We start from the raw sequence: 71,398 nt of genomic DNA, 5'->3' as shown, positions 1-71,398 counted from the left end.
AACGTTTTCCAAGGCAAAGAAGCAGAGGTAAAGCAATTTTAAAAACGTCTTTCTGCATATTGCTGTTGCCATTCTGCAATTACAAGGGAAATAATTCATGAGGCCGATGGAGAATACGATGGTAGGCAAAAGGAGCAAGAAGAGAAAGGAGTATCGTTTCTGCACTGGGTTTGTACTCCGCCCTGAAGCCACGATAGATCACATGGAGGCTGAGAGGGAGGCCTTGTTTGTGGCAGAACCAGGGTCCCGGAGCAGACTTCCAAGTGTCACTGGGAAGGTAGTATCGTTTATGTAGAGGAGCACGGGCATCTCTGATATACTGTGCTAAGCGAGGCAAAAATGGCAAAGGACTCGGTGACCCAGGATTCACTCAACAAACATTGCTGAGTGTCGCATCAGCTGCCCTCATGCCGGCCTACAAAAGCCTGTGGGAGGAAGTCCTGTCCACACAGCTGTCAGGCTCCAAGAGGAGGACAGACATATGGGAAGACAAGGTCATACAATTATGCTCTTTTTGGGGAAATGTGCTTCCAAGACCAAATTTGTAGGACTTTGAGAATTAATTCATTAAGTCAATAAACATCTATTGAGTGGCTCCCTAAGGACAGGCCACTGTAGGCTCGAGGGTAGATAAGTGAGCACAACAGACGATAAAGTCTCTGGTATTGGTTGTATTCTGGGAAAGTGTATTCTGGGAAATTATATTCTGTCTACATCCAGTCTTGCCACATTTCTTCTCTATGAGTCTATCAGAATTGTCCTTGTACCTCCCACCTCAGAGAAGCGGGTGATAGGGATCAAGAGTAGGGTTTTTATACACGGGAAGCTTTCAATTTAAGTTCCAGATTATCACATCCTAACTAAGAGATCCCCTAAAATCAGAAAGTTGCAAGGTTTTTTGTTTTTGTTTTTTTTTTTTGTTTTTTCTTTTTTTTCTCCCTTGTAACACTGGTGACAATGATCTTTCCTTGCAGGGATTTTAGGAGAGTTCATTTGAATATACTCACATCATCTAGCCTGATGCATAGACAATGAAAATAGAAGTTTCTGTTCCCTAGTTGAGATTTCTCTCTGCCCCAGGGCCAAGTTGCTATATCAAACTGTAAACCCCACATGCCCGCTTTCGGTTATAATTATGTCCACACAGCAGCTCCTACATACTGTGGACATCTGCACTATTTGGAAATACTCCTTAGTTTATACCATCATGGCACATAGGAAACCCCAAATCATTAACTGTAGAAGAGAGGGATAAAGGAAGGGGGGAAGTAGAGGCAGGGACCCAAAATAAAGTGTATCTCCAGTCAGAGACAATGAGTACACTCCCCATTAGCCCAAGTGTGATCTAGTAGAGTAGGAGGAATGGCTTTGGGAAGAATTTTAGGAAGTTCCTTATCTGTAGGTCATGTTGAGATATCAGGGCTGAGAAAAAGGAAGCCCCAGCATTGTCCAGTTTCTGATCTGGGCTACAGGGTAGAGAACAGTGTTACCTAGAAACGCTCACTAGGAGGGAGGCAGAAGTGTGAGCTGCTGCTTTGTTCAATTCGGTATGTCTGATGGACAGTCGGGGGTGATAGCAGCTGGAGCCACATAGAAGCCTCTGCACGTCATGGAAGCCTGGGCTTCCAGATGTGGGAGTCATTGGAATGGGGGAAGTATCTGTGGCCGTGAGAGTAAATGAGATGACTGCGGGGTAGGTAGCAGAGCGGGAGGAGGCCATTGAGGGAAGAAGCACAGGAACGTTGCTGTTCAATCTCAAACGTGGAAGTAAAGCCAAGGAAGTGAATACAGAGGAGGACGCAGAGCTGGAGACCGAGTTCTCTGGAACTGAACTGGTCCAGCAGATGTGAGTCAGCGTTGGCATCAGGACCAAGGACAGAGAACCATGCCGCGTCCCCTCCCCTCCCCCACAATGGGCAGGGTGGGCACCCCAGTAGCTCCCTGGGACACAGCCCTCTCCAGGGGTGGAGAGAGAGGGACCCTACGTTACAAAAGCGGCCACTGGCTCTGCCAGAAGAAATGCCACATTGGAGGAGAGTCCCAGCCCCAGAAAGGCAGGGGATTCGCAGCGACCAAGAGCATGCCCAAGATGGACGGCTCTGGGGAGTATGCACTGCGTTCCCTGGGATTTTCTGGATAGTTCGTCCTTCCCCTCCTCTGTGAGGTAGAAATGCTTCAGAAAGAAATCTACAGTTATAAATTCTCTAGGTTCCTTCTTACCCAGTCAGGCAAGATTGATGGGCTGAGCTGGTTTGACACAGAAGCAATTGGGAATATCATTATTTGCCTTGTATTTATCTGCATTTATGTTAATAGCTTTGTTCTTGATCAGAGTAGCTACTAAACTTAGGGAAAATGTTTATTGCACTCAAAGTTTCCCTATGATGAATTATGTGGGAGTCACAGAATAGCCAATGCACACAACGTGAAGAAAACATTTCCTTTTTTTTTTTTTTTTTTTTTCTGCTTCTGATCCCAACGGCACAGGCCTCCTGCATACTTGGGACCAAACCAACTCAATTTTTCACATTCTGCTTTGTCATCTGATTGATTTAATGCTTCTTGTGGTCAGACTTTGCAGAGAAAAAGAACACGCATACAATTTCTCTCTCTGGCATGAGCTCTTTCTTGCTCTTTTTTTGACGGGCAATTTCATAAAATCACAGGGCTGGGAAGGACCTTTATGTGCATTTTTTCCTAACTCCTCACAGTACAGAAGCACTTGGGAGAAAAAAAGAGACAGAAAGAAGTAACTTTTTTTGAGATCTTTCCCAGGTGAGGCAGTGTGCTCAGAGGCTTCACTTATTATATTAGCCTACTTTATCTTCACGACACTTTCTTACCCCCATGTCGAAGATGAGTAACATCGAGGCTTGGAGAATTAGACCACAGGCTGACAAACTACTGCCTGGGGCTGGAATCAAGCCCACCTTCTGCTTGTGTAAGTCAAGTTTTCTTGGAATGCAACCATATTCATTCATTCATTCATTCATTCATTCATTCGTTTATGTATTGTCTGTGGCTCCCGAAGCTATAATGGCAGAGTTGAGTGGTTGCAACCAAGATCATTCAGCCCACAAAGCCTAAAATATTTACTCTCTGACTCTTTACAGAAAAGGTTTGCTAACCTCTACTGGAGTCAACTGCCCTGGTCACAGATGGTAGGTGATTATGTTTGGTAAACACCCTATTCTGTTCTGTTCTGGGTGACTCCAGATCGTCTGTCTTTCTTCCCTATTACTGCTATCTTGCTCACAGTGTCCACCTCATGGAGGACAGACCAGTTCAGGTGGCCCCTCAGAACGTTCTCATCCAAAAACATACTCACCTACCTCCAAACAAACCAGAAAGACTTCCTGTAGCAAACTACAGGCAGCGGTAAGGATGTACCTGCTCGGAAGGCATTTGAAAAATAGAGATTTAGGTTCTTCTTTACCCTTCGCCTCACAGTGGGTTTCGCCTCTTCTGTCTTGCACAGAGGAAGCCAGAATGGATATTAGTTTAATAGCACTTAGTAAGAATTTTAATATCTTTCATTACTGTGTCTATCAAGGAAGACTTCCTGGAAGAGGTAGAATTTGATAGAAGGTTTTCATACCACAGGTCATGTAAGTTTCTCAAAAAGCTTCTGGAGGAAATGAGAGGAGGTGAAAAATAATTGTGAAGACCGTCAACCCTTCAGAAAGGTGATGCTAAAGTAAGGGGACAGTGTTAGGAGAAGACATTCACGAGTTCTTCCAATGTGTACAACCCTTCAAAAGGAGTGTAATTTTTTGAGATGAGGGAAGAAGGAACCCTCAAATGTGAAGGGACTCACCCAGGATCTCATAGTTTACAAGACAGGATTTGAATTTGGGTCTGGATGCAAAGCCCATTCGGTTTCCCATGTACCATTTTTTAAAATGAAGCCAGCCTGCAAAGAAGTAACTCTCAGAATTGATCCATACCTGTAATGTTCACATTTTCTCAGGATTTCTCAGGATTAGCTTTCTTAGAGATGAAGTAAACTTGAGTGAACAGAAAGCGACCAAAGGTAGACATTTCTGGTCCTGATGGTAGTGAGAAATCTGAAGATGAGAGAAAAGAGGAGTGTAGCAGAGAAAGGGGCTGAGGAGGGAAGGAGGGAAGGGAACGGAAATGGAGGGGAAAATTTTTTTAAGTGGAGTCTCTCTAGACTGGGAGACCTTGGGAACCAATCAAATCTCAGAGGAGACCCAAGAGAGACCGAGTGAGGTCCATCCATGGAGGCCAAGTACACAAGGCAACAAAAGAGCAACACATCTGACGTTGAGGATCTCATTTGTGATGTAATCTCTCATCACATGTGACCTCATGTGATTAATCAGGGAATTTTAAAACATCAGGCAAAGAACGGAGTTATGGGTCATCTGGTCTGGTCTTTCATCCTGACACCTCCCTACAACACCCATCAGCAGGGATGCCCAGACCCTACTTGATTATCTCTAGTGGCAGGAAACCTAAACCCCACAGCCCAGGCAGCTCAAGTAAGACCTATAATTTCCCTGTGACTTAAACCAATCGATTCCAATTATCCCCCGAGGAGATGATCAGGACACATGAAACTACCGTCTCGAGTAAAATTTCTTAAAGTATACAAAGACAGCAGGTACCCTTAGGACTGTCCTCCCGAAGTAAACATAAAAATCACCACTTACAGATGCCTTCTATGTAGACTAGATGCCTTCCATGTATAGATGCCTCACCGGAAGCTTAAATGTTATATCCCTAAGAGGTATTCATGACTATCTCTATTTTATCGGAGAGAAAACAGAGGCTCAGACTCCAGAAGGAAGTTCCCCATGATAACATCACCAGGGAGTACAAGACACAGATTTCCAACACAGGTCATTCTTTGAATTCCACGTACCTCCTGACACCAGGATTTTGAACCCTCTCAGCATTATGATAATTTCACTACGGACTTTAAGAAGTAGAAAAGTGTAAGTGGGCATATTTTTATCTGTTTTTTTTTTTTTCATTATATTGACATGGAAGAGAGAAAGTAGGTGACGAGTAGAATTGAGTCAGAGCTATTTAAGAAAGACATCTGACCAGCTGAAGAATATCTTCTTGTAAAATAACTTCTGAGGTTGCGTCTGATGTTGAAAATACAATCAGTGGTACGTGTCTCTGTAAATCCAGGTAAGAAATTCACCAGTTTCCCGTGAAGAGTCCATAAAATCGTATTTCCTTACATTTGTCAAACAGTTGGGAATATATACCTCACAATTAGATAAACTTCTTCCCTTTGTCATTTTAAAATCAATAACATCCTTAAGATGTATTTTCCTGATAATCTCCTCTAATAAAAAGTGTCAGAAGAGGCAGTTTCATGGACCATAACTTTACAGACAATGAGATTAATCAAGGTGGATATGTTTGCACAAATGGCTAGGAGTTTGCAAGCCTCCAAGGTCAAGAGACAGATACCAACTATAAAATTTTGGTTTTAAATGGCACCATAAACGCCAACACCAGTTACAAATTTCCAGGTTTTCTTCCTTCGGTTCTTTGGCCCCAACACCATTCCAAATTAGGAACTGGCCTTCTGTGAGCCTATTAGTGTGGTTGTAACTCCCGTGAATTCTTTCTTTGCAACAACTTCCTTGTGTTACAGATGAAACCATCCACCACCGCAGGAGCTGAAGTCTGACTTCCAAAGGCCCAGGGCACCCACTGTCTGACACACACTCACTTTCTGAATATTTTAAAGACAAGGGGATTAGGCACTTCAAAAATAACAGACCCTGCTTTGCATGAAAATATAATACGTTTCCATCTTAATGATGTTAAAAGAATAGCTTGTTATCACCAAGCATCTGAAGAAAAAACAAATTACACATGCAAATGTTTTTTGGCTAATTAATTCAATTCTGAAGATAAAATTGGGACAGTACAGAATTTCAAGCAGATTCCTAATAAGTTCTGGAATCCAGCAATTTTTAACTGGGATACCAGACCATCTATTTCCAGGAGGTGAGGTTTCTTGCAGACCCTTCTGTTAACATTGATTCATTCCAGTTTTGCGAAAAGCCTCAATGTGCTGCTTAGTTATTTGTCCCATCACTCCTGTGGTGTAAAAATTTCAGGGTCAAAATTTAGACTAAAGGGGTGGAAATTCTAGCTGCCTTGTGCAAATTGAACTACCTCCCAGAAAATGACTTGCTTCATCTATAGCAGTGATATAAAGATGACATTATAAAACCTACGACAGTTACACAATTAAACCGGTCTTTCAATCTGAAAGCCCAGCTCCATTTGAAATTAGTGGGAAGAGCATGGGTTTGGAGGCACACAGATCTGGATTGAATAACAAATCTGCCACCTATTTGCTACTTGAGAGGAAAAAACACAGTTACAATCCCTAAAACATTACTGATCTTTTCATCTGTAAAGTGGGATTAAAAATGTCTACTCTCAGGGGTTTTTTTTTTTTTTTCTTTTAATTGAGAATTAGAATCAAAAATGTATTTGCATTGGAGAAAAAAAATCTTTACAATCCTTTTTTAAAATGAAAGCTGTGTTTTATATCTGTTTGCTCCTAATTTAAAAAAGTAAAATCTAAAAAAAAAAAAAAAAGTAAAATCTTTCTGTCATGAGACCAAAATCCCTTGAAAATCACAAAAATCTTGAGGACTTCCATAAGGCATGGATAGAGGAAGTGATTAAGTTTGTCTCATCCAGAATTTAGGAATGAAGGAAGCCTCTAGATTATACAGACAGAATAGAAACGATCTCAGAGCTTTATATACAATAAATGCTCAAGAAACATTTCTTTCTCTTGTAGAGGCATTATTTCTATACTATAACATCCCAGTTTGTTTAAATACCAGGAAGTTCCCTATCTTATTATAGGAGTACCAAATCTCTACAGCCCATGAGCAAAGAAAACAGTTTTTACTCTGTACCTAATGGTGGGCTCCAGTCACTTGTCTGGAAGCCTGGGAGGAAGAGCATATCTACAAATGGGACATAAAGCGTGTGGCACACAGTTGCCCTACCCATGGCCCGGGAAGACACTGCCAAAGACAGAGCCGCCCAGCACTCCAGAACTCCACGTGGCTAGGAAACTGAAGTTGGTGTGAGAGATTAAACAAATTTCCCATTATTCACGTGTTTCAGTAGAAGAGGGACTTCCTGGGTTTCTTGGCAGAGGGTGACCACTCTGAATGTCCCTCCCTGCTAGTGGGAAGAGGAAAATACTGCGGGTCACTGGGCTGGGAGATTTGTATGGAAAAACCTGTCCAGACCACGCAAGTCAGAGGTTTAGCATGGAGTCAGGAGAGATAAGGACCACTTGAGTTGATGTCCAAGAAAGGAGCTGACAACAAGGCAAAGAGACAACAGAACCAAGGAACAGGTCAGGTCAGGAGGAACCAATGGGACACAGACAGGGAGCCAAGACAGAGCAGTGAGCCCAGAAGGGGCCCAGCAGGGGCATGCGACCAGGCCATGCCATGCAACATTTCTCAGGTCTTGAGGCCCTAGCCCGGGAAGGGGGTTGAGAGGAAGCTGCCCAGAGCTGGAGAGGTAAAGGGAAGATGATGGTCTGGACACCTGTGAAGGAGCCACAGGCATGAACAGCCAGCACTGGGGGCCCGCCCAGGGGTGAGGGCCTGAGTGACTCATAGAATAGCTGTACCCTAAAGGACTTTTCCTTCTCATAGAATGTCTTTTTTATTTACCCTGGGCTGAAGGCAGGTGTTAAACTGCTGAGCCACCCAGGCGTCCCTAGAATGTCTTTAAAAAAAAAAAAAATTTATTTGTTTATTTTAAAGATTTTATTTATTTTTTTGAGAGAGAGAGCATGCACAAGCGGAGGGAGGGGGAGGCGGAAGGGGAAGAACAGAGGCAGAGGGAGAGGGAGGATCATGACCTGAGCCGAAGGCAGATGTCTAACCTACTGAGCCATCCATGCACCCCAAAGAGTGTCTTCAATTGTGTGTCTCTCCAGGAACAACCCAAGGACAAGCAAAAGCCATACTTCCAAGTCAAGTGCATAGAAGCCACTTTGCTCTTCCTGTTGGTGAAAATGCAGCTGATGAGCCACAAATTCCTGCAAACGCTACTGAATGAGTCCAATGCGAGCACAGAGGCTACCTTTCCCCTTTCTAAAATACACCAATATCTCTTCCCTAGAATGTTTCTGAAACCCTCTGGCTGACATTGAGCTTTCTGAGCTTCAGTCTTCTATCTATCAAGTGGTGAGAACAATGTTGAGATGGAATTTCAGCTGGAATAGTGACCCATCCCGGCTGTCTGGTTAAGCAACTCTGAATTCTGGAGTTAAATTGGACTCGTTTATTTTGGCCCCGATTTCAGGATCTGTGAAATTCAGCTCTGAAACAGACTTATCTAGGAAATAAGGCCACCCATGGTCTGAGGCCCCTCTTGGACTTGAGTGTTGACTACATGGTAGGCATGGCCAAGAGTATTAGATAAATTACCTCCTTTTAACAACCCTACCAATGACTACAACCGCTTATTGTCTTTTAACAAGGCCACTGAGAGATGGCAGTAGCGTAACTTGCCCAAGGTCACCCAGCTATAAAGTGGTAAAGCCAGTTCAGACGGTCCCTGACTTAGAATGTTTACAACTTAGGATTTTTTTTTTTTTAAAGATTTTATTTTTTTTATGATAGTCACAGAGAGAGAGAGAGAGAGAGGCAGAGACACAGGCAGAGGGAGAAGCAGGCTCCATGCACCGGGATCCTGATGTGGGATTCGATCCTGGGTCTCCAGGATCGCGCCCTGGGCCAAAGGCAGGCGCCAAACCGCTGCGCCACCCAGGGATCCCAGGATTTTTTTTTTTTTAACTGTACAATGGTGTGAAAGCGGTTTGCATTCAGTAGAAACCATACTTTTAATTTTGATCTTCTTCTGGGCTAACAGCATGTGGGATGACCCTCAACCATGATGCTGGGCGGCAGCAGGAGCCGGAGCTACCAGGCAGCCACGGATGGGATCACGAAGGTAAACGAGCGACACGCAACCATTCTGCACCCCCACAGCCATTCTGTTTCTCGCTTTCAGTACAGTATCCAATAAATTACAGATGTTCAGCACTTCGTTATAAAAAAAAGGCTTCGTGTGAGATGATTCTACACAACAGTAGGCCCACGGTAAGTGTTCTGAGCACGTAGGTGTAAGGCAGGCTAGGCTAAGCTATGATGCTTGGTAGGTGGGGTGTATCAAATGCATTTTCAACGTATGGTATTTCCAACTTTACAGTGGGTTTATCGGGATGCCACCCCCCCCCTTAAGTGGAGGAACATCTGTATCTGGATTTAGGCAGTGACCCCAGAGCCGAAGCTCTAAGGCTCTGTGTATACCTCACTGGTAGTTGGGGGAGGTGAATGACTTTGAGAGTTTCAGTGGAGAAGGGAAGGGTTGATTTCTGTAAACCCTGGTCACAGCGTTCTCCTTGATGCTGAGATTTAGACACCATCGTGCAGGGGAACTGAGTTAGCAGAGTTGACTACACGTGAGTCAGACCTATTCTTATCTTCTCCTCCATATGATTCCGGTCCCTAAGGAGAGGTTAGAGGGGAAGAGAAGACCCGAGACCAGGACACTGGCCACCTGACCGAGCCCCCCTGGGTAAGAGCCAGGGCCTGGATTGTCCAGGCTTGGCCCCATCTCATTTGCTTGCATTGATTTGCAAATGCCCAAAGCCGCACCCATGCAGGATGGGGGGTGGGGGTGGGGGAGACAAGCTCGTCATCCTTGCTCTTTAATTCCTTTTTTCATCTTCTTATCTCAAGTTCTTTGGTAATGCTCGGATTTCAAAGGAAATATTTGGAAAGATATCTGAGGACTGGATGCGTTCATGTTTTACACCAAATGCTTTCAACATGAGAATCCGCCCAGTCGTATCTAATAAAAATATCCTTCCTGAGCTGGTACCAGGAGGTTTCATTAAAATAGCAGTCGATAAGCAGAGCTGATTTGGCACCAGGAGGTAAAAAAGTCATCGGCATATCAGGCCTTTGGAATTCAAGAATACAGCTGAATCTAGGCCCTTTTTCGTTGTCTTAGGACCATATCCTACATCTTGCCTCATCAGGTACAGAGGAATGTACTCATTCAAACAGTACTGAGCTGTCAACATGAGAGAAGAATTGGAGATCTTTTCTCTGTCCATCATGCCTGAGGCAGAGAGACCGGAAATGGTTTCTCTGATGCCCCAGGATGTGGGACCCCTCTGATGCCCCAGAATTAAAGTTTCTATGAACTCCCCGAGGGGCTTCTTCCCAGGGCTTCATTTTCCTGGGCCCGATTGCCAGATCAACGAAAAAGTCACAACAGGGGCGCAAATAAATAACTCCAAACATGTCCGTTCCTGTATTTTCATCTTAGGCCTATTGGCTAACAACATAGGTCAGGTCTGCTAGGTGCTGGCGACCAGAATTCAACAGGGATCTCAGCTGCAAAGGCTTGCCACGCAATCAGGGAGATTAGGAAACCATCCCTGCCACAAGGAAATCGAAAGGAGGAAGGAATTCTTCACGGCTGGAGCTAGGTGGCCTATGGAATGCTTCCTGGAGGAAGTGACAGCAAAGTCAGGCCTTGAGTATAGGGGACACCTGGGCCTCGGAGATGGGAGAGTCTTAGCAGAAGTTAAGAGGATGCGTGACAGGGGCTCTGGCTGGACAAGGGACATACTTACAAGTTCAGGCTGCCCTGAGTTAAAGGTGCGTGGAGCCACGGCTGGCAAAGTGGTCCCAGCCCAGTAATGGGCCTCTGCTATCTGGCTGTAAGTTTGCTCATTAACCGGCATATGAGGAGGCCCCTCCCAGCACTGATCATTTCTCTCTCTCTCTCTTTTTTTTTTAAGATTTTATTTATTTATTCATGAGAGACACAGAGAGAGAGAGAGGCAGAGACACAGGCAGAGGGAGAAGCAGGCTCCATGCAGGGAGCCCGACGTGGGACTCGATCCCAGGACCCCGAAGGCAGATGCTCGACCTCTGAGCCCCCCGGGTGCCCCGGCGCTGATCATTTCTAACACCATTCCGGAAACAGTGGAAACCTTGGGGTTTCGCTAAGGCGGGGGGGGGGGGGGGGGGCGGGGGGAAGGTACGGAGAGGCTAGCAAGCAGAAGCATCCTTCGATCTCTCAAATTCTTCGAGTCTAATTGCGAGCCTCGCGCCCCTTGTCTCACGGCCTTTCTCCCTCCTCTACCTGGGGCTGCTCTACACGCCCAGCCCCGCCGCTGCCTCTCGGGGCTCCCGGCGCCCCTGCACCCGCCCTGGCCCCACCGGGCTCAGGCTGCTGGTGTGAGTCACGAGGGTCGTGTGGGCCAGGAGGCGCTGGGGGCCACCACAGCCCTGGAGCCGGCCTGGGCTTGCACCTCCGTCCTGCCACCTGTCCCGCTGCGCGGACTCGGGGGTGGCCAGCCTCCGTGTGCCTCCGTGTGCATCTGGGGTGTGGGGGACCAGAACACCCGGCTCACAGGTCTTACTAAAATCGCCCAGGTTTAAAAAAATAATAAATAAATAAATAAATAAATAAATAAATAAATAAATAAATAAATAAATAAAATCGCCCAGGTTCTCAGAAGGAAACCGAGGCCCTAGAGATCGGGGTGGAGCAGGTTTGGGGAGTTGGAACGTGTAGCCTCCCTGGGGCTTGGCACAGACGAGGTGATTTTATTGCGTTTATTTTTCAACTCGGCGTTCCCTGCATCTAGCAACTGTGCTGAACACATGAGCAAATTTTCCAAAGTTCCTCCAGGTCGGGCTACCACTTACCAGCTTTAGGGCCGAGCACAGCCCCAGGAAGACCCCGTGACCCCCACCTCATCAGGGGTGCAGCCGGCCCGGGGCCAGAGCGGCCAAGCCTGTGCTGGGCACCCCAGACACACATGTTGCAGGTTATGCCTGGGACTCGTATTGCTACGGAAATACCATCCTTCAAAACATTTTACTTTTTTTTTTGTTTCCAGTACATGAATTAGGTCTTAAAAAAAATAGAAGAGAAAAACGGGAAAAAAAAAAAAAAAAGAAAAGTAACTGATCTGTTTTGTGCCGGAGCTGTCTGGTCTCTCCAGCACTTAATCCAGCGGCTCTCATTGTCTGGGATCAAAGCGCCTTCCCCGCGCGGCTTTGTTCTGCTTGGAGCAGAGGCAGAGGCTGAAAGGAGACTCCTCCGGGCTGCCCGCCCCTCCCTTCCCCGGAACTTCCAGAGAACAAAGAGACTTACAAGGCAAGGATCCCAACTACAAGGTGCTAATGATCCGAATCACACGCCTCCGAGTCTGGACTGGTTTTCCCAAATCCGAAGGCTTCCTGGAGGGGGAGGAGCCACAGGGAGGAGCCAGGAGCCAAGACCTCTGGACTCGCCCCTTGGAATGCAGAGCAGCTGGGGGCACAAGTGTGGCTCCCCTCCCGGGATTGCGGGCGCTCCCAGCCCCCCAGCAGTCAGGCAGGCTCCCCCCACCGCCCCTCCTACGCCAGGGCACCCGCAGGTGCTGGTGCGGCTCAGTCTGGGCTACACTGGCAAAGGGCTTGCTGAGAATGACGGAGCCCAAACTCCAGGAGGAGAGCTGTTTAGCGGGAACCACCTCGAGGGCTTGTTAAAATATAGATCGCTGGGCCCCGGGCTCCGAGTTTTTTATTCAGTAGGTCTGGGTAGGCATGAGAATCTGCATTTCTAACAGGCCCCAGCTGCTGCTGGTTCAGGGAGCATCCTAGGGGAGCGGCAGCTCCGAACACCTTACTCCTGGGCTCATCCTCAGTAAAGCATATGGGCACTGCTAGGGTCTCTGATCACGGTTTCTGGGTGCTTCTCCCTAAGGATCTGGAGACCCCAGAGGCCACCAAGCAACCAGAGTGCATGGTTATCGCCCAGCTTGAGCCTCTCTGTCTCTGTCTCTGTCTCTCGTGTGTGCCCTGGGGTAGTGTGGACACCTATGTGTCCTGCTCTAAAAAAATCCCTTCACGTAAATACACCGATACTGTGGAAAGCAAACTGGCGAGCGCGGCGGCAGAGCAGGGAGAGAGGAGGTTGCTGGGTGGAATCTGGGTCCTGCGAATGGGCTTCATAGCTGGGTGACCAGGGATGAGTCCCCTAAACTCCACTAGCCTCTCCCTCCTCCCTGGGAATGAGGAAAGCAGACTGCTCCTCGGAGCGGTTGGCAATACCAGAACCCATTCGCAGCCTCATTTCGAGCTCCGGAACAGACATCCTGCCTAACCGGCCTCTCCTACCTAGGCCCGGCCTGTCCTTTCCAGGAGTTCAGCCTTTGCCTGTAGCTGTGGAAGGAAGGAATTTAAGCTCAAGGAGCCAAGTGAACGCCTTCCTGCCTCAAGTGCCTTCCTGCCTCAAGTCCTGAGGGCAAGAAACAGGGACACCCAGTCGGAGAAAGACAATCATCGTGTGGCTTCACTCATATGTGGAATGTAAGAAATGGTGAAAGGGCCCCTGAGGGAAGGGGGAAACTGGGGAAAAATTAGAGAGGAAGACAAACCGTAAAAGACTCCTGACTCTGGGAAAGGGTTGCAGAAGGGGAGGTGGGTGGTGGGATGGGGTGACTGGGTGACGGGCACTGAGGAGGGCACTGGATGGGATGAGCACTGGGTGTTACACTATACGTTGGCAAATTGAGTTTAAATAATAATAATAATAATAATAATAATAATGAAACATGGAGGCCAAGATGTGCATGCCCATGATCCAAGTCATGGATCACGTCATGCCACGTCCAACCCCCGTGGCAAGGGCACCAGGTGGCACTGGTCACCTTGGCCACACCGAGGCTGCTGACATTTATATTTCAGCCCGCGCTGCCCAAGAACTCTCCTTTCATGGCAAGACCGTACTTCAGAAAGGGCCTCATCAGTTTTGTAGATAAGAGCTGAGGCTGGTGGGATTTCTGAGGGATTCTCCAAAGAAAACCTCAAGAGGAACAACCAACTCACGTTGGGAGAACAAGTAGATTCCCAAACATTTTCTATTTGAAACAGAAAAAAATAAAAGTAAAGCAACGTGGTGACCTTCCTCATCTTGTGAACATTCATAGTAGATGCATCAGGCCTGGCTCCCCAAGGACTCTGCTCAGGGGAAGCATCAAAAAGGAAGAACATTGGCTTGAGTTTAGCTGCAAGCACTTCCTGTCCACGGGCTCAGTGTCTGAACCTCTCTGTGAGCCAGTGCAGACTTCTGTGTGGCCTCCAAAAAAATGAAAGTGATGACCAGATACCTCTGATGTCACACAGCTGAAGCGCCTGTGAGGAACAAGGCGCCTCCCGCAGGCTGTCAGCCGGGCTCACAGTCTCCGTGATCCTGAGCAAGGCAAGAAAGGCAGACCCTGGCCCCCTCAAGGCTCAGAGGATTGAAGGAGGGGGTGCTGTGTCAGGGCTGAAGTAGGAGAGGTCGATAGGCACCCCAGCCCCCGAGTGAGAACTGTAGAGCAAAATAGTGCAAAGCCACTACGGGCCCCAATCACACTTTCAAATACCAGTAAAATAAATGGCCTTTCCAATGGTATTTCTAAGAAAGTATGTCGTTGCGTCAAGGTGTCTCCAGACAGCGTCGGGGTCTTTTCCTTGGTGAATCCACGCCGGTGCTGTTTTAGTTTCTCAGCTCTGGGGTTTGGGACAAAGAGGTTTTGCCAGCATCCGGAGGGGGGGATCCATCTCTCTGGGTCAGACTCCCACATTTCAGGCTCCAAACTCATAGACTAAGTGTCAATCTGTCCATTTCCCTTCAGAGGCACAATCACCACACACAGACACACACACACCAGTGTTCTCCTCTGCATGACCTTTCTGTTATGTCCATATCCTCTTATATTGTCTAAAAGGTCCCCTGATGAACCTCAAAATCAGAGCAGGGGCCAAGCTGAGGATCATGGTAGAGGAGGGTCAACCCAGGGGCCCAAGCACACCAGTGGGTCAGAGCTCCTCAGACTCTGGCTACAGCTGCTTGGCTGGTGTCATAGGCTGAACAGTGGCCCCTAAAGATATCCAGGCCCTTGTCCCTGGAACTTGCAAGTATTACCTTAAGTGGCAAAAGGGCACTACAGTTGTGATTAAATGGAAGATCTTGATATACAGAGACTGTCTTGGATTTTCCAGGTGGGCCCTCAAAGCAGTCACAAGTGTCCTTCTAAGAGGAGGGCAGAGGAGATGTAATGGCATAGACAGAAGAGGAAGGCCCATGTGGTAACTGAAGCAAGAAGCTACAGGACGGCAAAGCTCTGCCTGCCACCTACCTAACTCAGGTAGATGGATATTCAGATGCTGGGAAGCCAAAAAAGACAAATGTCTACTGTGAATGTAGATGTTTGGATCAGGCCATGGGCAAGGAACTCTAGACCTTCAGCATCACGGTGAGTAGCTGGAATGGGGTGGGATGGGGAAGGTCTAAATACAGAGTATTGGAAACAGCACATCCAGCAGCCTGGATCCTTCCACAACATGCAGCAGGAAAAGAGAAAGTGCTGGGGCTGGCCATTCTAGAAGAGGTCAAGGAGAAGCTCCCATTAGCCTCTCCGCCCTTCCTCTTGCTCTCTACCATCATGGCTCCCACTTATTGAGCACTTACAATGGGCAGTAACCAATTCTCACAAAACCCATAAAGATCTTACGAGGAGGACAGCATCGCTCCCTTCACCAGGCTTTATTTTTCCTTATAACATCGATCACTTCTGACATACTATTAATTCACTTATTTATCTTGTGTATTATCCATCTCTCTCCATTACTGGAAGGTGAACTCCATAAGAGCAGGGATTTTTGTCTGTTTTTGTTCATGTTTTTAACCCAGGGCAGAGAAGAGGACCTGGTACCCAGTAGGTGATCAAGCCCCTGTAGAGTGAGCAGGTTTCTCAGCTGAACAGAGAGAGGCACTGGCTGCCATGCACAGGACTGGTGGGCATAGTAGGAGAGATACAGGATGCAAATTCAGGCCTGCTGGAATTCAGAGCCCATGACCTGCTCCTTCCCAAAAGGGAGAGAGCGAGCTTCCTTTAAGAAGATGCGTAAGGCATAAAACAGAGCCAGAGATGACAGAACTTACTAAGTCTAGGAGAAGCCATAGTTCGAAAAGTCTGGAAATAAGGTCAGGGTTAAGGAACCTAGTACAACAGAGCCAGAGATGAGAATGAGGGGGTGGGGACAGCAAAAAGGGGACAGGGTCTTGGGCCATTCCTGCAGCCCACCCTTGTAGACCATGTGGAGGTGGTGTTGAGCTGCCTAGAAGTATCCAAAGCATGGCAGACAAGAGCTCTATGGCCTTGGCCAGGACGTTTAATCACTCTGGGTGCAGACTACAAGATCTGAATAGATTTTACTTGACCTTTCTATTTTAAACTGCAGGTACTTTTCCATTTTCTCAACAGGATGACAATAACTTTACAGGACTTCGGGAGAATCGAATGGAATTTTACGTGTGAATTATTTGTATTAATAACTAGCAAGGGTTATTGACTCTTGGAGTCAACTTTTCCGTGTGTCACAGACTCTACGGCACATGTAAGGGTCCCTCCCGGAGGGAGCACACAACAGCCCAATGCCATCGCCACTCTCACTGCGCCCATTTCACAGATGAGAAAAGTGAGTTTTAGAAAGGTTAGGGAACTTGCACAGGGTCACAGAGCTGTGGAGAAGGCAAGTCAGGGAGGGGGGGAACCTATGAAGTCTGGCTTCAGAGAGTCTGTGACTTTAACCACCTCCGGCCAACACAGTGATGTAGGTGTAGGATGACCACAAGGTCATCATAGGCCCCAGGGAGCACAGTGATGCTGATGGCCAGACCGTCTGCTGTGCTTTCACCTGGTGACACCCATGTCTTCCTGATTCAAGAGACATTAACAGGAGCCACAGCTCAAGACTGATGCTGATCGCTTCCCAGGCTCCATGTTCCACTAGGAGATCACCTAAGGGGCCACGGACTGCCAGCTGGCGTGGGGGCATGCACGGCCCCCTTCCAAAGCTTGTGACTTGGGAAGACACAGTTGGGATGGCATCCCAGGGCCTGCCCCGAGCCTGAGTATTGTCAACCGGAGCTGACATTTTCTGGTGAAAAGTTACTGGCTGTCTGTTGCTGACATTTAGCAGCAGTTTAAATATTCAGGTCCCTGGGGAGAGCGGCTCAGAACATGCCCCACCATGTCTTACTCTGGCTTTCTACAGTCATCCATATGGAGGATATTTTTGAGCCCGTCCTCTTCTCTCCTGATCACCGGGGCTGGAGGAAGGAAGGAGCTAGTCCACTCTCTGCCTTCTCAAAGCTCGGAGTCCAGCATCAAAGAGACATGCAATGTGGGACAGGCCCTTCCGGGCACGAGGATGTGATGCTGGGGGCCCAGAGAGGAAGCAGCTCGGAATGCCTGGAGGTGCCGGGAAATGTTCAGAAAAACTCCGACATTCAGTGGAATCGCTGAGACTTGCCCAGCAGGGCGGGGAGAGCAGCTTATTGATACAAAGACTTGAAGGTGCTAATGAAGAAGCATGGCCCTGTGGCCAGAACATTGGTTTATGGGGAGGATGCGTGGGGTGATGGGCTCATGGTCCCAAAGGTGAGAGAGGGAAAGGCGGTTCAGCCCCCAGCCTGACTGGGATGGAGAGTACAGGCCAGGCTCCACAGGAAAATCTCCAATGGTCTGATTCTCCAACCTTTCTTCCCTCTCTCGCCTCAAACTCTTGAACCTGGGCTCTAAAAACGTGTCACTGCAGCGCTCCCATGTTAATGAGCGAACGTCAAGGCATCTCATTCATATGCAAATGCTCTGACACAGAAGCTCTATGAAATGAATTCAGATGGAATATGCCAGCATCCTTTTTTTTTTCTAATCCTTCCAGAGAGTTATGATGTTGCTACATAAGTTAATGAGAGGAATGGAAGAGCAAATGCTGCTCCTGAAACCTGTCAACAGTAGAACTATTTAGATGGGTATTAAAGCCAGGCACTGTCATATAATTTGAGGGTATGGTCGAAGACATCTTAAGAATATTTTGTTTCTGACAATTGAATCATAATTTTAATAGACATCTCCAAAAAGGGAAGCGGTGGTAGCAGCCATGTTATGTTTATTTAGGAGCCGGTGAAGATCTTTGATTCAAAGTGCTGGCTGAAATGACAGGACCCAGCTCTTAGAATGTCAGACCTGCCAGAGGGTTTGAATTTTATTATAACAGTAAGTGCCCAAGAAATATCAGCTCGGTGCCCGGGACCATGCAAAGTGCTTCACATTCATTTTCTAGTTAATCCCCACAGCAGCTCTGTGAGCTAGCAACTTTTATTACTCTCATTGGACAGATGGGCAAGCTGATGCACGGAAAGGGCAGGTAACTTGGCCAAGGTCACACAGCTAGCCAGTAGAGGCCTGGCGATTCTAACCCTAGGGTCTGGCTAAGGCTGACCCCCTGCTGTGTGCTCTCCCCATGGCCAATGGATGCTATGGCTTTATTTGTAAAGGGGAGGAGATGGTGGCTAGCCCAGGAAGGTAGTGATCTGGCCCAGCTTTGGAATAAAATTATTTTCCCTTAACCCCCAGTCAATGTGAGCTTTTCATCAAATCTTGCGAGGAGGTGGTGTGATTTTTGTGAAAGGAGCCGAATCTTTAGAGAAGCTAGAAAGCAGGATTAGGATCTCGGCTTTGGCATTTGTTAGATCTGCTGCCTTGGGCAAATATCAAAGCCTCAGCCATGGTTTGATCATGCGTACAATTGGGAGACTCTTACCTACCTTACAGGGTTGTCATTGTGGAGGGCGGGGCGGGGAGATCTGCAGTCCTGAATTAAAGTTCATGCAAAAAGTCTCACTTTTGCAATTGCCCCGAAGCCCCACCTAATGGCTGCCCTGAGCTTCCAGGGAGGTGAAGCAGGTGGCTTTTAGAGCAGAGGCTCCCTGACTATCAAAACAGTTGACACTACTGGATTGTAAAGGAAACAATCCAAATGTCCATCCCCAGCAGAAAGGACAGGCAATTTGTAGCATATTCACAAGGTCAATGGAGTATTCTACAGCAAATGAGAATACACAATCTACAACTACACACAATAGAATGATGGTTCTCACAAACGTAAAGTCAAGTGAAAGGAGCCAAAGAGCATCCGTTGTGGGATCCCATTTATGTAGAGAACATAGGCAGGCAAAAGTAGCCTACAGAGATTAGCCTTGGGGTGTGTGGGAGGGGCAGTGACTAGAAGGGGTAATGGGGAAGGAGGTTTCTAGGGCACAGAGGATGATCTGTTTGGTAATCTGGGTGCTAGTGACATAGATTTGTTAATTTTACAAAAATGCAACAGGCTATATACACTGACTGACACTATATGCAGTTTTCTATATATTCCAATTACAAAAATTTAAGTACTCCAGCACTTTAAAACTCCTCTTACAGAGAACAAAGTCCTTGATCCCACAAAGCCAAAAGAGGTACAAGGCATACCCACCTGGGAAGAGGGAGCCCCCTCCTAGTCCAACCCACTAAGACAGACAAGGGACATATCCACGGCCCTCCTGAGACATTCTGGATGACACACATGGAAGGAGACAATCTTGGGGTTTGGGACTGCAGGAAGCGAGCGACTGAAAGAGAAGAAAAGAACGGAAAGATAGGCCGGCAACCTGAGACCCCTATCTCAATCACGTCCGTTCCCAGTGAGCGAGGCCCTCCTGTGTGCCTGTCCATTGCGTGCCCGTCGCCGCAAGCAGAGCCTAGGCCTCACTTTACTGGGTCCCACAGGAACTTTCTAAGATGGGCTTTAGGGCCCCTCCTTACACATGGCAGACACAAGTCTTTAAGCGAATAAGCTACTTGCCTACCTGTAGCCAGCCAGCAGCAGACCTGGAATCTGAGTCAGTAGGTCTGACCACAAGAGCCGTCCATGGCCCCAGGCCCTGTTCCTCTGCGCTGTGGAAAGGTATTTCCACCTACTTCCTCATCTTTGGTAAGAGTGGCACGGTCACGATAGGGTGCGGGTGGAGGTGAACCAAAGTGCTTTAACCTCAGCCCGATTGATTTTTAATTATTAAACCTCTTGTGAGACCCGAATGAAGTAGAGAAACCCAGAGGGGGATTCGGATGACCACATCCACGCAGCGTACGCCTGCTGGCGGCGTGCCTCCATGAGCCCAAGGAATGACGACACGCACCTTGCTGTGGCTGCGCAGCTCTCTCATTGCGTTTCATCCTCACAATAAACACTGGAACAGTTTTTAGCACCGTTGTATGTACACAGGAGAAAGCGAGGACCAGAGATTGGAATAACTGGCTGAAGAAGGCCCAGGAAGGGAATGGCAACACCAGAAATAGCCAAGCCTATTAATACACACTTGAAAAACTTGTGCCAAAATGTCAACACTCCAGCCCGCTGTTTAGACAGTGAAGCCTCAAAACCATGTTAAAGAGAAGCCTCTCTTTACTTAATGAAGCCCAATGATCCTTTAAAAATAGTGCTGCTATTTATTGTATTTCTGGAGCACAGAGCAGCTGAGCAGAATATTTTAATGCCACATTCCGAGAAAGATGCGGGTTTGTACCCGTGATGCAATTGGCAAACGAGAGAATACAGTTGCCTATGATATTTGCACAAACGCTCCCTCTTCTTACTTCCCCGAGGTCTCCGAAGGGCGCACCACCCCTGCCTGAGACCACGCGTAGGGTCATAGGGGCTTGCCTGTTTCTGAGTCTGCATAGTCTGGTTAAAAGAATGTACCAAACACCCAACATCGAGGTAATCTCAACCATCCTCAGCCTCTCAGTCAGTTAATTCTGATATTAATAGGTGTGTCTCTGATGGATGCTTCCTCCTCTCAAGTTCTCAAACTATTGCATGGCTGGCATGTATTTAGATGCAATGGAGAGGGGGGGAAAAGAGAGAGAGAGGGAGAGCAAGAATATGTCCCCTACTTGTTCCTTGTACTTCGGGGGGAGATTAAATCACAGGCCACGCACGAAACTAACAAGGAAACAACTAGAAGCCAAAGGGTATCTCTGTCCAACCCAGTGGAGACCATCTAAAATGGTTCCTTCTTACTGCATGACCTTCTCCAAGTGGAAACCAATTCCTCCCGGCCCCAGAAAATAACAAGCCAGGAATCTGAACACCAAGTAGAGAACAACTTATTCTATTCTATTTTCCATTCTCATCACACTGCTGATTCGTTTGTCATACTTCTTGTTCCTTTATGATTTTTGTGCAATAAAAAAATACTGACACTGGGCTTTCATTTGTACCGTCTGGCATGATTCCTGAGATGGTCTCCACTCAGAGCCAGGGTTGACTCTCTTCTGAAGACAGCCGCTCTCACTCCTGCCCTTTATGCTTCCTCCCTTTCTCTGGGGTCTGCTCTGCTTTCCCAGAGCAGCCTTAGCCATATCTGTATCAGCCTCCACGTTCGGACACCAGCTGAAATCACTGAAAATACCAACTTCACTCCTCCAAAGAGTCCACTCCTTGCCTAAATCCCAGTGGACAGAAACTGCAAGGCTCATGGCTCCCCCTTTGTTAATTATTATCAAATCTCACTCTCCGATAACCCAGAGAAAGGAAAAGGCAGCCACTCATGCTAAGAGGCTGTAAAAGAACTTCTTCTAATCCTCCCAAAGCACTCAAGAGAAGGCTTTCAGCCAAGTCAGGGTCATTTAATGTATTTTGCTCTGGAAAAGATATTAAAAATGATTAAGTTCATTAAAAAATGAAAGAAAAGAAACCTCATCTGAAGCAACGACCTCTGCCCAGCAGCTGTGTTAAAACAAGTACCTGTTCTCGGGATCTGATATGTGTCAGAAATTTCAACCAAGCTATGTAGAAAGGCAAGACACGCCCACACCAGGGAGTGGGTCTTTCCATCTAGCGAACCAGCAAAAGTGCCTGCAGATCAGAAGCAAACGTCACTCCAGGCTCAGTGCCGGAAAGGGGCCCGAGCAGGTACTAACTACAGTCACAGTCCACAGATACCTTACAGTCTGGAAAGAGAGATGACAAATATACTGAAAAGAAAGACCATGTGATGAGCGCACAATGAAAGGATCCCCGGAGAGAGGACTTGTGCGCTAAACCTTGAAAGAGCAGTTGAGTTGGGAAGGGCAGAAAACACATTCCAAGTAGAGAAGAATATTTTGAGCAAAAAGAGGAAGTTTACAAAAAGAGATATTCAACTTTGGTCCCAGGGGAGAGGGAGTAAAACAGATTGAGTCTTTAAGAGCTTAGACACGACCCAGTGGACTGTGAGGTTGTTCGAAACACCAGTGTGAGTGTATTTACGTGAAAGGGGATGAGCTAGACCTCCTCTTAACCGGCTCAGAACTCCCAGGGCACAGAATCCTCAAGTTTCTGTCACACCTCTACCTTCCGTATCTCTCCTCTCAGAATTACCTTAAGGAGTTTTGAATTGAGGAGAGTACCCAGCAACAGAGCAGCTGGAAATGTATGCAGAGCACTTGGATCACTGCTCTGATTGGGAGACGTGATCGGTCTCTAGGGTGGAAGACAAGGATGCAAAATGCCCTCCGTTGTTCGGTGAAGAGCTGTCTCGACTAACTTAGCAATCGTTTCCCCTTTGAGTTGCACCAGCTGCGATGATGATGACAATAATAAAAAGACAATAATAAAATCACAGATCGAATCAATTGTATATGACTGAGAGCTAAATCCAGGCGTGTCTGCGTCAAAACCCTGTCCCTTGCCACCACGATGACAGCCTCTGGTAGATCTTGGTAGAATACATGTCTGCCCATCTGTCCTGGCTAGAGGGACAGCAACCATGGCCAACTTATTTCCTCTTTTTCCTGCAATCTGCAACATGGGGGTGCCTTAATGGATGAGCCATTAAGGTAAGAGATCTCTCTAAAAATGGGACATAGAAGCAAAGGGGGTGTCGTCTTGTCCTCTTTCAGCAGTTCTGAAATGAAATAAGGCTGCAGTGACCCTATATTCCAAAGAATAAATCATGGTTTGCTGCCCCCGGCACAGCAAAGAATGTGTGTGCCCCGTACAAGTATGAGGTTCAAGGTAGAAGATGGAGTGTGGATGCCTGCATATTGGACATATTGGAACACCTCAGTTAATAAAGATGCATGGGGACCACAGTGGAGAATACTTAAAACATGATATTGGTTCATCGACCACTGTTCATGATAGGAAATGGGCTCTAGCTCGAGGTTGCTGAACTTGCAGTGGAATCTCTAATTATTCAGAGGGGAAAATGGCATTTCTAGCATTGTGCGCTACTCCCCAACAACACGGACTGAGCATCCTGAAAGAGTTTCAAAGAAGCAGAAGAAATGAGCTTGAAGACGATGCAGTTGTGAATGGCCCCACTCATATCGGGGTACGACCTGGGCAGTGTGACTTGGTTTTGTGAAGAGGAAGCTAGTTAGATTTAAGCAGAACCACAGGGCCCTAACCGAGCTTCTCGAACTCCAGGCAAGATCTCCATTCAATATGAACAGCATCTTGCTGTGTACAGGGATTTTCTCCATGATGTAGATAAACAGTGAACTAGACCATTTCTCTTACATGCTCAGCAGGAACCCACGTATTAAGCCAAAGCTAAAGCTGTGGCCGCTTTGGACGTGCCCATAGATAGTGGTGGGAGCAAGGAGAGGAGTGAGAGCGAGGCTGATGTCATGGTAACAGTTAAGGGGGCAGTAAGAATCAATCCATGGCCACCCAGGCAGGACTGGCCTTGTGTCCCTGGGCTGGAGAATTCAGGCAGGAGAACCAACCATCCTAGTTCTCCAGGAATTGAAGGGTTTCTAGGCACAATGGATTTTCCCTTTGTTTGGGAAAGTCCTTGGTAAACTGGATGAGAGGTAAAGTCCCTAGAGAGGAGATGCTGCCTTTTGCAGCTGAGGGGGGCTGGAGCAGAGGAAATCGCAAGCCTGAAGCCAGCCTGGACTCTGTTCACTCCTACTTGGATGCCCTTCCTGCTTGTCCTGTTTCACCATGCTCCACCTCAGCTCTGTCCCATTTTACTTCTCGAGGCTTCGCCATGTGCCGTGAACTGGTTTACCCAACTGAAGTCTCTGAGTCTTATTTGAACACTGCTGGCACGACTGCCACTGGCATTAAGATAACTGCCATTCATTGGACACCTTATACCCGGTGGGTAGGTACTTTGCACAATGTATGGAATGAATCTTCATATCTGTGACATAAGAATTCTTCCCGTGGTAGAGATCGGAAATTGAGACTCAGGGACATTGGACATTGGTGAGTCCAAGAGACTCACCTCCAGATCTGCTCGCAAGTAGGATGCTCCCCGTAATGGCAGACTTTGGAGTCCTGTAGCACCTGCCCAGCTAGATCATCCTCCCACTCCAATTTTAAAAAAAGGTGGGGGGCATTTCACAGCACCCACATTTGTATGTTTCTGTGACGATTCAGAATGCCCTTGGAAGCTAAACCAGGGAAAACCACCATAGGGTGAAATAGTCCCATCTATACCGGCAATATTTGCTGGCTTATAACCTTCAATGTGAAAAATCTCCTTGAGGCCTTTGTAAGTGATATATTCCCTTACAGCAGACTTTGAGCAATGTAACACTTTTCCAACACCTCAGACCCTTAGGAACACAGAGAATTCCCATCATCAACTCTGCTCTGTACCAGGCATTAAATGCAACACAGAGCATCTAGTGTCTGGGACTTCCTTCTCGAGCAGCTCCTGCAATGAATCTCTTTGTTTGTACCTTTAGTTTTCCTATAAAGAAAGAAAGGGAACCTAAAGCTGTGTCACAAACCGCATGCCCTTCAGCTCAGCCTTTCCAACAACCGTTTACAGATGATGAAATGGCATTTGGGAGAGGAGCAGCTCGTTTTTTTTTTAATATTTTATTTAAATTCAATTTGCCAACATCTAGTATAACACCCAGTGCTCATCTCATCAAGTGCCCTCCTTAGTGCCCGTCACCCAGTTACCCCATCGCCCCACCTCCTCCCCTTCTGCAACCCTCTGTTTCCCAGAGTTAGGAGTCTTTTACGGGTTGTCTTCCGAGAGAGGGGCAGTTCTTTAAACAAGGCCACAAGGCTAATAAGGAAAGAGCCATGATTTGAGCCCAAACTTTAGATCTAAACCCGCTGCTCTCTTTCCTCTTGGCCTCTTCACCCCTGCTCATGATGGAGTGGGGGGTGGGGGACAAGAGAACCACTGGGGTACTTTTCAAAATGTCCACGTCTCATCCCTTGACACCTTCAGGTTTCTCTTCCTGGAAGGTTGTGAAAATCCACTCTCATATGACACGGGGGAAATGTGTATCATGAAGTTTCATAGGCAATTCTGCTAAGATGCCTCATATTTGCAGTTGGAAACCTGTGCGCTAGACCATAGGGCCCCTTAGGAGCAGGGATTCATGACTAGAATTCACAGAAGGTAATCTCAGAAATCTATGAGCCCCTGAGAAACATAAAGTGGTGTGTGCAGGTACCACATGCATTATTCTAGGATAGCCTCGGTCATTTTTACCAGATTCTCAAACTAGTTCCTGACTCAAAAAAGCTTAGAATGCACTCCTTTGGAGAAAATGGGTTGCTTCTCCAGCAGAAATGTTAATTCAATCCTTTCCAGCCTCAACAGGCCCTGGACTTGTGTGATTTTAAGCCATTATTCAGGGCGCTCGTTCAGCTTGCATTTAAGGGAATGATGTTTCCTCAACTTAATGTAATATTGCTATTGGCAAATAGATCACTCTTAGAGTCATCGAACTGCCAACTTTTATAACCACCAAGGTAAAAAACGTTCATCAGATTTTGTCTTTTCGTTCTCTCAACAGGCTTTAATAGATTTCTGTCTAGGATCAAAAGGTTGGTTGAATACTGGCCATGCATAAAGTTTCGTGGGTTAATTAAGACGATCATTAGTTGCTCGAGCTCACTCTTCGCTTCATGATTTGTAGGTAGAAGAGTTTGCTTCTATCAGACACGTTGCCCCCCTGGGATTAAGCTGTGTATGTGGAACGTTCAAGCCAACACACGACCCTTGCAGAAAGCCTGGCTGGTTTCTGAGGATCGGTCTTGGTGTTGGTCATCTGGCAGGGTGCTCCTCCCTTCGTTTGGTCCATTAGGCCGTTCCAGTGGGAATTTTTGTCGAGACATCTGTGGGGGATCTTATTGCTGTTTTAATTGCTTCCTGATATTCTCTACTGGTATGTTTCTTTTTCACCTGTGGTTGTAGGAATACATCCACTGTCTCTCTTTCCTTCTGTGCAGTGTACATCATTATGTTCATTGATCCAAACACTTATTGAGCGCCTATAGTGTGCCAGGGAAACTGCTAGGCTCTAAAGAATAAAAGTGAGATGGGACATGTGGCCTCCATCCTCAGAGAGCCTCTCAGGGCAACATGGGAGAGGGGGAGACAGGTGAACACATCATAGAAAGAGCTCTGGTGGAGGCAGGTTGCCAGAAAGAAACAACACTGAGTCTCGAAAGGTCGCTCGGAATTAGATGGGAGAATAGAGAGTAGGTAAAGGCTCTGTAGGCAGAGGGAATGGAATGTGCCGGAGCACGGAGGCAAGCAGCAATCCGTGTCTCACAGGCCATACCTATGTCACAATGGCCAGAATAGAGACTGTGGATCACACAGGAACCCCCATGCTTCTTTTAGAAATGTGAACAATCTCCACAAGGTTAGTTGCTTTGCTAACAAGTGAAGAAGCTGTTCTGGGCTGAATATTTGTGCCCTTCCAGATTCAGACGTTGAAGCAATAAACCTCAACGCAACGGTATTTTCGGTGCAGGCTGTGGGAGGTAATTAGGTTTTGATGAGGTCATGAGGCGGGACCCTTGTGATGGAATTAGTGTCCTCCATTTGAGAAGAAGAGAGCTGTTTGTAAGTTCAGGTCACGGGCCGTAGCAAGTACCTGTGGTGAATCCTAACTCTTGACGAGCTAGAGAGGGATAAAAGAGGTGGAATGACCATTTCTTGTTTATTGAATCTTCAACAAAATAAGGCAGCTCTTTTCAGAAAACCCAAGATGACCAATGATAGAAAAGGATGTGATAGGAGATTAAAACTAGGTGTTTTATACCCAGAGTGAATTTCTCACAATCTTCCAGGCATTTCTTTTAGGAAGGCTAAGTAAGAACTTTGATCCCTTAAAAAGTTTGGTTGGTGGGTGGGGGACATTTGGAGAAGAGGAGGGATTCCATAAGGCAGCCTACTTGGCAGACAGCCCTTCCCCCAGGAGCCTTGAGTACATTGAGCGTCCACGAGTGTGAATCCTCCAGTTGAAAACTGTTCAAGTTTTTATTTTGGTCACTATTAGCATTTTCCAAAGATGGTGACCTTGGATCCACCTCCACTACACCTTTTGCGTTGTTGTTGTCACTTTGGGTTTCATTGGGTTTGTTTTTGTTGTATTGCTCATAATGCTACTTAACATCCCAAGGATGCCAATTTAGGAAACCTGCGTCTGACCAGGGCAAAGACCTAAGGAAACACAGTCACTGGGCAAAAATGACGGGAGGCTAGCCTGTTCACAGCTGTTATGGCTATGTGATGCACTTCCATCTAATTGTGTTTTTATTTTTATACTTTTTGAGTTTCAAAGGCTTCCAAACTGAATATCTTACTTTCAAAATGCAGGGGAAATTATTTCTTGGCTTGAAATCAAGTAAATAACTATTTATGGTACCCAGGGACACTTTTTACTTACTGCTCTGCCAGTTGTACAACTTGAAATTGTTTATTTTTACAACTATTTGGGGGCATTTTTGAGGCGATTGAAGATGCTGGGCTAAGGAATCAGAGGACCAGTAGATATTCTCCTCCTTCCTCCTTCTTCTTCCTCCTCCCCCCTCCCCCCTCCTCCCTCCTCCCTCCTCCTTCTCCTTCTTCTTCCTCTTCTTCCTCCTCCTCCTCCCTGTGTCACTGGTTCTCAAAGTGTGGTTCCTAACCAGCAGCATCACCTGGGAATTTAGAAATGCGAAACTCCCACCACCACTCACACATACATCTCCATCGAACCAGAAGCTCCGAGAACAGGGAGTGTTTTACCAAAAGCAAACAGTAGTTTGAGCAGCACTTATTCGAGGTTCAGGGAGTCATGGGCGGGCTGTCAGCATTGAAGGTGACTTGACCCCGACAACCTCCTTCCAACCACCTCACCACCCCAGCAGCGTGCCTGCTCCTTGGGTCAGCGGGGGACGGGGAAGAGGCCAAGGCCTAAGCAGATCCTTCAGGTGTCTGTGAGGAGGAACAAACGGCCTCATCGTCTTGGTCAGCCTTCGGCTGCAGCCGCTTTCACGCATCAGGCCTCACCCATCGGCGAGCGGGTCCTGCAGCTGGAGAACACCAGGCACGGAGGCAGGAAGGAGGGACTTCCCCTCACCGGGTTGAGGCCTCCGCCTGCCCCCCAGTCAGGGAGCCTGGCCTTGCAGATGCTCTGCGGGGGGGGGCGAGGGGGGCTCTCTCCTCCCGGACTTCAGCACGGTGTCCCCACCCCCCCGCCGCGGCAGGTGGGATCTTTCAGCTGGGACACGACTCTGAGATCGTCCCTCCCGAGTCCCTCACTGTACAGGTGAGAATTCGAGGTGCAGGGAAGAAAGGACAGGATATACCCAACAAGGGCTTTCAAATTGTGTCCCTTGGCTGAAATCCGTGCGCATCCTAACGGGAGACGGGATTTTTACAAAATAAATACACGTAGCAATGAATCAATCATCCCCTTGTTATTGCAACAGATATAATGTACACGAGTAGTTATGTCTCACACACCGGTCACCATTTAAAACACGGCCACCGTGGAGGACAGATTGCAAATTATACAAAACGGCCCTGAATCGCCCTCTTGCCTAGGCCTCTCGTGCTGGATCCCAGTCTGCCCTTTGCTCAAATCAGAGCAATCAGGAGCCATTCTGCCCCTGGTGCTTTCAGCCGCTGCCAACTCATGATTGAGGCAGTGGGAAGTGTGGGGGACAGACGACAGGCTTCCAGCAGTCCCAGGCCTGCTGCTCGCCAATCAGCGTGACCTTGAGCCAGTCGCTGAAAATGTCTGGCCTCAGTCTCCCCGTCTCTGAAACCCAGGGGTTAGTTAATGCTCAAAGGCCTTCTCACTGACAATGACACACACTTCACACACATTTCCAATTTGCCTGCTTGGGACCGACAAAAATACCCGCCTTGAGCCCGGCGAGGCGGGCCACCCGGGTCATCTGTGCCTGGGTGTCCTCGTCCCCTGCACCCTTCCGCAGCTTCCTCTGTCACGAGGCTTAATCCCATTTGAGGTTCTTGGGAGGCCCCAGCCCTGACTAATTTGTCTGCTCGGCCAGCAAGCCGGCCTTGGCGGGCTCATTTGGCATCCCAGTGACATTTGGCGCTGGCTCCAGCAGGAATCGGCCTTGTCCCTCCAAATGGCCACCTTGGATACTACGAAATTAAAGATTAGATACCGAACACTGCAGCAGCCCACTCCATCCACTGAGCGTCGGAGATGCTTCTGCCATTTAAGGCCCCAAGAAGGGCTGGTCCCCACTTGGGCAGCTGGAGTCAGCCCTAAATTACCTAAAGAGCCCGAGTGCTGGGCCTGGGCTCCATTTGTTTACAAAATAGGCACTTTCAAAGGCCCTTTACTAGGGACTGGCAATTCCCAGGTCCCCTGCTATAGGCTGATGCATAATGCATAAGATGCTGGGAAATGTGTATTCATGAGGGCGGCTTGGCTTTTGTCAAAAAGAACTGTGAAATATTATGATGGAACAATTTTCATTTCTGCCACATTGTTTTTATAGTGCATTCATGACTGGGGATTGAGGGCTTTTCGAGTTTGTCTGGTGCAGATGTTGCCGGGCTGAGAGCTGCTTCAGACATCCTAATTTTCCAACTTTGCTGCTGACAATTACATGGGGGGGGGGGGGTTCTCACAGGAGACAAAGGATATATGTCCTCGAGTGATCTTGTCCTGAATTCATTCAGGAGGGTGGGGGCGAGGAGGGAAGGATGAGAAGGAGCGAAGGAGGAAGGAACAGGGAAGGAGGGAAAGAAGGGGGCAGAAACTGATGTTGGGAGAGGCCTCCTGAGTGCCAGCATAGGCGAGGGCTTCTCCCGTCGTTCCTCCCTTACTCCTAGAAAGGAGCTGTCATCTCCATCTGACGTATGAGGAAATGGAGGCCCAGTAAGGCGGAGCCACTGCTCTCAAATCATGTTGCCTCTGAGTTGTGAAATGGGGTTTGAATCCACCGTGACATGGTCAAGCTTCTACTCTTCTCCAGCACCAGGCTACAAAGAAGTGAAGCCAAGGAGGACTCTCCTTCTGCAGGCCATCGAGGAACATGGGACATGGGGTGAGCGGCACATAAGCGGCCACTGGGTGAGGAAGACACAGGAAATCCTGAAAAAGAAGGGCTGGGAAGCGGGTCAGGCATCTGGGTGCCACATTGAGACAGGCACACATCTTGGGAGGTTGGGGAACTTGCCGACACCCTACAGCTCCTGCCCTCTGGAACCAACATTGCACCAGCTCAGATCTCCAGCACCACAGATCCCAGCTCTGTGTCACACGCCACTGGCTGCCTCCCAGTCTGCGAAATGCTGGCCCCTTTGATCGAGCCCCTGAGCCAGGAGGGAATGGATTCCTGGAGGCGGGAATTGTGGCTTAATTTTCCCCGGATCCCCAGGGCTGGCGTGGCTCCAGGCAAGCTCCGAGGGCGGGCTCCCACACACACTTTAAATGTATCCAGCATGACAGAGAGGCCCGGCTCCAGGCAAACTGGGCGGCAAGAGGCAAGAGGAGAATTCATCCCAGGATGGTCAGAGTTCGCACAGAAGGGTGGTGGGGGTACCCAGGGCCTGGCCCCCGGTGATCGGGGTAGGTGGGCACAGCACAGGGGTTCCCCTAAGACCAACACACACTCAGGGCACTGAGCAGGCCAATGGCAGAGGCCCGAGAGCAGGAGGGGGTGTGAAGGAGCGCCACAGGCACAGGTGTGTCCCTGCCACAGGCCGGGCAGAGGCCGAGACTCCAAGTCCAGGCTGCAGGGAGAAAAGGCAGGGCTTTCAGCTCAAGGAGGACCCACCACCCCAGCTCATGGACACGACCCAAATGAGTTAGAAAGTTCTGGGAAGAAACAGACACAAGGAGACATGGATGTGTCTCCAGAGCATCCGTCAGGCAGGAGTTCCTGAGGCGCTCGGGCCACCCCCAGGTCCACTTTCTTTCCCACACCCAAGCCTTCATTGTTCTGGAACTCTTGTCCGTGGGGCGATTCACTGGAAGCTCCGGTGGCCAAGAGCTCGTCATGGAGGGTGGGTCTCGCTGCAGACGCAGCCCCCCCATCCACTCCGCAGATGACGCTCTTTCTCCCTGGCGAGTCTTGGCATTGGCCGTTCTCTGCCTCCAGCACCGTCCGCCCCGCGTCGTCAAGGCTGCTGCCTGCCCACCCTTCAGACCTCAGGGTACCCGGTTGGCGCTCCCATCCCCGTATTTCCCATCCGAGCAGGCCGTCCCGTTCTGCTGTTGCCGGCGTGCTTAGCACCCGGGGGTCCGTCTCCAGCTGTCATGAGAGCCTGTGATAGCAGCACCGGGCCGGACCTGCTCACCCTTCTCCCCTCGGCACCCAACATCATGCCTAGGACGTGGCCAGACCTCGCTAAAGGTTCGGGAATGAACGAACCGGCTCACGGCGTGTTGTGCAAGAGCATTAATAAGGCGTATCTAAGGGGATTAAAATCCGACAATTTGCTCTCATGCAGCACAGGGCGCTTCTACCCAACTGGAGAAGCAAAACTAGGCCGGGGGCAAGTACCAAAGCATGAAAAAGCAGATCAAAGCTCACGGCGACCAGGTCCAAGAGTTGGCCCTGACCCTCCTTCCCCTCGGCAGTCAGGCACAGGCTTGAAACACATCGGAACAAACGTGCTTTCACAACCCCACACTCCCAGGCACAAGTTTTGTAACCACTAGCCTCCGTTTTTCTACGTCAGGGTTAAAGGGAGTAGCCTGGGCTCACGTGGCTGTGAACAGCGAGTTAGAGCAGTGTTTCAGCCAAGGGTGACTTTGCCCCTCAGGGGACATTGGTCAAATGTCCGAAGATGTTTCTGGCTGTCATAATAGGGAGAGCGCTGAGCGGGACTGTTAAACACCCCACAGAGCACAAGACAGCCCCCACGCAAAGGATCAACTCAGCTCACGTGTCAGCAGTACCAAGGGTCAGTACCGAGTCCGCGAGGTGGCAGCCGTACAACAGGTACTCATCGCCCCCCTTCTCCGTGACTGGGGCCCCCTGAGGACACCCGCGAGGGGTCTGCTCAGCTTTGTCCGAGTGCTCCCTGAGAGCTCCTCCTCCTGGAATACCTGTTGTCTTCGTCTGTCTGGGCCGCTGTGGGAGAGTGCCCAAGAGGGGGGACGGGGGCCCCGGGGCTGGAGGCTCAGGCCCAAACACTATTTCTCAAAGTTCTGGAAGATGGTAAGTCCAAGAGCAATGCATGGACAGATCCGTGTCTGGTAGGCGGATGGCCGCCTTTTCGGGGCGTCCTCCCAAGGTGGAAGGGGTGGGGGAGCTCTCTGGGGTCTCTGTCATAAGGGCACGAGCCCCATCACGAGGGCTCCGGCTTCATGAAGCAACCACCTCCCAAAGGCCTCGCCTCCGACACCATCAGCTTGGAAATTCGGTCTCAACATCTGAAGTGGGTGGGGCGGGGCAGTCAGTCTCTAGCGTCCGTCTTCCACCTGCTTCCACGAAGCAAGGGCCTTCGTTCACGTCTAAGCTCAGATCTGCGCATCCAGGAGCCCCCACCTGTCTGCCCTCCTGTCCTGCGCGTCCACAGCAGCGTGAGGCTTTCTCGTTGGGCACAGCCGCCTCTTCCAGCCGACCCTGGGTCGGAGCCCGAAGCATTGCCTCCTAAGGACAGACTTGATCTGTAGACGAGGAGAGGGCTTCCCAGGCAGGCAGATCCAGAGTCCTAATTAGAGGGCTTCTTCCTGTCTGGCTTTGCTCATTTGCAAAATGGGCCCAACCAAACCCAAGTATCAGGCTCCCCTTGAGCATCTGAGACACTGGATGTGACACGTTGCGTGTCGGCAATAAAATTCCATTTTTTTCTCCTCTCCTGCAGAGCTTAGTAAAAGCCCAGTAAGTCGACTGCTAAATCAACCTCTCCTGAATGGAATGGTTCTTGTTTCCTAATCCTCGAGAGCCAAGCATACTGCCAGGTAGGGGAGAAAGTCAACAGGCTTCAAGGTGTATATTTGGAGGAGCCCATTTTCTTCTAAGATCTCTTTCCATTTCATTGCTCTCCCACACAAGGCCAAAGGGGTTCTCCTTCCCTCAGCAAGGTCTGGGAGCATGGATTCCCCGCCCTCCTGATCCAACCGCCCTCCCGAGGATGAGCCTGCCACCCGTGACCAACGCTAGGCTACCTGCCAGGTGTGCGCCCCAACTCTAGCTGCTTGATCCAGTGTGTTCTGAGGGCCGGCAGGGTTTACAAGAACAACATCCTTAAAAAACAAAGAGACTCACGGCTCTTCGGACTCGTGAACATAATTTCCAAGACACACAGCGATTCCAGCAGGAGCACGTCAGAGGGGGCTGGTGGCTCAGAGCGTGGGCAGGACGTCAGTCACCTCCTGCCACTGAGGCGAGTCCGACGGCATCAGGGCCATAGAGCCAGCCTGTGGGCCTCCTTCACCTCATTCACAGCCCACTTTCTGTGAGGTTCATGCAGAAACATCAAGGGTAGGAATGTGCCGACACCGTCCGGGGGCACACCTGTTTCATTTGTTGGGAGGCCACCCAGGATGGCACCCATCGCTTTGTTCATGATTCTAGTCCCGGTGGAGGCCAGGGGGCAATGCTACTGTAGCCCTGAATGAGCCAACTAACGAGGCCCGGGTGGGAGCGGACCTCCCGTGTCGGTGCTATTACCGTGTGGGCTCTCAGGAGGGCCCCGGGGCCGCCCCCGCCCCCACCGAGGGCCCGAGGAGAGCTGGGCCTTTGCACGTCCACGCTCCTCCACCTCGTCTCCGTTACGTCTTGCTCCGGAAGACAAAGGACCAAGCAGAAGACACACCGAGAACCGGGGCGGCTTCCTCTGAAGATCGTGCTACGGTCGGTGTGCAGCTGTCTGTGCAAAGACGGGGAACCAGCACAGGAGGCCTCAGGCAGGAGGGGATAAGGATTTGGGAGGAGACGGCAGGAGCTGGAACAGACACTTGGCCACAGACCTGGGAACGGCCACATTTGAAGAGGCCAGCCGATGGGAGCAGCTGCAAAATATTTCATTTCAGTGACTCAGAGTCTTACCACTTCTGAGAGACCAGTCACAGCTAAGTCTGATCAGACTTAATCCGTAAAGCATAACCCAGAAACTGGCAGATAGAAACACTCTCCTCGCCAGGCTGGCGGACACGGGGGACAGCGCGCGCCCCTGGGGCACACCAGGCTCTAGGGAGGGGGAGATCTGCTCCGGCCCCCTCCGTGCCTCACGGGCCCCATCTGCCACATGGGGACCGTAACTCTGCCGGGCTTCTCTATCGTGAGGACCAGCGTAGAGGAGGATCCAGAAAAGATTAACCCTTACGTACTGAAGGACTTGGAATCACCCTCAGCAGAGGACAGTTCTAGTATCGTTTCTTCTGGAAGCTTCTCAGGTCCTCCCCGACCCAATCAATTTTCAGCATTAGCTCTCATGGTACCCCATCCCCCTCCCTCAAAACACTTACCATGTTGTCGTCTCACATTTCTCCATTTGACTCTCTAGATAGTATTGGCTCACACGCGAGGATGTGAACCCCAAGCGGGCTTCTGTGTCCGCCACTTTTTGTCCTCATCATGGCCTCTCAGCGTAGGTCTTGACATAGGCCAAATGCCTGGACAAATGAATGGGCACGAGCTCCGTGGTGCTGGGCACCCCTCCCTCCCCATCATGCCGCTATCATTCGGAGAAAAGTGATCCCAGGCTCGATGACCGACCAGATGCCTCTCCCGGAGACCATTCCCTCTTCCTGAAGTTTAGCAGGTTGATGACGGCCGCCACTATTTACCCCATTTGGGGGACGGGGCCATGGAACCTTCCCTTAATCTATAAACCACTGAAATAGATGGTGCAGGCGTCCTGAAACGGCGACTGATTTTATCAGGTTTGCTCTTTAAAAAAAAAAAAAAAGAAAGAAAAGAAACAAAAAACTGGTTTTGCATTTAAGGTTTCCAGCAACCACAAAGAGCAAAAGGCAGAAAGGAGAAGTGTTGGGTGCGTTTTAAAAAGAAACCACGCAGACAGTAAGCGAGGTACTGCTTTGTGCTGGCGGCACAACGCGTGGCAATTATTAATCCTTCATTATGCAGAGAGCTAAAGACGTACGACCCTGCAATGAAGCGTCCAGTGGTTTCCGACAGGCGCTCACCACCGCGACTGCACCCGTTAGGGAAAAGCAGGACCCTGTGCTTCGCGCCCTGTGGCCCCGTGTTTGGGTCGACTCCATTTTCCCCAAAATTTTGAGCAAAAAAAAAAAAAAAAAAAATCCAAGGAACGGTACTTTTTTAAAAATTAATCTTTATTTGTTTATATATTTATTTGCTCCCTTGTCCCAGGCTGGATTTGCCCTCTTTTTGCAGTGAGCTCTGGATAATGGCATTATTAACTCGGTTACGTGCCCATTTGGCAGGGGAACAGGTGCGCAGCACAGAGGTAATGGTGTTAGAATGATGAGAAGAGCAAAAAGTAAATTGTGTAAAGGCCCCAGATGATTAAACAATTACTCTCTTTGTAGTTCATATTTTAGAGTAAACAGCATTTACCCTCGACTGCATTTTTTTTTTCTGTCTCGGAAACTCTGCCTCTGCGGGCTGTGCGTGCGTCCCGTTTGTCCCCAACGAAATGAGATCCCGCCCGGGACAGCTCGGTGGCCAGAGGCTGCTGATCGGGGCCGACGGAAAAGGCCGCCCTCCCGCTCCTGGTCCCTCGCACATCAGCTCTGACTCCCAAGCGCGGGGCGCCCCTCGCTGCTCTCCGCCCGCTCATTCAGGGGTTCACCTCCTCTCCCTAATATGTACCAACGTGCCCACCAGCCAGCCTCCCCTTTTCAAGGGGTTTCTGACTTCCAGAGGCGCTTTGCCATTCGGCTCCCCGCTCTGACGCCCGCATTCTCGAAGCTTCTGCGAGTGGATTACAACGAGGTGACCGCGGAGCACGCGGCTGCCAGAGCTAACCTGAGCCGGGCGTCTGGACATTGCTCACGGCCGCAGCATCTACATGGGAGTGGGGGAGGGGGGCTGGGAACTAAGCGAGGCCCAAGTGTTGCCGAGATGTGAACCGATCTGAAAATTTTGACCAGAAAAGATGAAGAATGCAGGTGCCTGTCTGTGATAACACAGTCACTCCCGACCTGGGGGGTGGAGGGTTTGTTTGTTTTTGTTTTTGTTTTTTTTTTTTAATTGAGACGAAAAGTGGATTGTGGATTGACGGCTTCTCCTAAAAGCACAAAGTGATAAAAGCGTCATAAATTTGGACCGAGTTCAAGTTCTACACCATGCGGGGCGGCCCTCAAAATCTAGCACCGGCAGGATATCCAGCAGCAGTGAGGCCTGTTCCTGCAATCTGCTCCACTGCAGGCAAGAGTCGTGACTCCAAGACTCAGATGACTGTACCTCTTCGAGGTCTCTATCTGCGCCCAGAGGGGATCTTTATCTCCGGCCTCTTCCTCGAGATGATAAATGGGTTTATTGAGTATGCTGAAGTCCAGGCTCCGGAAGGAGAACTTGATTCATGGGAGTCCACACACTGAAGTAAATAGACCACATAGAAAATACGGTGGGCTTTGAGCCCAAGCTTCACCATTAACATCGAGGATGGGAAAACACCAGCAGTGGCGGTGGCGGCCGGGACTTGGGGGAAATGCAGATTCCTGGGCCCCAGCCCAGACATTCTGAATCAGAATCTGCATTCCAACAAGACCCCCATTTGGAATGTGCTGCCCTAAGAAGTCTCTGATCATCTGCAACCCGTGTAGGGGAGGCTGCAGTTATTTCCAGTCCACATCACCAGCATTTAGAAAGTGCGCTCTAGGGGCACCTGGGTGGCTCAGCGGTTGAGCGCCTGCCTTTGGTTCAGGTTGTGATCCCCGGGTCCCGGGATCGAGTCCCACATCTGGCTCCCTGCACGGAGCCTGCGTCTCCCTCTGCCTCTCTCTCTCTCTGTATGTGTCTCTCATGAGTAAATAAATAAATTCTTAAAAAAAAATGTGGGCTCCAAGGGCAGTGGGTTCATCTCCCGTTCTCTAGGAGGCCCTCAACAAATAGGCTTTGAATGAATGACTCTTCTCCTCTGTGCTCTGTATGCACTGGACTGCCCACTTCTGGCTTCAGGAACCACGCTCCTAACTTTTGAAGTTTGCTTACTAGTTGCTGGCTTATTCTCAGCCCAACCTGTGGGGTCCTGGTGTTTGCAGGCTAACCTCAGGATGAGCAAGCAGCATTGTGCAGCAACCAGAGCTCCAATGTGACCCCTGGGGCAAAACTTCTATTTTTACTTCAGCTCTGTGATTTTTTTTTTTAAAATTCACTTATTTATTTCAGAGAAACAGAGAGAGCATGAGCAGGAGAGGCAGAGGGAGACATCATCTCAAGCTGACTCCATGCTAAGCACAGAGCCCAGTGCAGGGCTCGATCTCATGATCCAGAGACCCAGACCCGGTGTCTGTCCCACCATCATCACCTTTCTCAAGATATTGAAAGGGAGGCAGGGAATGTGAAATAAGGAGAATGTTTAGGGCAAATATGAAGATTGTTTCTTTTTTTTTTTAGTTTTCACATAGGGGGTGCATGAGAATCTCCAAGGAGATGCTCATTACCTTTAATTCCATCTTTTCTAATGTCACATATGGAGGGTGAGAGGCCCTCCCTACTTTCTCTCCGAGTCTGGAGTTGGCCTGCCGCACACTGAGCCAGGACAAGGGTTTGCTTGAGCACAGATGGGCTCAGCCGCAGCCCTGCCCTCCCTGAAGGCCACCTCCTGTGCCAACTCCTCTCCCAGAAGCTGGCCTCCTCCGTGTGCCACTCCCTCCCCAAACACAGCTGCTAACTTACTATCACCTTCGCTTATTCACAGACACTCATCACCCTCCCCCCTCCCCCAAAGGGAGACATGGTGACCCATGGATTTTGAAGTTAGATGCCAGTGGCTTAAAGTCTCTTCCTGTCTCCTGCTTGTCAAATGATACTGGGTAACTCGCTCATCACCTCTATGTCTCTCTACTTCGTCCTCTGAACGATGGAAAGAATAGTATATACCACATGTTCTGCAAAGTAAAAACTGAGCCCGTATCAGGTACGTAGGATAAAGGTCAGGGCACCGTATCTGCTCCCATACTATCCACCAGGCCCTGCCGCCTGGGGTCCCGAGGCATCTCTATAAATCAGGCCTAGAGCGGAGGAGAAGAGGCTTATGGGAGCCCACCTCCCCTCATCTGTGAGATCAGATGCGACTCTTTCTTAATCCTGTATCTTTCCCAAGTGCCACAGAAAACACACAAGAGTCAGAGCCGTCTTGAAAATCAGTAAGTGGGATTCTAAGGCCGAGGAGGGGAAATGTATTATAGAGGAAAGAGACACCGATTTTCCAACCAGACAAACCCAAGCCAGACAAGCTGTGTGACCTCAGGCAAATCACTTGAGCTCTCTGAGCTTCCATTTCCTCATCTGGAGAGTGGAGGTAGCCACGGCTCCTTGTAGAGGTTGCAGTGGGATTAAATAAATGTGTTTAAACATCGAAAACAGCAGATTCGTAATTGGGGATAAACAAGTGAGAGCCTGTCGTCTCTCTTGCCTTTTCATAAAAGGTCAGGGAACATGGACACGGAGGAGGCTGACATCATAACCTGCTCCTCGGGCAGTGACAGCTACTCCTGAGCCATCAGCGCAGGAGTGATCACTTGAGCTATTCATTAGCATAAATATTCCACAACAATGTCATTTTAATGCTCCCAAAAGAGCACCTGTTATCTATCCCACAAATTGGGCCTTCCATGGCATAAATCATCAAGAAGCACTTCCCATGTGCCTTAAATGAAGGAGTGCCATTCCAACCAATAAAGCAAATAGTAAACAAAACAAAAAACAGACAAAGCGCAGAAACACCCCATGCTGGGACTTTAATAGCTGATCAATTGCAGATCAAGAGCTTTAATTTCTCCTTAGCACTGGGTTGGCAGCAGGAGCTGAGTTCCCACTCACTTAGAGATGATTACTTTGGTGAAAAACAAAGGCTCCTTTCATCAGACCTTGGCCAATAAACACCCCTGAACTTGGGGCTCTCTCCCAGAGAAAGATCCAGAAAATAGACCATACCACAGACCTGCAAAATGACCCCCTCAGAACAGGGCTGGATAGTGACCATCTTGCCACCATGTGGCCAAGGTGTGAAGCCGCTTCCGTTTCCCTGAGTAGATCACGGGTTATTGGAAGGTACAGGACACGCTCCGTCTACGGCAGGATTGAGACCCAACCACGTTTGTTTAATTTCCTCAGGCGAGCCAGTGGTGGTCAAGCCAAACTTTGCCTCTCCCGCAGGCCTGGCACCCACCTGCTGCTCAAGGTCTGTCACTGACCATCACATAAAGGTTGCAAAGCTCTAATTCCACTGGGCCCACCTACTTGCCACCTTCTCTTTGAGCTCTCCTCTGGTATTTTGCAGAAAAACATAACAGTAATTACAATAATGACGCACACTTCCTCCAGCCCACCTAGAACTCCTGGTTCACACCCATGGCCCGGTTCAGATGACAGCATCTGTGCCCTTACTTGAGGACAATGAGTCATCGCGCAAGACTGGGAGAGGATGCGGACATGGAGACGCCATGTCCACTGGAGTCGAACAGACCAGACGAGAATCATGGCTCTGCCACATAATGTAGCTCAATGGACTTTGACAAATGATTCAACTTCTCCATAAAATGGTACAATACTATCTACCTCATAGTCTATTCATTCATTTTTTTTTTCTCCAAATACTATGGAGTACCTTATTTGCCAGTCACGGATCTAGGCACTGGGGATTGAGCAGTGAACAAAATAGACCTGAGTCCTGGTCCTATTCAAGGAGGCATCGAGAGATAGCCTCTTTAGAGGCAGCTAGTCCGTGGAAGTTACTCAACCCAACAAATATACAGTTGTTTCATTTATAATGCCCAGGACCAGGCCTTGACATATAACACTGGTTCCATAAATAATGAGAGAATAAAGTAAGTAATTGCTTCTAAATTAGCCAGAGCCAAATCCAGCTTACTTTAAGTAATACGATCATTTCTCTGCCTAGTGAAGTGCAGTTCAGTTCAACCATCATGTCACGTCATGGTGCCTTCACGGGGCCACACTTAGCTCAAGGTTCGGGGAATACCTAGGAGATGTAGACAGCTCAGTATAATTACCACATGATACGCACGTAAAGTTGACAAACGTGCAAGACTCGACAAAGGAAGGGGTGAACTCTCAAGTTAGAGATGGCCTCGCCAAGGCAGTCACACCTGAGCAGGTATGGCTGAGGGAGTGAGGGAGGAGCTTTGTTACTGGGTGTCCACATCACTCCAGTGCTCGTTGAGGGGCTGTGTGTGCCCAGCTCCGCACTAGGTTCTGAAGGCCAGGCTCAGAGTCAGAGGCTCTGTCCCCAAAAGTTTCTCCACAGCATAAGCAGGGCTGTCCCAGAGCACTCGGAAAGCCGTGTGCCTACCGTAGTCAGGGAGGCCTTGGAAGAGGGAATGTGGATCTGGAGGGGAGAGCAACATTGAAGCCAGGGGAGAACATTGAGACACACGGGCAGGTTGGTTGCATTTTCTACTTCTCTTGGCCTAGAGTTTTTCTCTTAGACATGACTTCAAAAATGAGCTATCACCTCTGGGGAAGAATAGAACAAAAGGGGCCCCTGGGGGGCTCAGCGGTTGAGTGTCTGCCTTTGGCTCAGGGCGAGATCCCGAGGTCCTGGGACGCACCTGCATCGGGCTCCCCGCAGGGAGCCTGCTTCTCCCTCTGCCTGCGTCTCTGCCTCTCTCTCATTCTGTGTCTCTCATGAATCAATAAATAAAATCTAAAAAAAAAAAAAAAAAAGAAAAGAAAGAAAAGAAAAAGAATAGAACCAGAGAGGGCAATGACCCCTCAAGAACAGCTATTTTGGGCTTCCAAGGGCAAGGAGCAACGAGCTGAGTGGCCTTCAGCTGCAGGGCATTGCTTGCTTAATCCTGGGCAGAGCACAGCTGCAGGCAGACGGGTCTTGGGGTGCTGGGGAAGCGGGCTCCCCGTGAGGTAGCCGTCCCCAGGCCTCCCCAGCAGACAGGAGCCAGGACAGGCTCAGGCAGGGGCCCGGAGTGGGCAGGGGATGTGGCCGGTGGTCCTGGTGGTCCCGGCCCTTCCTTCCTGCCCGGAGGCCGTGAATCCTAAGCTGCCTTCCAGCAGCCAGGTGCTGTGCCAAGCCGAGCTGCCCGGAGCGAGGCACCTGGGGCCAGGCCACAGCCCTGCTGCCCTCCTGCCCTCTTACTTGCATCTGCTGGTCAGAGGCCGTGCAGCCTCCAACAGCTGCACCGTTAGGGGAGGGGACAGGAGAAGGCGGAGGGCTGTGATGGATCAAGGACCGAAACTGCAAAACAAAGGGCTGAGCTCTAACCTCCCCCCAGGGTCTCTGTATTTTTTCACCTCCATCCCCAAATATCTATCATCACTAGTAAAACCTTGTTCACAATATCAACCGAACAGTAAAATTCAGCAAGAGAGACGGGCCCCCTCTGTGGTATGTGAGGACGTGTCCTGGCAGGAGGGGGGCAGGAAAAGCCTTGTCACCTCCTGGACAGAAGAAGGGGTGCAGGGCTGGAGCCACGTGGAGGGGGCCTGAAGCCCGCGTGAAGGAAGGATCCTGTCTCTGTCTCCATGAGTCTCCCCAAGAGCATCTCTGCCCCAGACTCTTCACAGGTCTTCACTTAACCTTCAGCCTCAAACACTTGGCTCTTGGTAATGTGGGGGTAGGGGACAGGACAACTGTTATGAGCTGAATTATGTCCCCAAAACGTAGACGTCGAAGCTCTCATCTCTACATAGGGCTTTCAAAGAGGCCATTAGGTCAAAAGAAGGCCACTTGGGTGGGCCCTGATCCCATATGACTGGTGTTCTCACAAGAAGAGGGGATGAGGACACGGGAGAGACACCAGGGATGCACACGCATGGAGAAATGACCATGCGAGGACACAGCGAGAAGGCAGCCGTCTGCAAACCAAGGGGAGAGGCCTCAGAGATTGACCCTGCTGGCACTCTGACCCCAGCCTTCCAGCCTCCAGAACCGGGAGAAAGTGTACGTCTGCTGCGGGACCACCCTGGTCTGTGGCAGCCCCGAGCTCCAGCCCCAAGCAGGCCCCAAGCCCCAGCCCTGAGCCCCAGCCCCAAGTGGGTCCCGAGCCCCAGCCCTGAGCCCCAGCCCCAAGCAGGCCCCGAGCCCCAGCCCCGAGCGCCCTGCCAGAGCAAGCCCCAAGCCCTGAGCCCCAGACCCGGGCCCCAGCCCCAAGCCCAAGCCCCAGCCCCAAGCAGGCCCCAAGCCCCAGCCCCAGCCCCGAGTCCCAGCACCGAGTCCCAGCCCCAGCCCTAAACCCCAGGCCCGGGCAGGCCCCAAGCCCCAGCCCCAAGTAAGCCCCAGGCCCCAGCCCCAAGTTCCAGCCCCAGGCCCCAGCCCAGCCCCGAGCAGGCCCCGAACCCCAGCCCCAGCCCCGAGCCCCAGCCCTGAGCCCCAGGCCCCAGCCCCAAGCAGGCTTCACCTGGTCCTGTCACCTGTGCAGTGGCCTCCACGCGTCCTCCAAGAAGGAACAGGCCGGATTGCTCATTAAAAGCTAGAGAGAGAAAGCAATTAAAATACAAAAAGCCGAGCAGAGCTTAGCCCTTGGAAGTTGCAAGTTGAGCAAAGCCTTGTGGGAAGGAGGGGAGGCCGATTCGGGGGGTGGGAGCCGGAGAGAGGCTGGAGGGCCGAGGCCGAGAATCCGCCAGGCGGACAGAGGCAAAGCGGAGAGTGGACGGGGGCAGGCCTGGTGCCGAGCATGCCTTTCCTCTTCTTCCATTTAATTTATATCCATTTAAATTCATTTAATTCACTGAAATGAGCTGGGCATGAAATATTATTTCTTTTTTTTTTTAATTTAACTTCAATTTGCCAACATGTAGTGTAACACCCAGCTATTTTCTTTTTTTAAAAAAAAGGGCAAATAAAAAAAAAGGCAAATAAAAAAAAATGTCCCCTTCCTTTTTCTCTACGAAGGTCACTTGCAGCAGACAGGGGCAGCAGGCTTCGTGAGCATGGCGGCTGCACAGCAGAACAGCCCCCCCCCCCCCTTGCTTCGAGGGGCCACACTTGGTTTAATGTCGTACTGTCATCATCTTAAATGGACATTATTTCCAAACAAGGGATCCTGCGTCTTCATTTTGCACTGGGCTCCCCCCAAATTATGCAGCCAGTTCTGCTGCTAGAATAAATGACCAGTCCCACCACAATTGTTCTTTCCAAACCCTTTTCCAGAACCCCAGCTGGGACAGGCCCCGGGCCCTCCCAGCCCCCTGCTCTTCGCAGGTTTGTCGCCAGACCCATTGGAGTCCCTTGCCAATAGGATCAGGGTTGATTTGAAAGAGGATCCACGATGTATTACAAATTAAAATAAGAATCCCGGATGGCATTTCCTGGGAGGATTTTTGGTGGGCCTGAAGTATTTGTGGGGAAGTGTGTCTCCCTTCAAATTGTTTTGCTCCTGGGTAAGCAGCAGAGAACTATCACCCTACAACCATTGTCCCAGGCAATGAAAATTTATCCTAGGTGTTAATTAGCTCAATATTTATCTCATCTAATATGCAAATTAAGACACTGCGGTCTCATTAGCGTCATCTGTGTTTCCTTTAAGCAAAACTAAATCTCTTGCCAATGTAAGAAAAAGGCAAAAAAAAGAAAAAAAACAAACATCAGTATTTCTCTTTGAAGCTAATGAGGGTGTGATTTGGCTCTTTCTTTCTTATGAGGTAGCAAGTAAAGAAAAATGCATTTTAAATATGCCAAGTGGGGCCCGACCTCATCTATCAGAGGCAAGAACACGGCGTGGACTGGTTATTAGGCTTTCTGCTCCAGCTTGTCCAAAGAACTGGGGCCTGTGGAGCCAGCGGGTGAGTTTGCAACAACCCTCCCCCCCCCCAAGGAGGAGGACTAGGAAGGGGCCTTCGAGAAGAGCCCACTTAGCAAACAGATGTGGTATTACTGCAATGAGAAGAGAGGTAAGAAGTAACTTATGCCACAAATCTTAAAATGAGAAAATGTCTCTCAAATTGAGAGAAGAACAAGATTTTAGCTCAAAATTTCTACTCCTTCCAGCTTCCCTTCTTAAGATTTTAGAATTAGAATACAAAGAATAAGCAAACAGTCATCGAATACCCACACTGAGCCCCCAAAGGCAGGCTTTACGTGCTGGTGACAACAGATGCTACGGACGGACTGACGGACAGACGGACAAGAACATCAGGAGCAACTAGAACGTTCTGGGCCTTCGGCGGGCTGATGGGAATTCCACCTGCGTTAGCTTTAACCTTCGTGGTAACCCAGAAGAGTATCATTTCTCCTTTTTCACAGATGATGACACTGTGGTTCGGGGTGTTCAGGTCACTTGTCCAAGATCATGCAGCTAAAATGTAGCCAAGGTGGGATGAAAAGGGAAAAGGACTATGACAGGCCATAGGGACGGCGGCCTAATTAGCGAGGTGTCCTATGCCCAGTAGTGGCGGGGGGTGCCCGACTCTCTCACCCCGGAGGTTAATGCACACTGCGGATCCCTGAGTTCCGAGAGCACAGGCCCCTGTGTGGCTCCTTGCTATCTTCCTTTTTCTAATTTGACAAGTTATTCAAAACCTGTTTTGTGAACACCATCTGCTCCCTGGGGCAGGAGAGAGACCGCCCTGCATCCCAACACCTCCTGGCCGGAGCCTGGAAACTAAAACCCACTGCGCAGGCCGAGGGAGGCTGATTGCCGCATGTTGCCGATCGTGTCCGGTGTCACAGCCGTGGTGTGAGGCAGTGGGAGGCCGAGGAGCTGCCTTGGCTCTCAGGGGACACGGGAGAAAGAGCCATGACCTCCCCGGGACCCATGGCCCACAGATGACAGATTCCTGCGGTGACTTCACCTTGTCAGAGCGCATGCCTGTGAGCGTGGCCTTCACCTTGGAGCCAAGCAGCTGAGCAGGAGGGAAGGCGAGTGAACGTGGCTGGGCTGTGAGGGAGCTGCGGGAACTGCTGCCAGTTCAGTAAGTGTCTCCACTGAGCCATCAGAAAGCTGCGTGGACAGATGCACCAGCTCTCTGGGGACACTGACACTGCTCTACTGGAACTTCCGGAGGCTCTAGCCAAGTGCTTTCCCTTCCCTCCCTGCCTCTGAGCCCCATGAACGGCCAGAGACCGACAGCCCCATTTGACTGATAGGAATACTGAGGCATCAAAAGGCCAAGTGGTCCGCTGCGGCAAGAGAGCCACGTAGCTTGGTAAAGAACCTGTTTCCGAACTGTGTCCTCTGTTCGGGTTCCCGTGCTGGGCGGTCAAGCACATGGGCTTTCTCCTAGCGCTGGCACAATGTCCACCCAAAGCAGGCATCGCCGTCCCCATTTTAGGGATGGAGAAACGGAGAATGGGCATATCCGGGAATGAGAGAAGGAAATGTGCATCTGTTGCGTGCCTCATGCTGGGGGTGTTACAAGGCCATAGGAAACAGGACCGGGTGATAGAGGGATGGCATGGGAGTCCCAAGTGCAGAACGACCCTCAAGGACAGGATGGAAAAGTGAGACCAAAAAAGCAAGCAGGGTACTTGCACCTCCGGCCCCGGGGCAAGAGTTTCGGGGGAACCACAGGGAACAGGGCAGAAAGCAGAATGGTAGCCTGTGCAAAGCAGGGAGCGGGGGACACGGAAGTTCCAGCCCGGGGCCTGCCGGGCCTGAGGATAAAAGAAAGCCGCGCCTGCTGAGGGTAAGCAGGTGGGGATGGAAGCTCGCGGTCCCACGGAGTTTGTGTCCTTGTGCTGCTGTCTCTACCTCTGGCGACCGAGAATAGGTTTTGGATTTCCTTCTTCCACCTGATAAACCTCTTCACATAAACTCCCTTGCAGAATGGTGGCCCCGGGTTTCTTTAAGTCACGTACTATTTGATGCATAATGAAATACGCATCAGGTACGAGCAAGATATAGAGCGAAATCACAAAACCCATTCCCACGGACTGACCACGCCCAGCCTGAGAAATAAAGTCACTAAAGCACTGAGACTTTCCGAGGGTCCTTCTCTCATTCTGTTTCCACCGTCTGCCGGCCAGAGGCAAGCTTTAGTCTGAACCGTGCGGTCATCACAGTCAGATGGCTGGTGTAGGCTCACAGGCGTGTTTCGTACGCCTGCACATCACGTACACACGTGTCCCTTCGTGGTATGTTGCTCAGGTCTTTTCGTTTGGGAGCTTTACAAAAATAGCATCGCAGGGCGTGGACACCTGCATTCCTCTTTTCTCACTTTATATCCCGTTTTTCAGATAGTCTCAGTAAAGGGGAATTTGACCTAGCAGGAAATTCTATGCAGAACTTTAATGAGAATTCATGGGGAAAAAAAAAAAAAGATGGTGTTGCAGCGGGTGTTATAGATCCTAGTGATTCATTTATTTTTTATTTAGCCGAGAGAGAAAAAGAGAGAACTCCAGCAGGGGTGAGGGGGAGAGACAAGCAGATTCCCCAGCTGAGCTGAAAGCCTCACCTGGGGCTCGAGCCCGAGACCCTGAGATTATGACCTGAATGAGCTTAACCTACTGAGCCACCCAGGTGCCCCCTAGTGATTCATTTAATCCTGACCCCGTTTCATAGACAGATGTGCAGCCCAGAGGGATTTGGTCATGTCATCTCAGCAGGTGCCTGGGGAGCCAGGATGTGGCCCTGGGGCTGCCTAGCGCTCCGTGGAGGCGGCACGCTGCACAACTCCGGGAGGCACCGCTTGCTGGCGGGGTCTGGGAATGGTCCCCTCCGTCACCCCCCGGGGAGGGGTGTCATGGGGCCGCGCCAAAGTTCCTGCTTTTATCTCTTTGCTTTCTGCCCTGCCCAGAATGGGGCTGACATTCAACCCTTTGCCAAGACAACGTGCCTGCTTTTCAGGATACCGGACACTGGAGGTGTACTACTGCCTCGAGTCTTAGTGGTTTTATTTCCCGTTATCCGATCTGTGACAGTGAGCCTACTAAAAATCCTTTTCAACTCAGATGTCCTCCCCATGCAATATCATCCCGGAAAAATCACATTTTGCGTTACAGAGAAAGCGTCTCTCCTGCTTGACTATCCCCAGCACCCGGAAAGAAATGCCACCACTGAGAGATACGACAATTTAGAAGAGGAAGGTGAGGATCTCTTAATGGGACTTCGGCTGTGAAGCAGGGGCCCTCCGCAGCTGTGTCACCCGAAGGGAGAAGGAAATGCTCTAAGGGCGAGAGAAGGAGGCAAGGGAGCTGCATTCAAGGAGCGCCCAGGGCACACGGGGTACCGCAAGGTATGTTTCCCACAGGCATTACCACAAGCAGTCCTTGGGGAGGCCTGGCAGGGAGTGTTGTTTTAATTCCCATTTTACAGATGAGCAAACCAAGACCCCAAGGTTTTAACTGCCATGCCAAAGGACAAGAGCCGGCCAGTTTGTTGACCAGCAATTCAAATGATTTTCTTCTCACCCAAGCTTCTTGCTTCTTTGAGCATGACTTCGGCCCACTTGGAGGCAAATCCCATTAGGCATCTACGGAGTGTGAAATCTGTGGATGTGTGAAGGCTTGTGAGCGAGGAGACCTCCATATGGGGCAAATAACCCTACCTCCAGAATGTGGAAGAGGCTTCAGAGATCACCTCGCACCTCTCTCCTGTTTCATAGCCGGTGACAATGAGACCCAACTCTGAAACCAGTGGAGCCACACACATCAAAGCCTCCCCGTTTGGGGCCACGTTCACCGACTGCCAGAGAGGAGCTCAGAATTGCATATCCTTTGTTGCATTAACTCTGCATGACTGACTTTTTTTTTTTTTTAAAGTTTGAATAAACTTTTTAGCCTTCAATAATTTTAGGCTTACTGGAAAGTTACAAAGGTGATTCGGGGAGTTCCCATATCCCCTTTATCCATCTTCCCCTAATGTTATCCTCCTCCGTAATCGTGGTCCATTTGTCAACATGAGGAGCTTAACATTTGCACATATTATAACTAAACTACAGTCTTCCTTTGGATATCAACAGGGTTTTTTTTTTTTTTTTTTTTTTTACTAATGTCTTTTTCAGCTCCAGGAGCCAATCCAGGATTTTAAATGCCAATTTAATTATTTATAAGTCTCTCAGCCTTGAAAACATGTCCAATATCTGCCCACCCACTAGGCCATGGAGTTCCAGAAGGCAGAGGCCCCAGGATATGTACCTCTTCGTGTGCAGCCGCAAGACATGCATTTTTAAATGTGTACTAAGCAATGTGGACTTAAGAAAGATTTGTTATACTGGCTGTTGATCGATGCCAAGACCTCAGAAATGGCCCTAGGACCACAGTGCCTCCTTCACGCCCCCCCCCCCCTTATTACCATGAAAAATAGGAATGTAAAGAATTCAGATCTACAGATCTATGTCTGTACATATGCTATGCACACCCACACGTACCTGTAGAGAAACACATATGCATGAGAACGTGCTCCACACAAGGCATATTTCAAATCCATTGAGAAATGGTGTAGGAGCCATTTGCTATTCATTTAATTTTGGCTGTTCGTAAGTAGATAGATGTGTAAGTAGATTCCTACCTACTCCTTACCAAATATCATTCGCAAAATTAAGTTCCAGAATTATTAGAGGGTCAAATGTCGAACAAGGAAAAATATCAAATAACTAGAAGAAAACAGAGAAATATATTTATCCTATTGGGGTGAGTCAGGCCTTCTGAATACAAACACCACGAAGGCCAAAAACGAAATGCTGCATTAAATATATGACAAAATATATAACAAAATATTAACGAGGAGAAGGAAATTTAAGATGGGAAGATATACAAATGTCTACAAATCAATAGGTAAAAGATTAAACACAGCGACAGAAAGCGACCTACGTTCTGCGGATTGGCAAGGCACAGAAATGAAATTACAAACCCTCAAAGCGCATCAAAGGTCTGCCCTCCCCAGGGATCAGGAAGCAAACATGGGAGCAGCAGGATGTCACTGTCACCCAAAGGTTCCCACGGGGTATGTGTGTCACCACGGGAGTCTGGGTGAGGGCAGGACAGCCAGCCTTGCATGAGCCGAACTGCTGGAGCCGTACGGCTGCGGGCAGCCTTACCCACTGTCGTGAACCACTTAGTGCAGCGCCCACCCCCGCGGTAACAAGCCTTGAGGTCACCGCTTCCAACATCCAACCCGGGCCTGGGCGGCTGAGACCAGAGCCCTACACCTGGGAGCTGCGTGGGAACCAGGACTGTGGGCTCCAGGCCGTGCACCAGGGCCTAGTGTCAAAGTAGGAACTTGGCCTTGGGACAATAATGTTGGTCCAGGTGGGGGCTGTGGCCCTGTGTTGGGTGCTATATCCAGGTGTCCCTGGCCCATCCTCCCCCAAACTCAGATCCCCAAAATCGGCTCATGAGACTGAAGGCAGAACGACCAGGGACCTACAGTGGCAAGAACCCCTGGGAACGCTGCTGGCGGCTCCCGCGGACTGTCCTGAGCTTGGACGACTTGCAGCCGGGCCTTAGAGCCCTGCCTGAGAAGGGCCTGGATCCCTGCACCCCTCTGGGCCAGCTGCCAGCTCTGCCCTCCCAGGAGGTGCCTCCGAAGGTCCCTTCAACAGGGACCACCTACAGTTCCTCCCCTGGTCCCACTCCACTCACTACAAAGCTTTATTTAGAGCCTTAATACCAAGGGGCCCTGATGCAGCACCCCCCGTGAGTAATATTTTGTATGTTCCCCGTGAACCATTGTTGCTGCCCCCAGAGAAAGGCCAACCATTTCAGGCTCCTTTGGGGAGCATTTGCATGACTTACGAGGTTTATTTGGGGCCTTGGGAGTGCCTTCCCAGAGGAAGAGCGGGGCTGGGCCTGCTCCTGGCTGGAGGCCCTGGTCAGTAATACGCCCGAAGATTTGCTGGCAAGAAGCTGTGAAGCTCTCCTCACGCTGCCAGGCAATTTGTTCTGGAGTCTCATGATTGGAGAGGGGGAGTGTTACGAGGAGCCAGGCAAGACTTCAAAAATATTGGGACACCTGGGTGGCTCAGTGGTTGAGCATCTGCCTTTGGCTCAGGTTGTGATCCCAGGGTCCCAGGATCGAGTCCCACACCGCATTCCCTGCGTGGAGCCTGCTTCTCCCTCTGCCTGTGTCTCTGCCTCTCTCTCTGTGTCTCTCAGGAATAAATAAATAAAATCTTAAAAAATATATTGAGGAAGGAGCTCAAAAGTCCTCAAATCCAGACTCAGTAGCCTGCCAAATGGAACCGTTTCCAGGGCTTCCACTAGTAAAGCATGAGGCCTTTGAAATGGCATTAGCTTAGCCACTAAGTTTGGCGGCTGAATGTTCGAACCCCCAAACTAAGGCCGGTCAGTGCCGGGAGAAGTCCGCTGGGCAGACAGGTGTATCTTCTCCCTGACGTGGTTCCGAATTCCCGGGCAAGGTGGTGAGAGGCCCTCCCTCGTCGCGTCCACCCAGTGTGGACTGGCCCAGAGACCTGCCCTTGGTGTGCTACTGCCTGAGACCTGCCCTAAAGCAAATACTGATCCGGGGCTTATTACGTGGGAAAGACTTGGCAGGTCAGGCCATCAACCCATAGTTAGTTATGTAATCGACCTCTCGATCCTAGGGGAAAGGGTAAAACCACGAGGGCGTGGGACCGTGGTCTGCATTCTGCAGCCAGGCTGGTGACACACGGAGGTCGGCCCGGGCCCTCCTTCCTCAGCCGCCCATGGGAGCAGCCCCCCCTCCCTACAGTGGCAGGCTCTGGACCACTCCGTGGTCCGGGCGTCACCTGCACTGGGGCTGGGCGCTGACCTTCTATGTGGCTCTCACTCATCCCCGGGGGCCCCCTCCACATCCGCCCGCACCGCACAAGTGGCCTCCTCTGAATGTGCATCACTACTGTCCTCCCACTGGTCTGACCTCTGAGGACCCCTGCCCACCACTCAGGCTGTGTCGACTCCTTCCTCCCGTGGCAGGAAGCCCGTCTCGTCCTTCAATACCCATCCCAGCCGCTTGGCACCTGGAACTCAGCATTATCAGTGCCCTGAGCCGCTTCTACGCCGGCCCGGCTCAGTGTGCTCCGGTGTTTGGATTGCTGTCTGGATGGCTCCTGGCCTCAGGGTCAAGCTCAGTGTGGCTTGGGGATTTCTAATCCCTGTGGGCAGCAGTAAGGGTTGGGAATCCAAAGTCAGGGCTTAGGGCTGGTTTCACGGAAGATGGGCAGTGGGTTTTGGGGCCCCGGCTTTCTCTCGTGTAGTGAAAATACAAGCCTGGTCTCCCTGGAGGGTGCCCCCACCCCCGGGATCATCAGGCAGACTGGGAGGGGGGGCAATAAAGTATTGGGCACAGAGCCAGGCCCCCAGGAAGCCCCAGAACAAGCCCAGTCTCTGCTGGGGCCCAACTGGCTGTGCCGTGGAGGAAGTGGGCGCCACTGAGAACGTGGAGCCGGGGCAGCACCCACCGATCCCGTCGGCAACGAGGTGCGCCTCTGGGGCTGAAGTTAGAGTCACGGCCACACTCTGCCAGAGACGCTCGCCGCACCACAGCCCGACGGGCCAGGCCCAGCCTCGGCAGCAGCTGCATCCACGCGCAGCCAGGTCCTGCTCGAGGGGCCCAGGTTCAAACGCCGGCCCCGTCCCAGACCCCACCTTTACACTGGGTGAGGTGCTCCCCTTTCTCTTCGTGGGCTTCCTCTTTTGTTAAAAGATAAGCGGGTCAGACACTAAGATACTCACTGCTCCTCCCAGCAGCGACTGGAGGGGGTCACTTCTCCCTTGAGGCCACAGTGGGTCCCCATCTGCCCACACGAACTCCAAACACTTGCGTGGGAGGAGGAGACTGGATGGCCACTGGCAAGCAGGAGCATGCATTTGTCCAAAACCAGTCTGCTGACCTGTAGATTCTATAGGAGGTTCACAGGGCTTGGAAGGGGTGAGGGTCCCTTGTCCATACGTTTGCAGGACTTCTCAGAACCTTTAATAAGCAAATTGACTGTGAGCCACCAGTTCTAAGACGCGGAACCCAACATAGCCCAGTCTCACCTGAGCATGGAGCCTTTTCTTTCCTCTGGCAGATTCTCTCCCAGGACCAAGGGTCAGATAGGAAGCACTTTCAGAAACCCCAGTCAGGTGGGAACCGCTACCAAGTTGGAGCCGAAGCCTGGCTCTTCATTTATTCGTGTGAGCTTGGGTAGATGTAATGCTTAATGTACTTGCATGAAAATGGAAATGTGAACCGTATCTAACAGGTGGCGTATTTTTCTTTCCTACATTTCTATATTTTTCATAGTAAGCATTTTAGTAACTACTTCTTAAACTTATGAATAATCTGATTAGGATGCAAGGTGAAAATTCAAGGCCTTCCCCCAGCCCCCTCGTCCATCCCCCGTAACCAAAAAAAAAAAAAAATTAACGCTTGTTTCGCACGACCTTTTAGAACCTCCACGTGAACATTTTAAAATGGAAAAGGAAACAGTATGCTTTACTTTCAACCCGGAGTGTCCATGACCTCCAGCTCCGGTCGTCGCTATGACACACGCGAAGGTGGCTCTGCACAGGCATGAGCCCAGCACAGAGCTTGGCACGCGACGGGCACGCCGTAAATATTAGCTGAAGGCAGACTCCGACTTGTGGATTGGAAGACTCGCTCAGGGGACCCCGTGCCAGGTGCCGTCAAACTTGATGACTTCCAGAAGCTGCTGCCCTGTGCATATTCAGGAAGAAATGTAGACCTTCCCAGCTCCAGGCCCCGGAGCCTCGGAAAGCAAACAACTGCAGGAGAGCCGTGCGCCCCACCTCTCCAAGGGGCACAGGGCTGGAAAGCAGTGCCTTTGCCTCCTGACAGTTGTGCCAAGAGCCGTCTGCCCGGGAGGGGCGAGGTCAGAGCAGGGAGGAGGAGGAGGGCTGACCGGGTCTCCACCCCCTGCCCGGGCAAGCTCCCGCTCTTCTCCAGAGGGTTCTCTCCGAGTCCCTCCCCGGCCGAGCTTGGAAAAACTCCTCGTGGATCTTTATCATGGTCAAATTACTCATTTACAAAACACCCTGCTGCAGATGGGCAAGTCCCCACGAAACCATGCCAGGGACTCTTTAGGGCAGATCCTGCTGCTTGGCATCATAAGCGCTTATTACCGTAGCACTGAGGGGTGCAGGCTTGCCAGAGGCCTGCTTTTAATGAACTTTAGCATCCAAAACTGGCCGAGAGAACACAAGTCAGATTTTGCCAATCAATTGGAATTGATTACTTCTCGAAAGCCAGGTCTCAGCTTGCAGGAAACACACACAAACACACCCAACATTTGGGGGTTAGTTTGATTTCTTGGAGGAAAAAAAAGGAGTTCTTGGCAGCCAGAGATAATGACGGATCAGCCTTTTCAAAATTCCCAGGACACTGGAAGGAAATGGTGTTTCTTGAGAGAGCCTGGGCAGATGGAGGAAGCTTGGCAGTCCCAGAGTTCAGATCAGGCTCTTCCATTCTTTTTTTTTTTCTTTAAATTCATCTACGCACGTATCCATTCATATAGCAGACGGCGACAACGCTGAGGATTCACTCTCTTTCAGGTCTGGTACCAGGGTCTGGGACATCAGAGGAGACATCTGTCCCTTGAGGGCACCAGGCTCACTGCTGGGCGGTGACGTGGGGTGTCCCGAAGGGCCGGGAAGGAGCTACAGGAACTGAGAGGAAGGAGGTTCTAGTTTGGGCTGAATTCTCAAGGATAAGATGAATTCTCCTGGGGAACAAAGCCAGGCGAGCAAAGTTCTCCTTGACATCTGAGCCCTCACAGCCGCTGTTCCTTCCACCTGAATAACTGCTGGCCCCCAACCCCTGCCACCAGGGAAATCTAACGCCTGCTTCAGTCTCAGCTTGAGGGACCATCGGCCCAGGGCAGGCTTCCCTAACCCTACTGATCTGGGTGGGTGCCACACCCGCACCCCAGGGCCCTCAGGCCACGCACATCCCCCATCAGAGCGCTCACCCCAGGCACCAGCAGTTTTTGTTTGCCTGTCTGACATGCCCATGTGATGGAGGGGGTCGTGCCGAGGCTGTTCCCCCATTTTACAGGTGCTAGAATAGTACCTGCCCAATACCAGGCACATAGTAGGTGCTCAAGAAATGCTTACCGCATGCGGAGTGGGCGGCTGGTCTCCAGAGCTAGCTGGAGGCACGGGGGTGGGGGGCAGCCCCCCCGAGGACTCACCATGCAGATCCCTGGCCTCCCGAGGCCCCTCACACACACTGTGGGAGGTGAGGACAGGTGAGGAGGACGGGTGCAGCGCTCTGGAGGGGGGCTGCTGGCGCAGGCGGACAGCAGCGTGGGGCTGACCTCCGGCCCCGTCGATCTCCAGAGATCCAGGCCCCTGTCTGGGGGCATCTCCAGGCTGAGAGGGCCTGAAGTGGTGGTTGTCCATCGGAGCCAGGCCTGGGCCTCAGCAGAAGCCCCCTGGTGCCTCGACATGGGGGTGTGCATGAACGAAGAAGGGTGTGCGGCTCTGCAGGGAGTGGCCAAGCTATGCAAGGGAGGACACTGGGGGGCAGGAGCCAGGGCTGGCAGCAGAGAGAGGGAGAGAACCGGGGAGGTGGGGAGGAACAGAGAGAAGAAACGGGGAACGGGATGGGGCAGGTGGGAAGAGGGAGCAGAGAGGCGGCAAACAAAGTGAAATGGAACGCAATCCCAGAGGACAAGTGAACAAAGGGGAAGATGCTGGCGGCAGACAAGGACTTGAAGAGGGCCAGAGCCAAAGACCCAAGAAGACCACGACAGGGGTCCCGAAGGCCAGGAAGCCTAGCGGTGGCTCCAGGCCTGCAGGCCCCGGCCGCCTGCTCCAGCCTGGGCCACAGCCAGCTGTCTCTGGGGCTCAGCTCCCCCGTCCACGGCCTGGCTCCCCTGTGGCAGCCTGGGTGCTGTCAGGTGCGCTGGGAGGTGCGGGGGGAAGAGGGGTGCAGGAAAGGGAGGTGGGACTCCAGTGCTCTGAGCAGCACGGGCCCGTGGGGACAGGCTGCCTGGCCTTGAACAGGACGGGCTGATACCAGGCCTCCACGTCGGGGTCACCCCATCCGTGACCTCAGGCCGCCACCTGACGCTACTGCTCGGACTATGCCCCGGGGCCCAAGGAGTGGAGGCCAGGGGCCCTGTGACGCCAGCCCCCGCTGGGTGACAGGGTCAAGTTCCTTCACTCTCCTGAGCCCGTTTCCCCACCTATCAGTGGAACCCTAAGTGATCGCCCACAGACTGCGTCTAGAACCACGAACCGTAACAACCGTGCGCTTTCCGTGTCCCGGGGTTCAGCCCCTCCCCCTGCGGACAGGCTGACCCTCCTGGGGTCAACGTGCAGGACAGTCACTTCTCCCCACGCTCCTCCCCGAAGGAGCACGGCCCCGTCCCAAATACGGTGGCTAGTCTTACTTATTTTTCATCTTCTGAATTACTCTTCCCCCTAAGCCAGGGAGAGTGAGTCATTACCCTCTCTTCTACTTAACCTATAGATGTCTATATGGTTTTCTCCAGAGCCTGCCAAGAGAGCCCTGTTTCAATTAACTTAAAATTCTTTCTTAATGAGCAGCATGAAATAATAGACGCACAGTTGGAAGGAGCCTTGGAGATCTCCCAATCCAACCAGAACATTCTATAGCCCAGGACACCAGGCCCAGGGAAGCACGTCTACACGCTCCCAGCCACTCAAATTCACTGAGGCGTGGGGACCTGCACGCCGCTTGCCCTATTCCCAAGCTGGGGGCTCTCTGTACAAAACCCACCGTCATTCGTTTGTCGATCGACTCATTCATTAAGCAGTCTTTGGCCTTGCAATGCACACCTGTTGGTTTTGCCTCTCCCAGGATCCTCCCTTTCCCTGGTGCCAGGAGTCATTTCTGCTGGATAGCTGTCCTTGCCCCTTGTCGCACGGTCCCGAGGGGGCTGCGCCTGTACTGCCCAGCCCCGGGCCGGCTGCGAGGGCAGGAGTCCGGGGGGCCCATCCCCCGCACGTGATCCGTGGGTGCAAGTGTGACCCGAGCTGCGGCCAGGCCTCCTCGGGACGCGAAGCTGTGAGGGTGTGATTCTGCTTCGGGGCTTTCGCCTTCCATGGTCTTCACCCCAGAGGGAGGCGGCCGGCCTGCGGAGACAAGCGGACACACAGAGGCCGGCTGAGCCGCACGGTGGGGCGGGAGCCTCGGGCCCCTGGCTCCCCAGGAGCCCCAGAGGAAGGAGAGCCACCCAAAGCCACACGTGCAAAAGCCATAGAAATAGCACGCGTCTTTCACGCCGAGGCTAATGTCATATCCTTCAACAAAGCAATTCCACGAAGCAAATACCTTCAAGCACGTTCGCTGAAATACGTGAGGCTTTGAGGAGTTAGCTGCCTTGGCCTAAATCCTAATCCAAGCGGGAGTCCAGACTACCCTCACAGGTGCCTCCCTTGGCCCCACTGCTCCTCTGTGGCGGTGAGAAGTAGAGAGGGTGGCGGGAGCCCGGGGTGGGGGGCACCTTCACCAGCCTGGGCTGGAGGGAAGAAGCCAAGGGGCGCCCTCCTCCGGACTATGGACGGCGAAATTACGTCTTAAAGAAACATCCAGGGTCACCTGGGGGGCTCGGCGGTGGAGCATCTGCCTTCGGCCCAGGGTGTGACCCCAGGGTCCTGGGATCGAGTCCCGCGTCTGGCTCCCCGCATGGAGCCTGCTTCTCCCTCTGCCTGGTCTCTACCTCTCTACCTCTCTCTCTCTCTCTCTCTGTGTCTCATGAATAAATAAATTAAATATTTTTAAAAAATGAAAAAGAAACAGCCAAAGTGGATGAGGCCCCGGAACAGGAGAGGACCGCCTTCGAACCATAGGCCTACAGGTTGGAGCTGACGCACACGTCCTGTTTCATCGTTCCTGTTGCAGCCTGCAAAGAGGCTTCTCGGCGGTGATCAACGCTGTGCAGAAGTTACTTTTCAAATAAACCCCTCTCTCTCCGCCTCCCCCCTGCCTCCCTCCATCTCCCTCCCTCCGTCTCCCTCTCCTCGATCCCTGCCAGAGGCACTGGAAGTCTGGAGTCTGAGTTCCAGGGTGATCTGAGGTGACAGCAAAGCTCGGCCGGCATCTATCTGTATTCCAGAGCGCCTCGCTGCAGCATTACTTAAAAGGCGTTCCGCAACCTTTTGCTGCTGCTTTCTTTAAAGGCTTGAGCAATTTCGATATTTTGGTTCAGTGTCACTATAGAAAAGCTTTACAATTCTAGCTCGGGAATTAGAAGATATATTTGTAATAAGAATTGCTAACCACTGTCAGCTGGCAGGCCCGTGTCCGTGCATGAAAATGATGCCATTAGCTTTCACGACTGTGGGCAAAATGTAAAGATCGTGGATCATATAAGAGACTGAAGAGAAAAAAAAAAAGAAGAAGAAGAAAATCCTCCATACTCAGGGGATTTCTGGCCATCAGGGTGACAGGGCTAACATGTGTGCATTTAGCCCCTTGATGAGGTGGAAAGCTCAATACGACTTGTCTTTGCAAATACTCATTTTTCCCCTGTATTTTATCTAACTGCTTTCTCCTATAATGTTGATGAATCGCACAATTGCATTTTAATGAGGCGACTGCAAAGTCTGAGAGAAGGGGAAGGAGAAGACAAGAACCAAGGGGGAGAGGCAGGAGCCGGCCCCGAGCACACAGGTCCCCACGGGTCGCCACAGGTCCAGAGTATGGAGGCGACACCCAGCCTGTCCCTGGCATCCAAGCTTGGTCACCCACGTGGATGAGCACGGAAGAGCCTGGGCCTCCGAAGCAGCCAGGCTGGGTCCTGCTCTTGCTGTGCCGTTTCCAGGCCACGTGGCCTCTGGCCGATGGCTGATATTCTCGCTTCTGGTAGAATGTACTCCCTTCTGGAGGGAGAAAGCACGACCGCAGCTCGGCCACGTCCTAGGTACTAGCGGACACAAGGGTCAGACACTCCGGCATTCATGACTCTTGGCTCAAGTCGGGGAGGACAGTCATAACCCAACAGCACTGGCCTGGAGAAGACTATATGGAAGCACAAGGCCCAAGGACCAGGCACACAGTAGGTGCTTAATTGATGCCCGTTTCCTCCACTCCTTATTCCCATTTATTGATCACGTCGCTAAAGACAGGACCTTATCCTCAGCACCATCTCCCAGACGAAGGTGAAAGTGAGGCCCAGAGCTGTAAGACGCATCCAGGACAGAAGCTCCGGGGCCCATGGCAAGCTTCGGTGGGCCTGACTCGCAACCTGTTGCCTTTCCCCTCTCCGGCTCTCTGCAAGTCACACACAGGAGCCAGGGTCACAGTTCCTGAAATGTGGATTTTTCTCATTGCAATGAGATACGTGCAGCTGGCAACAGGCGACGTGCCCTCAACACCACCCCATGGAGCACAGGACGGGACAGGAGGGATGTGTGGATGGAGAGTGGAATGTGGGGAGCAGGCGAGGGGACCAGACTGGGATCTTCAGCAGGGGTGGGAGAAGGAGCCCTGGGACTGTCCCAAGCCGGACCTCAGTTTGGCCAAGCTTGCTCCGGGGACATGGCAAGTCACACGGCTCTGTCCTCGGCGCCTGCACCTGAGGGATTGGGCAGGGCCCTGATAGCCGTGTCCCCTTTCAGCACTGCCTCTGTGGATTGCAGGTCATCCTCTGAGGTGACTTAATTCCAATTCACCTGATAAACGATTCTTTATTAAAAAAAAAAAAAAAACTAGTTTCGTGTGTGGTATTTAGAACGTGGATTTGGAGGCTCATCGTAAAAGAAAATGAACCCATCAACTTAAAAAATAACATTTGAAAGATACTTTCTGGTTTACACTTTCCTCATACAGTATCGCATGCGATACTCTTGAAAAGCTCCCTTCCAATCTGTACGTGCAGGTGAGGAAAAAAGTGACGCCCTCCTGCCCCCAAAGTTGGCAGCTGGTCTTATCTCTCACGGCTTATTTTTTTTGGCAGGTCTGAAGTTTAAGCCCAAACGTCTTAACATGAAATCCAGCAGACACCCCACCACCAAGATCTCCCCATCAACCAAGGGAGAGGATGTTGGAGTGGACTGAACACCCGCCAGGTGCGATTCATTCCTAGCCTCATCTAGGCCTCCAGGTGCCCTCACAAGGCAACATCGCTCAGAGTGTAGTCCTCGGGGCACCCACACAGCACCCCAGTGTCCTAGGAGCTTGTCACAGTATAAGCCTTAGATCCCATCTCAGACCTACCAGCATCTCTGCGGACGGGGCTAAGGATATGTGTCTTATTTAATGAGCTTCCCAGGGATTCTTACTGGGTAACCGGTACAGGGAGACCACTGGGGAACCGGTATAGTAAGATCAGTTCCAGAGGAGGAAGAGGAGGATCAGAGAATCAGGATCTTGTCAGGTTTATGTAGTGTTAGATGGTGGCTCCAGGCCCTACACCTTATGAGCCTTAAAGCCTGGGGCCTGTGAATAGACCATTCGGTGAGCACATACGAAGCTCGGACGGAAGGCTGGCCACTTGCAGATCACACTGACACACAAAGATGACATCTATCCACTTCTTTGTTTTACTGGGTACTTGATGGCAGGAACAAGTTTAAAAGCTTGGGCTGGGGGGCAGCCCGGGTGGCTCAGACGTTTAGTGCCGCCTTCAGCCCAGGGCGTGATCCTGGAGACCCGGGATCGAGTCCCACGTCGGGCTCCCTGCATGGAGCCTGCTTCTCCCTCTGCCTCTCTCTCTGTGTCTCTCATGAATAAAGAACTAAAATTAAAAAAAAAAAAAAAAAAGCTTGGGTTGGGGCAGAAAAAGGGTTTCAGGACTAAAAAAATTGTTGGGGACAGCTGGGTGGCTCAGCGGTTGGGGGGCTGCCTTCAGCTCAGGCCATGATCCCAGGGTCCCGGGATTGAGTCCCGCATCGGGCTCCCTTCATGGAGCCTGCTTCTCCCTCTGCCTGTGTCTCTGCCTCTCTTTCTCTGTGTCTCTCATGAATAAATAAATAAATATTTTTTAAAAAATTTTAAAATTGTTGGGTCTGTCGCTGTTTATAGAAAGAGAGATGGATATTGGGCGCCCTGAGATAATGTGCAAGCTCTGTGGTCTCATCTCATCTGCCAACAGTCTAGGAGGAGGTATCGTTATTAATTATTATTCTCCCTAGATCAGAACTGGGAACTCTGAGAACAGACAAGTTGAGTGAATCCACAGTGAATAAAAGGCAGAGCCAAGCTGTCTGATTCCAAAGAACACACTCTCGAGCCCAACACTAGAAAAGTCTCCAGTCTCCATTCGAGCTCATGAAACAAGCAGGCCCCAAACACCAAGTTCAAGGGCTTAGTATCTTCTGTTCTTGTGACTGGTTCATTAACAGTTCCCCATAAAAGAGACAGCATTAATAGCTATAACCTAATACAACAATGTAATAATCATTAGAACAGCAATCAACATCGCCAAACACTTTAATGAATCACTGATGAGTTCCCATCACCTTAAAGAAAAATACATTTGAGCAGCCATTTCCACAAGAAGACAAGAGACACATCATGATTAATCAGCTAATCTATCGCAAATGGGATCTTGGGCTTGGGGGGCAGCCCCACACACTGAGGATTCGGATTTCTACCAGGGGCAGGGTGCGAGCCAGCCAGTCCAGGGCTTGACCAGCAGCTGAGGGTTCTGGGGATGAACGAAAGACATGGATTTAGTAGACAGACAGCTCCTGTCCTTCCTTCTCGCCCCTCCCTCCCTCCCTCCCTTCCTGCCATTCTTCCTTCTGTCCACGCTCAGCCAGGGGCCAGTCAGGAGACAGAAGTCAGCCGAGTTATGTGAATGGAGACCCTTCAATCCGAAGAACTGCTCACTGGGAATAAAGCTGATAACTAGGTAACTGAAGGGTAAGAAGAAAACTCTAGGGCATCACAGTTCAGCCAACTGCAGGAGAGAACCACCACCTCTTGGGCTGGTTAAACAAAGTGAATGAGCATTAGGAAGCCCAAGGGAGCAGGGATGGGGAGTGACCCCTGCAGGGTGATGCACGCAGGCTGAGGCAGGGATCGCCAAGGGGCGCAGCGGGACTGGTTCTGTAACTCTTGCAAAACATGCAAGGTGTGGTCCAGGAAGGCTCTGCTCCTGCCCAGGTGCAGAAGCAAGGCTGAGGTGCCACCACAGGGTCAGCAAGCCGAGGTGCCGTCCGTGGGAACAAGCAGGAGGGAAGACGGGAGCCACCGTATCCCTGCCCCCAAAAGCACTTCCATATTCCCTGCTGTCTGGCTCTCAGAAAGATGAATGGATTTGGGGCATCAGAGAACACTTGGGATTTGGGGTTTCCCAGACTTCTCCCACTCTGCCAAGATTCAAAATGTACCAACTATTGTTCTAGCACACCTGGCAGCTGCTCTAGGCTGGTGCATCTGCTCTCCCGTGCAATTGTCCTCCACGCTCCTGGAAATCCGGTATCACCATGCCCGCTGCAGCGGAGGCCAGCTGCCACCCAGGGAAGCTGAGTAGATTCTCCAGAGTCACACGGCTCATCGAACCTAGGCCTGAAAACTCGCAAACACTCTCCTGGGAGGCCCCACCTCAGTCTCACACCCGTGTCCTGATAGCAGTGGCCATGGAACTTCGACTGCATGCGATGCCCCGCATGTGATGGATACACGCAGAGCAGAGGGAAATGAGACACGGAACGGTCTGAAAACCCTAATTTCCTAGAAGAGCATGTGACAGCTGTCAAACCTCCTCCTTGTTGCATGCACCGCAACCAAACACCCACAAGCATCTTCCTAGGTGAGAAGATCTTAATAGAGGCTCTAGGATAAAGGGCCTGTCTTGCCAGGTACATTTGGGAAATGCTGCTTAACTCAACCTCTCTTGTAGGGTCACCATGCACGGTGACAGAGCAAAGACTCTGAGCGGGGAACAAAAAGCCTGCAGTAAGAAAGTTCAGCCAAGTGTTTTGCAAGCTTCTACTGTGAATCTTGTTTGCCCACAACATTAATTAATGTCCCAGGGACAGTGTCTGGCCGCGTGTGCCTGGGAACGCTGCTCTGAGGAAGGGAGGCCTGCAAGGGGAAGTCCTACTTGCTGGAACAGGTACAGGCAGTGGCCTCTGACCTCAGAGGCACCGAGGTGAGGGATGCCGGAGACCCAGAAGTTCATGGGGGACACTTCCAGCCGAGGAGAGACAACATGAGAAGTGTGATTGACGGTGGACGCCCAGGTCCTCCGCTGGGAAAGCAGGCACGGGAGCTGGGGAGACTTTGCTGCGAGAAAAACTCACTCATTATCTCAGGTAGCAGCCGTTTAGCCCGACGCCCTTCGGAACACTTGCGGTGCAGCATCTTCGTCTCTTCTTGTGCCATGTGTATAACAGACAAAGAATTACCATGAGGGGCATATAAAGAAACAATCATACAAATCAATAAGAAAAAGACAAACCGATACAGAAGGAGGCGCAAGAAAGGAAGACACAAGTTATCAACGGGAAAGAAAAAAGGCCAACGAACTTAAGAAAATTCATCTTGACAGTAATCAGTGAAATGCAAATTAAAATAAGACATCTGTTTGTTTTTTTTTTGTTGTTTTTTTGTTTTGTTTTTTGTTTTTTGTTTTTTTCCATCAGATTTGCTGCTCCTGTGAATGCTGGTAACGCGAAATGGTCTGGCCATGTGGGAGGGCACAACCCAGCGTTTTCTATTAAAATTTAGAGCGTGCACACTCTGTCTCAACAGTTTCCCTTCTTAGCATCTACTGTAAATAAAGGTACAAGGAGATGTGAGCGCGCTCGCTGCAGCGTCGTTAGCGAGAGGGCAAACTTGCACTAACCCAAGGCCTCACGCCATGCAGTGCAAAAAGCAGCGATTGCAATGAATGAGCCAGGTCTGAACTCACTAACGTGGTCGGAAAAGGTAACACATCGGTGTGTGTGAGATAAAATCCCTAAGTTCACAGACGCACAAGATAATGGTGATAGAAAAACCCAAGAACCAGCCTGGAAGGACACAGCTCAGTCTGATGCCAGCGGCGGTCTCTGGGGTGACGGTAGCCTCGCAGGAGGCGGCCAGCAAGGCCTGAAGCTTTATCTACGCTGTTTGAGGTTTTGCAGAGACCATGTGTCTGTGTGGTGCTTACCTACCTACTTGGTAAAGAAAAGCCATTTTATGTGAAATGACAAACTAGTATGTGACACGCAAGCAGGACAGACATCTCTTGCAGGGAACAGAGAATGAATAGGGTTGAAACATCTGCAAATAGACAGAGAGACTCTTCTGCTCCCGGCCCAGCTAGGGGTCCTTTCTGCACGGGGGCAGGACACCGCCCTTCCCGGAGCACGACTGGATGTCGGGCTGGGGGAGCACTCGGCGAGCACTCACTCACCTGTTCTTCCCCCAGACCTCAGGAGGCCAACATCGGGAGCTCACAAAGCCTGGCCTGAAAGCTGGGTGTGTTTGAAGACACATCCCGGGGCGTGATGCTTCACCTTCCATGTCCTTCACTGGGCTCGGGGATGCCCGGCCAGTCGGCAAGACGTTATTCCCGAGGTTTCCAAAAGGGATTAGCACTTGCATCCGCAGACTGAGCTAGGAAGACCTCCTCGCAGAGGCGGGCGGATTTCATTTCACCTGCTAAGGGTTTGAATAAACCGAAAAAAGTGGAGGAAGGGTGAATGTGCTCTCTGGGCTGGAGCTGGGACGTCCCTCTTCTCCTGCCCTCGACTCTGGCGCCCGTGGTTCTCAGGCCTCCAGACTCACTTTATTCTCACTTTATCATCAAGACATACAACATGCAAACTATGTGTTACTCGACTGTTCATGTCAACAGTAAGGCTTCTACTCGACAGTAGGCATTGCCGGCTCAGTTTTTTTTTGGGGGGGGGGGGCAAAACTATATGAGGATTTTCAACTGGGCAGGGGGGACAGGGCTCCTAACTCCTGTGTTGTTCAGAGGGCAACTGCGTGTGTGTGTGTGTGTGTGTGTGTGTGGCTCCTGCTGGTTCTGTTCCCCAGGAGAACAGTAATACGCAGTCTTCCCAAAAGCCATGACCTTACTGCAGAGCCGTGTATAGGTCTGTCCGTGTACCCTCACCTATAGTCTATCACTGCATCTCTATGACCGTAAATAGTTGTATCTGTACCAGTAGTTCTCAATCAAGGAGGCTTTTTGCCCCTCAGGGGACATTTAGCAATATCTGGAGACATCTTTGATCATCACCAACTGAGGGGAGAGGGCTGCTACTGGCATCTAGTGGGTAGAGGCCCGGGACGCCGTTAGACATCGTACAACGTGCAAGACAGGCCTCACCATAAAGAATCACCCAGCCCCAGATGTGCAAACCCTGGTCTCTACCTATAAGAACTGCTTGAAATCAGAAACCCTCAGAAAGGTCTGGCAAGGTTTATTTAGTCCCTAAACCCAGATTTGGCCAGTTTCCACAGCCAGATAATACACGGCAATGAAAAACTATTGCTCACTGCCCTTTGGACAAAAGCCGGCCAAGTTCTCCGTAGCTTCTTGCGAGACCAAATGGGAGGGCAGCAGGGTCCGGCCCAGTTAAAGATAATGCAGCTGAAGTTGAGGTAAAAGGTCAAGGAACAGGTGAAAATAGTCCCTTTGATATTTCTCACCCAGAAAAAAAAAAAAAAAAAAAAAAAAAAGCTTATGGAAGTCCTGACCCAGTGGACCGCAAAAGTGCAAAGAATATTAATAAGTAAACAGAAATGTCCCATTTTGTGTTTAGATTCTTTTCTTCTTATCAGATAGCATTTCGACTTGAAGATGTGTTCGGATAAATAGTCCTTCAGAGTTTTCATCAACTCTCCGTTGGGTGAAAATCCTTCCCATTTTCTTTTTAAGTCTGTTTCCAATTGTGAAAAAGGTGCCAGTGATAATTAAAACCTAATTCCATCCCCGCGTTCCTTAGAAAAACAAAAGTACAACCCAGAATATGATCCCCTGTAAAGCTCTCAGAAATAATCAGGTCTCCGCATCCACCCCTGATAACAGTGGTTTCAAATGGATCGGGTTTGCAGAAGAACAACCCAGAAACGCAGGGAAATTAATTGCTGTTTTTCACAAAGCAGCTTTAAAATGCAGTCACTAATTGACCTGCTGTTGGAGACGGTTTCCTGCTAGTTAGTGACCGCGCTGCCCAGACATGAGGAAGACGGATCGCGTCCCTTTGAGAAGAGTCTCCACTAAAACCAAATGATGGAAGAGATCGCCACGGTTTCGGGAACGTGCACCTCAGCACAGGGCCTCCCGCGAGCTCTGTGATGCTTCGGGCCCAGCGACGGACCTGTCAGCCCCTGGACTGCTGTGTCCCAGGGGACTCGCTCGTGGAAACTGGGTCTGGTCCCCGGGCGGCAGCAGGTGCCGGGGCCGCGGCTGTCTGTCCTCATCTGTCTACCGTGCGCAGCAGAACCAGGAACCCCTTCCCTGTCGCACTGGGGGTCGCAGGGCAGCGGGGGCGCCGTCCACGCCTTGTGCAGGTCATCGCACGCGCCTGCTCCTGAGCCGGGCACCACCGCCCTCCGGGAGGGCCCCTTGGGACCGCCTGCGGGGCTCACTCCCTTCTGGCAATCTCTTTCGGATGTGGCCAGCGGGGAGCCTGCTGGGGAGGCCGGGCAGAGGGAGGCCAGCGAGGTCAGGGCTTCTGCTGCTCCCCCCAACCCCCCCAGCGCTCCCTGAGGCTGGCCCTGGGCTCCTGGCGGGGCCCCAGGCCTTGCCGGCCTGTCCTTGCAGGTGCTGCCCACCTTCCCTCGCTCACCCCCATAGGCTCAGGGTCCACCCCAGGACAACCACTGTCCTACTAGGCCCCGGACAACCACTACCCGTCGGGGTTTCCCTGCACCCCGTTCCACTCTCCTCCAGGGGTGCGATCCGGGTTTGTCCTCCGCTCCTGCTCCGCTGGGCTGATCTCGGGTCGCTTATCCTGACCTGGGGCATTTGCTTCTCCATAATCTTCTAGTGCCTCGCAGGCAACTTCCCTTCATGGGCCTTCCCACCCCAGCTGCTCTCGTGAAGTCCGTCACAGGCCCCCGGGCCAGGAGGCCGGAGAACCCGAAGCTAGAACACAACCGCTCTGCTCATCTCGGGGTGGAGGATAGAGAAGCCCCCAGGGTCACAGGAAGGCAGTGGGTGCCGACTCGGGGCGGGGGAGCCAGAGCTGCCGATGGACGGTTCCGATGTGTCTTTCTCTCAAGTGGAGAGTTGAACTCGAAGTTTTCCAAAACCCTCTCTTCATGCATCATATCCCTTGAGCCAGGATGCGCAGCGGGGGCTTCGGTTGACTTTCCACCCCTCACAGTCCTGAGGGAGAGAGATGAACTAGTTCAATTGGTTTGCCTGGCTCTTCTGTTCTATTTTCTCTTCAGTCTTTGGCTGGAGCATGAAAACAAAAGTTCCTTCGCTCTTACTCAGGCTGGATGCAGAATTGAGGTGGATTCTTTTATCCAAACTTCCCTCAAGGGAAAAGAAATGCACATATTTTGGTCCTGGTCCTTCTCCTGATCCCCCACCCTTACTTCTTCTTCCTTTTCTTTTTTTCTTCATTTGGCAAAGAAAGTCAATAATACCACCCCAATGATGACACCCAGTACACCCCTAAACGGAAGAGCTAAGACACATGGCTCCTAGAACAGATTGAGCCCTTCTGACATCCATCAGGTCAGGCTATTTTATTCAAAACTTAGGATGTTCATTTTTTTATAAATTTATTTTTTATTGGAGTTCAATTTGCCAACATACAGCATAACACCCAGTGCTCATCCCGTCAAGTGCCCCCCTCAGTGCCCGTCACCCAGTCACTCCCACCCCCCGCCCTCCTCCCCTTCCACCACCCCTAGTTCGTTTCCCAGAGTTAGGAGTCTTTATGTTCTGTCTCCCTTTCTGATATTTTCTACCCATTTCTTCTCCCTTCCCTTATATTCCCTTTCATTATTATTTATATTCCCCAAATGAATGAGAACATACACTGTCCTTCTCAGATTGACTTACTTCACTCAGCATAATACCCTCCAGTTCCATCCACATTGAAGCAAATGGTGGGTATTTGTCGTTTCTAATGGCTGAGGAACATTCCACTGATACATAAACCACATCTTCTTTATCCATCATTTGTCGATGGACACCGAGGCTCCTTCTAGTTTGGCTATTGTGGCCATTGCTGCTAGAAACATCGGGGTGCAGGTGTCCCGGCGTTTCACTGCATCTGTATCTTTGGGGTAAATCCCCAGCAGTGCAATTGCTGGGTCATAGGGCAGGTCTATTTTTAACTCTTTGAGGAACCTCCACACAGTTTTCCAGAGTGGCTGCACCAGTTCACATTCCCACCAACAGTGCAGGAGGGTTCCCCTTTCTCCGCATCCTCTCCAACATTTGTGGTTTCCTGCCTTGTTAATTTTCCCCATTCTCACTGGTGTGAGGTGGGATCTCATCGTGGTTTTGATTTGTATTTCCCTGATGGCCAGTGATGCAGAGCATTTTCTCATGTGCGTGTTGGCCATGTCTATGTCTTCCTCTGTGAGATTTCTCTTCATGTCTTTTGCCCATTTCCTGATTGAATTGTTTGTTTCTTTGCTGCTGAGTTTAATAAGTTCTTTATAGATCTTGGAAACTAGCCCTTTATCTGATATGTCATTTGCAAATATCTTCTCCCATTCTGTAGGGTGGCTTTGAGTTTTGTTGACTGTATCCTTTGCTGTGCAAAAGCTTCTTATCTTGATGAAGTCCCAATAGTTCATTTTTGCTTTTGTTTGTTTCCTTTGCCTTTCTAGATGTATCTTGCAAGAAGTTGCTGTAGCCGAGTTCAAAAAGGGTGTTGCCTGTGTTCTCCTCTAGGAGTTTGATGGAATCTTGTCTCACATTTAGATCTTTCATCCATTTTGAGTTTATCTTTGTGTCTGGTGCAAGAGAGTGGTCTAGTTTCATTCTTCTGAACGTGGTTGTCCAATTTCCCAGCACCTTTATTGAAGAGACTGTCTTTCTTCCAGTGGATAGTCTTTCCTGCTTTGTCAAATATTAGTTGACCATAAAATTCAGGGTCCACTTCTGGATTCTCTATTCTGTTCCACTGATCTATGCGTCTGTTTTTGTGCCAGTACCACACTGTCTTGATGACCAGAGCTTTGTAGTACAACCTGAAATCTGGCATTGTGATGCCCCCAGATATGGTTTTCTTTTTTAAAATTCCCCTGGCTATTCGGGGTCTTTTCTGATTCCACACAAATCTTAAAATAATTTGTTCCAATTCTCTGAAGAAAGTCCATGGCATTTTGATAGGGATTGCATTAAACGTGTACATTGCCCTGGGTAACATTGACATTTTCACAATATTAATTCTGCCAATCCATGAGCATGGAATATTTTTCCATCTCTTTGTGTCTTCCTCAATTCCTTTCAGAAGTGTTCTATAGTTTTGAGGGTATAGATCCTTTACCTCTTTGGTTAGGTTTATTCCTAGGTATCTTATGCTTTTGGGTGTAATTGTAAATGGGATTGACTCCTTAATTTCTCTTTCTTCAGTCTCATTGTTAATGTATAGAAATGCCACTGACTTCTGGGCATTGCTTTTGTATCCCGCTGCACTGCCAAATTGCTGTATGAGTTCTAGCAATCTTGGGGTGGAGTCTTTTGGATTTTCTATGTAGAGTATCATGTCATCGGCGAAGAGGAAGAGTTTGACTTCTTCTTTGCCAATTTGAATGGCTTTTATTTCTTTTGTTGTCTGATTGCTGAGGCTAGGACTTCTAGTACTATGATGTTTATATATCTCAAAAAACAAAAAAACCCCATTGGGGCACCTGGGTGGCTCAGTGGTTGAGTGTCTGCCTTCAGCTCAGGTCATGATCCTGGGATCCTGAGATTGAGTCCTGCATCAGTCTCCCCACGGGGAGCCTTCTCCCTCTGGCTGTGTCTCAGCCTCTCTCTCTGTGTGTCTCTCATGAATAAATAAATAAAATCTTTTAAAAAAACTATAAAAACCATCCATAAGGGTATCTTCTTGTCTTTTGGGTGCTCAGAGAACAAATAACTGATTGTCCTACAAGCAGATTCCCAGCCCGTCTGCGGAGTTTTAGAGCATGGGATGGTTGGAATGTACAATTAGGAACCGCCCCCGCCCCTCAAGCCAACAGAGTCCAGCACCTGGCTGGAGGAGGGGGTGCCCCTGCACTAACCCACACCACCTATGCAGAAACAGTCTGTCTCTCCTTGCGCCATGACTGTACGAATTAAATTTCAAGACATGGAAACAACTGAAGAGAGACTTCATGCCATCAGCATCCCTGAAGCTATGTTTGGCTCCAGGAAGGAAGCTTCAAAGAAAGTACAAGCCCAGGTGTTCACTGAATTCAAGAACAACTACGGGTGGGGGTGGAGGGGTCATCCCAGGTCCTAGGAATCTCAGAGGAAATGTTCCATGTTGATCCTCATCTCTAGTCCTTCCATCTATTCCTACAACTGAGACAAGAGTCACTAGGCCTGTTACGAAAACAGTGACCCCATCTTTGTGAACTAATCCAGGAGAAAACCAGTGACCTTAGCACACCTGCATTCTGCAGATACCTCCAAGCCTGTTGTGTAAATGTGCACTTCAGTCAACACTCGTCAGGATAACTACACACTTAAGTAACTAAATCGATCTACTATGCATAATGAGAATGAATAATGATAGAGGGACCAGGAAAGAAATATGATGGCTTAAAATAATGATCATTAACATCTCTTAACAGACTCGCAAAAAATTCTTCACGGTCTAATGCAGCACCATTTAAAAATGTTGATGTCTACGGGTGATTATTTTTCACATGCTTGTAATAAAATCGGTTGCTCTTCTGGTGCATAGCGGCCTAGAAGATGTCCACTTACAAAGTAATGTTTGGAGGGAATGGAAGAAAGAAATGAATACGTAGCTCAGAAATAAATGACAGGGGCTGGAGCACCTGCTCAGGGGATGCTGAAGAAGGCATGCTCTAAGGACTCAAGCACCGTGCGGCAGTCTGGGACAGCTTTGCACAGAAGCAGAAAGCCACATATACCCAGGAATTTCTGGAATAATCATTATATTAGAGCCGACTGAACACCTGGGATGTTAAAAGGAAAATTCTAGATTATTAACCAATAAAATAGAAGCATGCTTCAAATCCTCCCGTAAGAAGGCATGGGAGATTATAATGTCTCTCTCACGCTTGCTCTCCACATGACTGAGTCCACTTTCTGTGATGTCAGTTCTGTTCTTGGTTGCCTCCAATGCAGATTTTTGAATTCCACCACGATGTTTTGAGATTTATCTCCTCGTCTTATTCCTACTAGCTCTGTGTCTCTGCCTTCAAGTGAAGCGCTTGCACCACTCTGATTCTGTTTCAGAGAGGCTCATTGTTTCCAGGACATGCCTTAGACTTCTTAGATTTTTAACTTATCTTGGAGAATATTATTTTCAGATATGTACTTTTTCTTTGAGTCCCTAGGGCAATGCTTCTTTTCTCTTAGGCATGGTTTTCACTTTGGTATATTTTTTGAATTGTTTATTTTGCTCATCCCAATTTGGGCAAAACCAAGCCCTGTGTTTTCTAAGAGCTAGGATAAACAGGTCCAAAGTCACCATCCAGCTTCCCTGGAATACTGGCCACATTCATGCATTCACTCATTGGGCTTAGATTTAATTTTCTCTTGCTCCAATGACTGAGTTCTTTGCCATTATTTATGCAACTTTTTCTCTTGCAAATAAGTAATCTAGAATGAGACACTTCACTTGCCACCCCTATTTTTTCTGCATCTCTTTGGGTTATTATTTGCACATTTTTTTTAAAGCAAGCAGTAATAGTTACTTGAAGCCCAAGCAAGGAGCAAAGTTCTAGAATGATCAGATTAATCACGGCTTTCTCATGTTTGTGGATGGCCCCCTGTCATTCTCATCATGAAACTCCCGGGACTTAGACATTGAGGGTCAGTCTCAAAGTTGTGTGTGTGTTTATGTGAGAGCAAGTACATGTATATATGGTGTGTGCATAGGGATGCATATGTGGAAAAGAGCAAGAGAGAGAGATTGATAGATTGAATTGATAGATAATAGATTCGGAGATGTTTTTCCCATAGATTCTTTGAGCAATAGAGCCTGTCTGGTTTTAAGAATGTGCTTTTCAAAAAAAAAAAAAAAAAAAGAATGTGCTTTTCAATCTATTCCATAAAACCAGCAACATATGGTCCTATACTCTTAATTTTATGCTGTTTTGCTAGTTTGTCTTTTTGTATTTTGATAGAAAGGTATATTAAATATACACAGTCTGTGACATTACTAACTT

At 50.1% G+C, this 71,398-nt stretch overlaps 1 long non-coding RNA gene across 3 annotated transcripts; it reads left to right on the top strand.

Annotated features, from left to right (window-relative positions):
- The first annotated feature begins 26,531 nt into the window (after positions 1–26,531).
- Positions 26,532–39,877, top strand: LOC112646444 (uncharacterized). 3 transcript variants are annotated; one of them, XR_003127653.3, is made up of 4 exons: positions 26,532–26,602; positions 30,043–30,257; positions 38,017–38,235; positions 39,645–39,877. It is a non-coding gene; the product is annotated as an uncharacterized LOC112646444 (long non-coding RNA). The 3 variants fall into 3 exon arrangements; XR_004816209.2 differs by having other exon boundaries at positions 26,538–26,723; XR_003127654.3 differs by lacking the exon at positions 30,043–30,257 and having other exon boundaries at positions 26,538–26,723.
- The last annotated feature ends 31,521 nt before the right edge of the window (positions 39,878–71,398 follow it).

The sequence above is a fragment of the Canis lupus genome, chromosome 5 (assembly GCF_003254725.2).
Source record: "Canis lupus dingo isolate Sandy chromosome 5, ASM325472v2, whole genome shotgun sequence".
NCBI classification, from domain to species: domain Eukaryota; kingdom Metazoa; phylum Chordata; class Mammalia; order Carnivora; family Canidae; genus Canis; species Canis lupus.
The sequence above is the reverse complement of the archived record's forward strand: the minus strand, read 5'-3'. Positions and strand labels throughout refer to the sequence as shown.